General features: G+C 34.3%; 4 protein-coding genes across 7 annotated transcripts in view; 3 read left to right on the top strand and 1 right to left on the bottom strand.

Moving 5' to 3' along the window:
* The window catches only part of LOC145305464 (uncharacterized), a 22,415-nt gene extending 4,587 nt beyond the window's left edge, over positions 1-17,828 (bottom strand). Inside the window, exons 1-18 of the mRNA XM_080147082.1 lie at positions 17,606-17,828; positions 17,174-17,327; positions 16,844-17,014; positions 12,088-12,258; positions 11,379-11,453; positions 10,342-10,474; positions 9,950-10,024; positions 9,405-9,603; positions 9,006-9,180; positions 8,369-8,605; positions 7,345-7,506; positions 7,028-7,083; positions 6,670-6,772; positions 6,277-6,395; positions 5,725-5,835; positions 5,228-5,309; positions 1,113-1,213; positions 755-854 (exon numbers count right to left, since the gene is read on the bottom strand). Coding sequence (XP_080003208.1) covers positions 755-854; positions 1,113-1,213; positions 5,228-5,309; positions 5,725-5,835; positions 6,277-6,395; positions 6,670-6,772; positions 7,028-7,083; positions 7,345-7,506; positions 8,369-8,605; positions 9,006-9,180; positions 9,405-9,603; positions 9,950-10,024; positions 10,342-10,474; positions 11,379-11,453; positions 12,088-12,258; positions 16,844-17,014; positions 17,174-17,296 — 2,193 coding nt within the window. The 5' untranslated portion in view covers positions 17,297-17,327; positions 17,606-17,828. The remainder of the gene's footprint in view (positions 1-754; positions 855-1,112; positions 1,214-5,227; positions 5,310-5,724; positions 5,836-6,276; positions 6,396-6,669; positions 6,773-7,027; positions 7,084-7,344; positions 7,507-8,368; positions 8,606-9,005; positions 9,181-9,404; positions 9,604-9,949; positions 10,025-10,341; positions 10,475-11,378; positions 11,454-12,087; positions 12,259-16,843; positions 17,015-17,173; positions 17,328-17,605) is intronic.
* Positions 17,829-21,638: 3,810 nt separating this feature from the next.
* LOC145306049 (uncharacterized) lies at positions 21,639-24,389 on the top strand. Its single transcript, XM_080147979.1, has 3 exons — positions 21,639-23,415; positions 23,678-23,994; positions 24,251-24,389. The coding sequence occupies exons 1-3, from the start codon at positions 22,498-22,500 to the stop codon at positions 24,303-24,305; spliced, it is 1,290 nt and encodes a 429-aa protein (XP_080004105.1). The 5' UTR covers positions 21,639-22,497; the 3' UTR covers positions 24,306-24,389.
* An 8,204-nt stretch (positions 24,390-32,593) lies between these two features.
* LOC145306112 (eukaryotic translation initiation factor 3 subunit G-like) lies at positions 32,594-36,862 on the top strand. Its single transcript, XM_080148063.1, has 8 exons — positions 32,594-32,725; positions 33,262-33,370; positions 33,603-33,740; positions 34,117-34,235; positions 34,645-34,730; positions 35,041-35,143; positions 36,216-36,333; positions 36,706-36,862. Exons 1-8 carry the CDS (start codon positions 32,658-32,660, stop codon positions 36,829-36,831), a joined length of 867 nt encoding a protein of 288 aa, XP_080004189.1. The 5' UTR covers positions 32,594-32,657; the 3' UTR covers positions 36,832-36,862.
* An 809-nt stretch (positions 36,863-37,671) lies between these two features.
* On the top strand, positions 37,672-57,148 carry LOC145306110 (uncharacterized). 4 transcript variants are annotated; one of them, XR_013874893.1, is made up of 12 exons: positions 37,672-38,734; positions 39,006-39,101; positions 39,633-39,683; positions 40,808-40,906; positions 41,433-41,511; positions 42,356-42,430; positions 42,878-42,928; positions 43,376-43,460; positions 50,003-50,134; positions 55,693-55,767; positions 56,369-56,566; positions 57,042-57,148. XR_013874893.1 is itself a non-coding variant. In XM_080148062.1 (12 exons), the coding sequence occupies exons 1-11, from the start codon at positions 38,680-38,682 to the stop codon at positions 56,402-56,404; spliced, it is 834 nt and encodes a 277-aa protein (XP_080004188.1). In that variant the 5' UTR covers positions 37,672-38,679; the 3' UTR covers positions 56,405-56,449; positions 56,542-57,148. The 4 variants fall into 4 exon arrangements, 2 of the variants coding, with proteins under 2 accessions (XP_080004188.1, XP_080004187.1); XR_013874892.1 differs by having other exon boundaries at positions 57,025-57,148; XM_080148062.1 differs by having other exon boundaries at positions 56,369-56,449; positions 56,542-57,148.
* The last annotated feature ends 14,941 nt before the right edge of the window (positions 57,149-72,089 follow it).

Below are 72,089 nucleotides of genomic sequence, written 5' to 3'. Positions count from 1 at the left end.
CTATATACTAAAGTAATAAGATGTATGTCTGTTTGTTAATCTAAAATGATCTAATAGGTAACCACTAACCAAAGATAAGATCATACTTGTAGATAGAAAAGTATCTACCTGTAAGATATCAAAGAATATTAATCTTTAAAAAAAACAAACTATTTTTTCCTTAGATAAGGGGAGGGTTTTATGCAACCATCTCGTAATCAAAGTATAAATGGCACTTAAATTCGAATTTCGATCTGAAATTTTGCATGAGTAATCCTTGGTAGGTATATTTTCCCTAAATCGAACAAAAAGTTGAAAAAATAAAATTTTTTTGTGGCTATTTTTAGGGCAAATCTGTCATAAATTACGTGAAATCAACATTTAAAACATATTTTTGCTTTAAATCATCTGAAATGATACAAAAAAAACATTTTTTTTAGATTTCTAGTAACAGCAACTACCGGCTAGAATAGTTTAAAAACGTTTTGGAGCAGCAAAGAGTATTATGTGGAGATAGGTTTCATGATGGATTTGCATAGAAAAAAAAATTGCTAAACAGCTGAGCCGCCAGCCATTTGCCGTTACTTTTCCAACTTTTTGTTCGATTTAGGGAAAATAGACCTACCAAGGAATACTCATGCAAAATTTCAGATCGAAATTCGAATTCTAAGTGCCATTTATACATTGATTACGAGATGGTTGCATTAACCCCCCCCCCCCTTTATTTGAAAATAAAATAGAAAGTCGCCTAGGTACCAAAATAGAAAATACACACCTCTAAGAAATCATAGAGCAGTAGTCTTTGAACAAGACTTAAATTCCCCTCGGCATTCACTCTTCTCTGGGGCTTTCTTGGGGGTCCAACATCAATAATCCTAAATAATCAGGGATTAGGCAATGAACGATAGATTTATTACATAACCAATTGAATTATGAATAAAAATTGACCCTTATATTATTGGTTGGAAAGTATGGACATCAGAATTTTTTTAAAAACCAATCATTTTAATAAAAGATAAAAAGTTTTGAGTCAACTAATAAAACAACGTAATTATAAAACATTGGGAACCAGTGTACTTTACAGTCAAGTGACACCCCCCTCCCCCCCACCTCCTCGAAAATGAACACCTTACCTTCCATCCTTGTCGGCGTGTTGATAAAAACATTTGTTTCCAAATGGACACTCTCCAGAACCCTTGTTGAAATACTTGCACTCTTTCAATCCAAGATTTTTCTAAACAATTCTTTGTTAATTTTTCATGTAGAGGAATGAGATACAACAATTTGCTGGCCGGGCATAGTTTTTCCAGTATGGCTTCGAAACCGATTGATATCCGCTGAATTGGAACCGGTACTAAGTCATACTGAAAAATTATGTATAGCATCTTATAACAGACAATTTTCCACGTATATTATTATAAAAATACTAGCTTTGTTAGCCTAGGCAGGTTTTATCCTTATAATTATTAATTATTTATGCGATAAATAACTATTACCGATTAGTATTATAGACAGTTTTCCGCGGATAGTAAAATGAAGAATCATAGGATTGATTTTTGTTTAACTGGCCCAGTTAGTCCAAGGCCTATGCCAATTAAGTAGGGAATTATTCTATTATTTCAATTTCAGTAGAAGATTTTCTTTAATACAATACCTACAGTACATGATTTTGAGTTTGCTATTTAAGAGAAACAGCTGATTTTTTGGGTGTGAAGATTTTATCTTAAAATCTTTTTATACATATTTCATATGATTTTTCTCTATCTCTGTCTTGAATCTCTAGCTCATTACTTCAAACTAAAATTTATGTATGAGTACAAAAATAATTTGTTGCCAAGGTCTTTTAATAATATGCAGGGCGACCACTCCAAAACCAAATAAATATAGTATTTTTATAGTATATTTTTTTAATCCATATAGTATATATAGTATATTTTTTCTTACTCATATAGTATGATATAGTATCGGACTTTGTTTTATTTAGTAATACATAGTATATAAATCATCAATAATAACTCAAGGCAAAGCTGGTAACAAAGTAATTTCACATAAAAGGGGGGAGGGGGGGGGGGGGAGTTTTGCCACTTTCGCTTACTCTTTGATTATTAGGCTAGGCATTAATGTGAGTCTATAGGTCATTAGGGATAAAAGTTTACTTTTGGGTAGAACTTCACGTATATTTAATCATTTTTTGGATAGGTCTCCAGGTTCAGGTGCTGCAGGCTAGCTGGAAGGTGGTTTCTGGACAAGTAAAAAATTTAAATTTCTGTTTGAAGAGTTAGAGATCAACTTATTAAAAAATATGTATCTTTTCTTTATGTTATTAACATATCTGAAGAAAAAAATTAAAATCAGACTCCAATTTTTGGTCCTGCAGGCCTCCAGGTTCACTCTGGACAGGTGAAAAATTCAAATTTCTTATTAGAATAGTTAGAGGTCAACTTATAAAACAGAAAATGCATCTTTTTGGATGTTATTAACATAACTGAAGAAAAAATTAAATCGACCTCCAAGATCAACTTATTAAAAAAATATGTATCTTTATGTTATTACCTAACATATCTGAAGAAAAAAATTAAAATCAGACTGCAATTTTTGGTCCTGCAGGCCTCCGGGTCCACTCTGGACAGGTAAAATTCAAAGGGGGGAGGCGGATGTGCCACTTTTTGAAACCAGAATTAAAACATGCATGATCTCAGCCCATAACAGAGTTACAGCTCTAAAATTCAGCTCAGCAGTTGCTTTTGTGGAGAACAATATTGAATTGAGAAGAAACGGCGGCGGAACCGCCGCTCCCGCCGATTTTTTTTCATTTTTTCGCCAAATTAGACAGTTCTCAATCATCTGAGATAAACTCTTTTCTCATAAAATGTAAAATCTTATAAGTGTCAAGGCAAAAGAAATTTAGGCGGGAAACAGCGGTTTTCGGAGGGAGCGGCTGTTCCGCCGCCGTTTCTTCACAGTTCCATTTTGTTCTCCACAAAAGCAACTGCTGTGCCGAATTTTAGAGCTGTAAGGGCTGAGATCATGCACGTTTTATTTTTGGTTTCAAAAAGTGTCACATCCTCCTCCCCCCTTTCTTGTTTGAAGAGTTAGAGGTCAACGTATAAAACAAAGAATGCCTCCAGGTTCAGGTGCTGGAGACCCTCAGGTGGACTCTGGGAAGGTAAAAATCAAACTTCTGATTTGAACAGTTAATGGAATATTTGTTAAACAAAATGAGCTTATATTTGGATGTTATTTATATATTTTAAGGAAAAAATAAAATTAGCTTTCAGGTTTAGGTGCTTCAGGCCTCCAGGTGGACTCAGGACAGGTATAACATCAAAATTTCAAATTTAAGGAGTTAAAGGTTAGTTTATTAAACAAACATAAGCATCTTTTTAGATACTATTTATGTGTTTTGAAGAAAAAATGACAATCGACCTCCAGGCTAGGTTAAGGTGCTGCAGGCCTTCAGATGGACTCTGGACAGGTAAAATATTATGTTAATATATAATAATATGTTAATATTATCCAGAGTGGACCTGGAGGCCTGCAAGACCTGAACTTGGAGGCCGATTTATATATTTTCTTCAGATATGTTAATAAGATCAAAAAATACATATTCTGTTTTAAAAGTTGACCTCTAACTCTTAAAACAAAAATTTTTATTTTTTACCTATCCAGAGTGAACCTGGAGGCCTGCAGGACTTAACCCTGGAGGCTAATTTTCATTTTTTCATCAGATGTTAATAACATCCTAAAAGATGCATATTTTGTTTAATATAAGTTGATCTCTAAATCTTCAAACTAAATTTTTAATTTTTTTACCTGTCCAGAAACCACCTTCCAGCCTGCAGCACCTGAACCTGGAAACCTATCCAAAAAATGAATAAATAAAAGTGAACTAATACCCAAAAGTAAACTTTTATCCCAACTTACCTATAGTCTCACATTAATACCTAGCTTAATAATCATTCTATGAAAAATAACTGATATTTAAAACATCATCGCAAACAATAATATATTTTCAGGATTTTTTCAATTACTGTAGAGCTTTATGCATTTTTGTCATATCACAGTATCTTTTGATAGGTTATTTTAGGTTAGGTTAGGTAAGTCAAAGGTTAATGATTGCCCCTCAGAGATAAAGCCCCCCGCAGGGGCTAGAAATAGGAGAAAACCTACTGTGAAAATAAGACAAAACTCTCCTTCAGAGGCGTTGTCTCAAAACTGACAATATTCGTTTTTTGTTATTTAAATTTAATATCATATAGTATATATAGTAAATTTTGGTCAAATAAAGGTAATATTATATAGTATATATAGTAAATTTTTGTCAAATAAAGGTAATATTATATTATATAGTATATATAGTAAATTTTTGTCATATAGTATGATATAGTATCCAAATTCATCCTATATAGTATAAATAGTATATATAGTATGCAGTGGTCGCCCTGAATATGTGGCCTAGACGAGGTGAATTAAATGGTAACTTCGTTTTGAGAAACAATAATAATTTAACTGTCCCCTTTTCTCGAATTAACTTAGTAGAGAGGCTTCCTATTTGTTCATTTCCAAAGATATGGAACAGTTTTGACGACCGTGATAATATAAAAAATGCCTTAAACCTAAATCAATTTAAGAGTAAGCTAAAAAAATGCCTTCTAGCAAAAATAGACATAACATGTTATAGACTTCTTTGCCGTTCTTGCCACCTAAGAATGTAAAACATTTATTCTGTCTGTTCTACAAGTCTTCACTGATTTACCCCTCATATTAATTATAAATGTTTATAGTCAATATTACAAACACACATCATGTTACTTTCCCCTCCAATTCCCTTCCTTACAATTCCACATTATAATCCCCATCATATATAATGCGTAAGTTCTTATTTTAAATAATTAAGCTTCATGTTATCTATTATATTTTTTTATCATTTTTTTCTTATCTGCAAAGGCTACTTAATATTACCTCGAGAGAGATTAATTAGTCCTTTGACACGAATTTTGAATGTGAATACTATTATCTTTATTATTAAACTATAAGTAATCATGATCAATTTTATTGTTTGTTTGTGATTATACCCTGTAATGTATATATATTTTTTTGTATGTGTCATAAAATAAATATTTCATTTCATTTCATTCCATTCATCAATCAAATCTTCTATTGGTCTAATAAAAATATTTGTAGTGTTAATTTTTTTAAAAAGTGGCAACCTAACTTGCAGTAATTATCTATCTATCTATTTATTAACCTTATATTCAGCTAAAAGTTGGTCCTTCTGTTCTGGAGTCTCCACCCAAAATCTGCTCGGGCATATAAAATCTGACGTTTGTCTGAAAAAGATAGTAGAAGTTATTTTTGTTATATAGACAGCTTTCCGTGGATATTAAAATGAAATATTGTAAGATTAAAACCAGTTTTGTTAGCAATGAGAGCCGAAGGCCCAGGCTACCAAAACTAGTATTAATTTTATGATTTTTTTCATCTTAATAGGTATTCGTGGAAAGTTTTCTTGTATTACGGTGCTATACATGATGATTCAATATGGCCGAGAACCGGTTCTTTTACATTGGATAATGATCGAGTTCGTTCGAGTACTGGAAAAAGTTTTTAAACTTTTAACTTTACGGGATATTTGCAAAGTGCCAGTCTCCCTGTCTATAGGGCTAATTTTTCAGACGTCATTTTCAAAGAGGGATGGGAGGAGAGAGGGGTGACAGTATGATGGAAACCGCCCAAATAACCAACCTGCATTCTGGGCAGGCTCTGATGATCTTGTGTTCAAACTGTTTGGCCTGTCTCCATTTTCTTATGCAGGGCAGGCAGAAACAGTGGGTGCACGATGGTAATATTCCAAATCTTAAACAAGTTGTAGTCATTAATCAGGGATCTTAAGGGATAAGACCAAGAACAATAAATTGAAGTACATCACTAATGATAAACAAAAATACCCCTTATGTAGATATAAATTATTGGTTGGAAAGTCTGGATACTGCTAGTTTCGACCAACAAATTAATATTTAATAAAAGTTGCTTTAAATTTCAGCATACAAATAAGAAAGCATGTCTAGAAACTTAACATACCAGACTCAGTAATGTTTACAGCCGAATGTACCCTCCCTTAATGTATTTAATTTACAATGTGATTTTATTTACTTATAATTTCAATTATTTTCTGTTATTATTTTGAGTTATTTGGAATGTAAAAATGCATTTAAGACCTTATGGATGGTGTATCTTGTCCTGTAGATGTTATCCAGGTTAAATATTTCAAGTGGAACAAATAATGAGATAGTTTACCTGGCTTCGCCCTTAGGTTTATCCAGTACAATCTCCATGCAAATTCCGCAGGTTTTCTCCTTGGATCTGGCCACTGCAAAACTCAACTCCATGTCTCGTTCATGCTCTCGTAGACATTCCTGTATAAATATACATTATTTTTTTTATCATGTAATTTAATTATTAGCAGCAAAGCTACAATATAATTCGATGTGAATTTCTCGGCGACTACTTCCGAGAGACTGCTATTTTTTTATTAAAGATACTACCTACTTATTAAAGCTCATCCAATAAACAGCTTAATTGGTCTGTCGGTTATGCTCTTGTCCATCTATGATGTTGTCATCCTTGTCAAAATATACCTAACTTGCTAATAATAATTTTGTAAACTTAAAAGTTAGTATAAAATCTCACCGCTAGATGGGCTTTACGTTGCATATCATGTTGTGGATGAAGAATATTCTGTCCACAGTAATCACAGGGAGCTCCGTGTATATACATACAAATATTTCCATATCTATAAATTAATAACAATTAGAATAACTAACAAGGACGAATAGTTGCAAAGATCAAAGCTGATAAACAAAATTACCCCTAATGTAGATTAATTTTAGTAAAAAAGTTTAGATACTACTAGCTTAAACTAACCAATCAAGATTAAATCAAAGCAATCAAAGTGTTTAAGCCGACGAATAAGAGAACTTTAAAAAAAACTTTGGGAACCAGTACTATTTGCAGTCTAATGTCCCCTCCCTCCCTGATTATTACTTACCTACACTCTCCAACTCTGTAGAAGGGACACAGCTGGGATTCAGCATCACTCACACTCTGAAAACAAGGAAAAAATTAGGGATAAGACAATAAAAGATAAATTGATATGGATTAAAATTATTGGTTGAAAATTTTTGATGACTAATAGTTTGAAACTAACCATTAAAAATTATTTTAAAAAGTACTTAAGTTTTTTGAGACAACATATAAGCTAACGTTGTTATAAGACTTTGGGTACCAGTGTAATTTACAGTCCCAATGTCTCAAGGTGCATTTTAAGGAGACGGACATCCTAACATAAGAATTTGGACACATTACCTGCTGCTTAACAATGTTGCCATTAACAACTTGGGCCCAGCTGCGCTGTTTTGGCTGAGACGGCTGTTCGTCCTTGTTCTTGTTCTGACCATCAGCAGCTGTTGAGCCGCTACTATTGCTAGTTCCTGACTGTTTGCTGCTGCCTCCGATACTGCAAGACTTCTAAAACGAATGATAATTACAAAAAGTAAATGATATTTTTCATAAATCAATATAAAAGGAAATGTTTTTAGAAAAAAGATTAATTTATAAATTTTAGAAGATAATGAACTAAAGGAGGCTATGCACGAACGAAAGCAAGTAACGTTAAGCACCTTCCAGTAGTGATGTTAAGCACTTTTTCTGTGAATATACTAGTGTTTACCCAGTATAGTTAAATAAATGAAAAAATATGTCCTCAGGGGCCTCAAAAGAAAAAACTTTGAAATGTGATTCGCTTTTTGACGAAATGTCGTAATAGTTATTTCTCGTATCGTATTATAATCGGCTTTCCGCGGATATAGAGTGTACAATTATAAGATTAAAACTAGTTTTTTTAGGCCCGAGGTGCCGATAGGCACCGGCTAAAAAAACTGGTTTTAATCTTATGATTGTACATTTCTATATTCGTAGAAAACTGGATATAATACGATGCTAGACATAGTTTTTTCGTATGGATGAGAACCGGTTCCTATCCACCGGATTCAAATGAATACGAGAAAATATTTTATTGATTTCAATGTGAAAAACCAAAAAACACACGATAAAATATCATATAAGCTGTAAAAATCAAAAGTACATCAATTATGCTGTTTAAGTTATTCTATTGTCAACATATTTGCTAAATTTTTAAACCAAAGACCATAATATGCCTAACAAAGGTTCTTTACATCACTTGCTATCGTTCGTACATAGTCCCCTTATATGTATATGATTTCTAAATACTTTCAAAAAATCAATTAACCTCTAAGGAAGGTCAAGTTATAAGTCACTTAAATTTTTTAAAAAGAACTAGGTACCTATTAAGTCTTTTTTTTCAGCTTACCGGTTTTAAGAATGTTGTTGGAGGAACAAATTCCGGCGCCTCCGCCCAATTTGTCGGAACCTTCCAGCTCAGCTCTGCAGAGGATGTGCTGGTGTCTGCTGCGAGGCTGGAGCTTGCGGCCGCAGGACTTGGCGGCTGTATGCTCGAGCTCGCGGCCGCAGGACTTGGCGGCTGGATCTTACCAGGAGAGAACTCGGCTGTGCACGGGTTTAGCGTTGACTTTAGCACAGGGGAGCCCTAGATAAATGGCTATATCATTACACTTGGATCTACTTACACCAGATTTTCATGACTAAAGTGAAACTTGCAGCAGGCTAAAATAACAATATCATCTCCTCCAACCCCCTTTACCCCCATTCCCACCCCCATTCTTCCCTCCCCTCCTACTGGTGACAATTTTTCCCCAATCATAATATTCACGAATATTCTTCTTAATTAGATATCTTTTTTCCCATATTTAGGAAAACCCAGTATCAAATCTCAACAATCTCGATGATTTCTAATACTGCTTGGTAAGGAGTGCTAATACATATTTTTTTTTAAATCGTTAATACAAGAAATTACAAGTAAGATATATTAAAACTTCCGACAAAGGTTATGTAATATAAGAGTTGTTTGTCCAAAGGACATTAGGTACCTTATTTATCACAGAAGGTTGGTGGTGACTAGCAGTTCCAGTCTCTGGGGTCTGTTCGGGGATGGGAGAACTTTTGGCGGGGGTTGAAAGGCAATTGTTTTCCTGGGGGGTGCTTGTTGTGGCGTCTTGGGGGGCGTCACTCTCCAGGTGACTTTCAGTCTCTGATGTAGATACTATTTAAGATGTTATTGTTTTTATTAACTTTAAACATTATTTTTAGTTGTTTATTTAAAGTGCATTAATGAAAGGTTCCATATATAAGATGTCAGGCTATGATAGATAACCAAAGCTTACTCTAGTCTAGTGATGTGCAAGATCTTATATGACAGACACACAGTTATCCAAACCTTTTTTATGTGAAAAATATAAATATGAAGAAAACAATAAGCATTCATTCCTGTGTTTTGTTTTGAATTAGACTCCTCTATTGCCGTGGTTTGTTTTGTTTCTTCTTTATCATTATCTTGTTCTTGTTGTTGAATATTAGTTGGTTCAATATTAGGTTGTTGAAGTGGTTGTTGATGGTTGCTGTGTATGTGTAGTGGGTGGTGGGGAGACAGGGCGGGGTGGTGCACTTGCATCAGAGCAGGGCCTAGACCTGAACTCAACATTCAATTAAAGTGCTTAAAATGTAAATGATTAATACCTATTAAACCTATTGTCTTTTTTCTATCTAAATTCATTGCATACCTATTCATTTAACTGTATAGTTCACAAAAAGAAATCGTGCAGAAGGAGCGGTGCATCCACCCGCCTGGCAAAATTAAGGAGGATAATTTCACCCTCCTAGGGTTCCACCTCACATTGACAGGGGTTAAAAAATTTATATGTACCTAGCTTTTTTCTTTTTAAATTGGTATTCCAACGTTTTTGGTTTTTTTTGAAGGTTCCGAAGAATAAAATTCTCCTCTCTTTTGACTATTACTGCTGTTCCATGTCTTTACCTGTAGGGGATAGAATAGCTGTTTTCATAATACCTCCACTAGGTGACAGTACAGCACTTGTAGGTGTTGTCGTCACTACAATAAAAATAAACATGAATAGGTAGATGGGTAGATTTCATAATAACAAAGTCAGACTGACAAAGATTTATAAGATTGACATAACATATTATAGAACTTAATACTTAAAGATAAAAATAGGAAACTATAACTTTGAAAAACTCGGTAAGAGAAAAATGAAGTAAAAAAAGACATACACTTCATATACCTATACATCTCTAATCAAAATAAATAAAATTACCCTTATGTTTGCCATCAATTTCGAATATGAAGACATAATTTAGTGTAATATACATTCAGTTGTCCCTAATAACGACAAAACATAAGGTACTTACCAATTGAAATTGGCGCTGGCGGGGACAGGAGTGGCGGAATATTTGCCGGCGATAAGGCGGGAGATTGGTACATAGGCGTGTAGACTATGTATGTCGGGGAGGTAGGGTACACAGTAGACACAGGACAGTATTCCTAAATAAGTATGATTGGTACATAGGCGTGTAGACTATGTATGTCGGGGAGGTAGGGTACACAGTAGACACAGGACAGTATTCCTAAATAAATATGATTGGTACATAGGCGTGTAGACTATGTATGTCGGGGAGGTAGGGTACACAGTAGACACAGGACAGTATTCCTAAATAAGTATGATTGGTACATAGGCGTGTAGACTATGTATGTCGGGGAGGTAGGGTACACAGTAGACACAGGACAGTAGTCCTAAATAAATATGATTGGAACATAGGCGTGTATATACTATGTATGTCGGGGAGGTAGGGTACACAGTAGTCCTAAATAAATATGATTGGAACATAGGCGTGTATACTATGTATGTCGGGGAGGTAGGGTACACAGTAGACACAGGACAGTATTCCTAAATAAATATGATTGGAACATAGGCGTGTATACTATGTATGTCGGGGAGGTAGGGTACACAGTAGACACAGGACAGTAGTCCTAAATAAATATGATTGGTACATAGGTGTATATACTATGTATGTCGGAGAGGTAGGGTACACAGTAGACACAGGACAGTAGTCCTAAATAAATAATTTGTTTGAGTAGTGCAATTCAAGGCTATCTTTTAAAATTGGATTCTGATAAGCTTTCAATTTCAATATGTATCAAAAATACAATTTTGATTTCAGAGACTGATTTTATAATAAAAAACTGGAAGGTAGTGGTTCCCCTTTTATCTATCTATATTATATATCAACCTGTGGAATGTGGATTGTCTTTTAAACAGTTTGATTCAATCTATCTATCTATATTCTATATATATTCATCTACCTGTGGATTATCTTGTAAACAGTTTGATTTTATCTATCTACCTGTGAATTGTCTTGAAACAGTTTTGATCTATCTATCTATCTACCTGTGGATTGTCTTGTAAACAGTTTGGATCGCTGCAAGGATCTAAGCTCAAAGAATTCACGCCAACAGACAATCCCTAAAATACATTTTATCTCAATATTATAATGATAACTTTCGGCTAAAATATTGGAGTTATGTGAAGGAAACGAAGTTGCGGGTTTTGTCATATTATCTCGGTAGCTTTTCTCCTACTTCAAGCCCCTGCGGGAAGCTCTAACCTTGCGGGGCCAATTGCCAAACCCTGCGGGGAAATCACCTAACCTAAACTTTCAAAAGCTACAGTGAAAATACGACGAAACCCGCAACTTCGTTTCCTTCACATGACCCAAATATTGTTATTAAAATGTTACATTATTTAAAATAACCCCAGTATCTGTTTTATTTTTATACCAAAATCAATTTTGTTTTTCCTAAACCACGCCTGTAGCAAATACCTGTTTATTTCTACAAATATTTTTCAAAAGCATATTATATTAGTGAAAGTTACAAAAACTATTAAGATAAAAGTGCTTTCCTTTCTATGGCCCCAACCACTCTTGTAAAAAAATAATTCAAGGGGTGGGGGGTATTTTTGCCCATCTCTAGCGGGGAACCTAATACTACGACCTAAGCTTGCGGTTCCCAAACTTTTTACCTAATATAACTTAACTGGTCCTTTGTATAACATACAGGCATAGGCTATTTATATAGTAGCTGCGCTTTACAATTACCTGAATGTGGCATGGTGTGTTGTCATAACAGGAATTAGCTGAGTGTTCATCATTGACCCCGCCCCCCGGGTCCTCGGGGTTAATGGAGGGCTCCTCATCCCCTCCTTCACCACTCTCGCCCCCCTCCACACCAACATATTCCACGGGGTAAATCTCACTGCACAGAACAAGTGTTTTTCAACTTTTAATTGTTTTAATTAACAGAACAGGGATAAATGTTTAGGTATTGAAGATGATTACGTAAATTTAATGATACTTTGTTCCTTACGGCAAATAGAAGACTTTTGTTATATAGGAGGGCTAACTGTATGGAAGCTTTGCTAGTATAATAAAATAAAAAATCACAAGGAATAAATTAACAAATAGGTAGGTAGAAATATTAAATAATTTCAAAATTAAAATACTTAACCTTCACCCTGATAAAATCTTTTAATTTCAATGATTTTAAGAAATAATGGACTTCTATAGGTAAAAATGTTAACACTTACTAGCATCGAATATTATTTGTTACATCGCGTGAGAGCGAGGTTCGAAAAGCATTGTTTATTTGAACTAAGCGTGTCTCACATTCACTCAAAGATATTTGGTAGAATAATATCTAACAGAATACCAATCCATAGACTGCAACCTCAACAGTCCTTAGAATTAGATGTTTAAATATTGATCCTTAAAACGTTGAGACATAATGATAAAATCATACTTCTCTTTAAAAGGTCTTAAAATGTAAGTACACATTAAGCATCCTTTATTTAAGAACTTTTGGAAAGAAATAAACATATTTTTTTCAATAAGCATTCTCAATTATAATGAAATTACTCTTTATTTGCTTCGCTTTTTATGGATGTTGTCATCTTTGTTTGAATTTCGCTATGAATATTAATTCCTTACTTTGTACTTTTCTCAAAATTAACAAAGTATTCATTCTACACCTTTCTACAAAATTAAAATGAAATTCACTGCTTATAATTAAATCTTAACAGAGACAATTTAATACTCCTGTAGCGAAGCAATAATATCTAAACCAGTTGTATTCAGTTTTTCTACAAATAAGGGCAATACTTAAAAATTGGACCTTCGATGGAAAAGAAACCTAACTTTTGGCAGCTATTGTCAATAAATCACTGAATATGAATATACATTGCAGTGGGATATGCATTCTGTTTTAAGGGGGGGGGGGGGAAGTTTGGACACATTTGCGTAAACCTGGCACCCTGGCTTTATCTTTGGACTGAGAGGGTAGGTTATTAGGGATAAAATCATTCTTATATGATGAATTTCACGAAGTTTTAAGATTTTTTGGATAGGCCTCCAGGTTCCGGAGCTCCAGGCCTCCAGGTGGTCTCTGGACAGGTAAAAAAATAAAAAATTTCTTATTTGGACAGTTAGAGGTAAGTTTATAAAACAACATAACCTTCTTTTAATATATTATTTACATATTTGAAGAAAAAATTACAATCGGCCTCCAGGTTCAGGTGCTGGAGGCCTCCAGGTGGCCTCTGGACAGGTAAAAAATTAAAATTTCTTATTTGAACAGTTAGAGGTCAACTTATAAAACAACATAACCTTCTTTTAATATATTATTTAAATATTGGAAGAAAAAATTACAATTGGCCTCCAGGTTCAGGTGCTGCAGGCCTCCAGATGGCCTCTGGACAGGTAAAAAATCTAAATTTCTTATTTGAACAGTTAGAGGTAAGTTTATAAACCAACATAACCTTCTTTTAATATATTATTTACATATTTGAAGAAAAAATTACAATCGGCCTCCAGGTTCAGGTGCTGGAGGCCTCCAGGAGGCCTCTGGACAGGTAAAAAATCAAAATTTCTTATTTGAACAGTTAGAGGTAAGTTTACAAAACAACATAACCTTCTTTTAATATATTATTTAAATATTTCAAGAAAAAATTACAATTAGCCTCCAGGTTCAGGTTCTGGAGGCCTCCAGGTGGCCTCTGGACAGGTAAAAAATCAAAATTTCTTATTTGAACAGTTAGAGGTAAGTTTATAAAACAACATAACCTTCTTTTAATATATTATTTACATATTTCAAGAATAAATTACAATTGGCCTCCAGGTTCAGGTGCTGGAGGCCTCCAGGAGGCCTCTGGACAGGTAAAAAATCAAAATTTCTAATTTGAACAGTTAGAGGTAAGTTTATAAAACAACATTAACTTCTTTTAATATATTATTTAAATATTTGAAGAAAAAATTACAATTGGCCTCCAGGTTCAGGTGCTGCAGGCCTCCAGATGGCCTCTGGACAGGTAAAAAATCTAAATTTCTTATTTGAACAGTTAGAGGTAAGTTTATAAAACAACATAACCTTCTTTTAATATATTATTTACATATTTGAAGAAAAAATTAGGATCAGCCTCCAGGTTCAGGTGCTGCAGGCCTCCAGGTGGCCTCTGGACAGGTAAAAAATCAAAATTTCTAATTTGAACAGTTAGAGGTAAGTTTATTAAACAACATAAGCTTCTTTTAATATATTATTTAAATATTTGAAGAAAAAATTACAATTGGCCTCCAGGTTCAGGTGCTGGAGGCCTCCAGGTGGCCTCTGGACAGGTAAAAAATCAAAATGAGATTATTTTTAGATCTTTTAAAGATATTTGAAGAATAAATTACAATCAGCCTTCAGGTTCAGGTGCTGCAGGCTTCCAGGTGGTCTCTGGACAGGTAAAAATCAAGCTTTCTTCTAAACAGATGGTGGTGAACGTATGAGGCCACCTGGAGGCCTGCACCACCTGAACCTGGAGGCCAATAGTAATTTTGTCTCCAAATATGTAAGTAATATATTAAAAAAAGGTTATGTTGTTTTATAAACTTACCTCTAACTGTTCAAATAAGAAATTTTGATTTTTTACCTGTCCAGAGGCCACCTGGAGGCCTCCAGCACCTGAACTTAGAGGCCAATTGTAATTTATTCTTCAAATGTGTAAGTAATATATTAAAAAAAGGTTATGTTGTTTTATAAACTTACCTCTAACTGTTATATTAAAAGAAGCTTATGTTGTTCAGAGGCCACCTGGAGGCCTCCAGCACCTGAACCTGGAGGCCAATTGTAATTTTTTCTCCAAATATGTAAGTAATATATTAAAAAAAGGTTATGTTGTTTTATAAACTTACCTCTAACTGCTATATTAAAAGAAGCTTATGTTGTTCAGAGGCCACCTGGAGGCCTCCAGCACCTGAACCTGGAGGCCAATTGTAATTTTTTCTCCAAATATGTAAGTAATATATTAAAAAAAGGTTATGTTGTTTTATAAACTTACCTCTAACTGTTCAAATAAGAAATTTTGATTTTTTACCTGTCCAGAGGCCACCTGGAGGCCTCAAGCACCTGAACTTAGAGGCCAATTGTAATTTTTTCTTCAAATGTTTAAATAATATATTAAAAGAAGGTTATGTTGTTTTATAAACTTACCTCTAACTGTTCAAATAAGAAATTTTGATTTTTTATCTGTCCAGAGGCCACCTGGAGGCCTCCAGCACCTGAACCTGGAGGCCGATTGTAATTTTTTCTTCAAATATTTCAATAATATATTAAAAGAAGGTTATGTTGTTTTATAAACTTACCTCTAACTGTTCAAATAAGAAATTTTGATTTTTTACCTGTCCAGAGGCCATCTGGAGGCCTGCAGCACCTGAACCTGGAGGCCAATTGTAATTTTTTCGTCAAATATTTAAATAATATATTAAAAGAAGCTTATGTTGTTTAATAAACTTACCTCTAACTGTTCAAATTAGAAATTTTGATTTTTTACCTGTCCAGAGGCCACCTGGAGGCCTGCAGCACCTGAACCTGAAAGCTGATCCTAATTTTTTCTTCAAATATGTAAATAATATATTAAAAGAAGGTTATGTTGTTTTATAAACTTACCTCTAACTGTTCAAATAAGAAATTTAGATTTTTTACCTGTCCAGAGGCCATCTGGAGGCCTGCAGCACCTGAACCTGGAGGCCAATTGTAATTTTTTCTTCAAATATTTAAATAATATATTAAAAGAAGTTAATGTTGTTTTATAAACTTACCTCTAACTGTTCAAATTAGAAATTTTGATTTTTTACCTGTCCAGAGGCCACCTGGAGGCCTGCAGCACCTGAACCTGGAGGCCAATCCTAATTTTTTCTTCAAATATGTAAATAATATAGTAAAAGAAGCTTATGTTGTTTTATAAACTTACCTCTAACTGTATAAATAAGAAATTTTGATTTTATACCTGTCCAGAGGCCACCTGGAGGCCTCCAGCACCTGAACCTGGAGGCCAATTGTAATTTTTTCTTCAAATATGTAAATAATATATTAAAAGAAGGTTATGTTGTTTTATAAACTTACCTCTAACTGTCCAAATAAGAATTTTTTTATTTTTTACCTGTCCAGAGACACCTGGAGGCCTGGAGCTCCGGAACCTGGAGGCCTATCCAAAAAATCTTAAAACTTCGTGAAATTCATCATATAAGAATGATTTTATCCCTAATAACCTACCCTCTCAGTCCAAAGTTAAAGCCAGGGTGCCAGGTTTACGCAAATGTGTCAAAACTTCCCCCCCCTTTATTATTTCTCTGTTAAATTACTTAATAGGTATATAGAAAACCGTTTTTTGAAGAGAAGACTAACCTAGAGTAACTGCGCTACTAATCTGAATAAAACGTACATAAGTTGTAATAACAAGGGACTAAAATTACTTTGACAAAAAAAAATAGTACGTAAGCATTTAACAAAACAAACCTTGTACTAGTTCTATAAACAAACTTTTTTCTTCAAAATTGAAAAAAAAAACACTTTCCTAACGAAGCCCTCAGCCGAATCTAGGGTCGAATCTGGGCCACCATAGTCTGAAGCTGTTTGAGAGAATCCATCTCCAAAATGGACAGTATCATCGCCAACATAATCCTGGTAATAGGCGTCCACAAATCCAGGAACCTGAGAGAGAAAAAGTTGTAATCGATAAATTACAAACAAATCAACACTTATTCAATTCAAAATTATTGAAAAAAAGATCAACTTATATTTTATATTTAGATAAAATTATATTTTTCAAAAGGCAGGTTGTGAAAAAACATAGGTATGATTTTTAAATACCTGTGCAAACCCAGTCGACTGTGGGATAAGGTCTGGATCGTGCGAATACGCACAACCCTCCCCTTTTTTGCAGGACCCAAGCACAAAGTATCTGCACACCACTTGTTTCTGCCAGTCAGACATCCTGGTATTGGTGGGTGCGATGATTTTCTGTCTGTATACACAAGATTTATTATTCACCTTGTCTTTAATTTCCCGGATTTTCATAAAGTATTGTTCCAAGATTTTTTTTATACCTATGTTTTGATGTTTGATACCTATTTATTGGATTAGGTAGGTATGTAGTTAAAGAAAGGTAAAGACCAGTTTTGCAGATTTCATTTATCGCACATGAGTGTAAAAATCCCTACCGGGGAGAAAAACTAGTTTTTATTTCAAATTTGTAAATAGTGTGAGGGGGCCGAGGGGGTAAATTTGTTGGTAAATAATAACCTTAAGAAATACAGGTAATCTCTTTCTTACAATGAATATCTGATTTTACAGAATTCAGCAGAAATTATTTGTTTTCCATTCGCGTCTTCACTCTCCACGCTCCTTCTCTCCCCCCAATATAATGTGATTTTGTGGTTATTTGTGGCCACACAATCACACACAACGCTCAAGGGGGAGGTTGAGCTTAACCCCTTCTGAAAAAGAACAATTAATTAACTATATATAAAAGCTTTATATATATATATGTTTAAGAGGATTTTCTCCAGGGATCTAGAGGAATAAGGAAATGGCCGATAAATTAATATATATCCCCAATGATAGTACAAAAAAACCTTTTGTAGATTAAAATAAGAGATAGAAACGATTGAATAATAATTTTAATGAATATCTAATCAATATTTACTGAAGTCCCCAAAGTTGTTAAGCAGACGAATAGAGAATTTGTTTTATATTAGAAAACTTTTGGATGGGGGACTAGTGTCATAAACAACCCATCGTCCCCTCTCTCCCTTATTTTTTTTCTCACTTATTTTTTTCTCCATCATAAGGAAAAAGGATATTTTTTTCTCTATGTTTTCCATAATAAAAAGGAATTTTAGTGAGTAAAACAATTAAATAAATCATTGTGTTAAAAAATAATAATATATTAAAAGCACACAATTAATTTATCTTTCTACACGTATTTTTTTGGATGAAAAACGTATTACTTTAGTTTTCCCAGATAAGTTGAAACAATCTGTTTCTATACTTAATAGAAATAACATAGGGAAATGATGATAGAAAAATATAAAATTAATTATTTTTAATATTTTTTCGTACAATGATGCAATAAATGATACATAGAAAAACATATAAAATGATATTTTTTCTTAATTAACTTTGCAATGATCTTAATTTCATAAAAATATGAAGAAATAATAGTTAATAACAAAAGTTTAACTTTAAAAACCGTAATTAAAACGAATGACAATTAAAAGGTCATTAAACTCAAATTTTAAACTTTATCTCTTAGACATTCCCGGGATAGTAAGGTACATGTTCTTTCTAAACCATTCACTTAGTGACTACAATACATTATCGGGGTTAAAATGTATTGTTTCTAATGATTATTCGTACTTATCGTACAAAAAACACGAAAGTATTTTTGTGGCCAAAAAAGTTAACAGTACAACAATTCTTTCCCAGAGAACGGGCAAAATATACAACACAATTTCCCCCCACAAATATTTTTTTTGTTTCATTTTTTGATTTCAGTTATATAAAATAACAGATATGAAAGTCATTTAGAATTGAACAAGACATTTCTTAGTTGCTTCACCCCTAAGTCTCCAGGCACTCTAATTGATAAGTAATTTTAAATACTAACGGGGATTGTTTTTTTCCCCGCGCTCCTCTCAAAAAGAACCGGCAAATCTCATCTTAAAATGTGTTCCTTTAAAAATGTTTCAGAGATCATACTGGACACACAGACACGCCTCAAGCTACTTCAGTTGAAGAGAATTCTAAAAGGGAAAATATATGACAAGAAAAATAGTCTATTATGGAGATTGTGTAATCAATTGGTGCGCGTGGCACAGTGAGAATGCCGCTGATTACAATTAGGACGAAAATTATGTTTATAATATTTTCCCCATTGAAAGGGATAATTTTGTTTTAAAATTTAGATTTAGAATAACAATAAGACATTTTGTAAACAAAAAATAATGTTTTAAGTCTATATTGTTGATTGAAAGAAGATAATATACTTTAAAAACACATATAAATCACATTCAAAACTAAGGAAAATATGTACGAGAAAATTGTCTTTACTTTACCCTCCCCATTTTCTTTGCTATCTCCCTCTATTTATTTGATAGTGTGGCAATGTTATTATTTGGTATTTGTTGTGCAATATGGTGGAATTTCAAAAAATACATTAAACGTGTCTCTAGGAGCATTTTGGCAAGCGGCCCAGGTCGTTCGGAATAAAACGTGGAAAGACAAGGATAAAAAGTTAATATGAGAAGTCTAAAGTAACACAGTTTGAGAGATCTTAAGCGAATTATGTGAGAAAATTCGCTCGTAGTATTGAATAAAAAGTAGAAGGGCTGATATAGAAAGCCTGGAGAGCTAGCAGACAGAAAAAATTAAATTAACCTTAGTTGTCAGCTACGGCCGTTAGATGGCGGTAGAGAGACGTAGTATAGAGGGAGTACCTCTTGCGGCAGATTCGTGCATTATAAATGATATATAGGCTATATGAAGCGGCAGGGGCCGACAATGATGTACAGGCACGTTTATATACTCTTAACTGAGTGGTAGTAGAGGAGGACTCTACGTAAGGCGGTACAGGCCAGATAAGTTTCTCAATTGCGGTAGGCAGATTGTGAGACGGAACGGTACAAGTTTAGATTAAACCACGAGGGGTGGTTGTTGTCAAGCTGAGCGCGAAAGCAAGTAGTCATACACACACACACGCACACACACACTTACACTCGGACTACAGGGGCCGAGAGAAAGCTCGCTGTTTTACTTCATTCTTTATCTGACCATTGAACGAACAACATCTAAATACAAAAGTGAAAGAATAAAGAATAAAGGATAGTGAAACATAGGTTTATGCTACAAAGTCGCTTGTGATATTAATCATTTAAGTTTTTTCTAAAAATTTATTTTTTATAGCATTAGTTTCGCAATCCTTTATGAAACGATAATATTAAGTATATATGTAGAAGTGAATTAATCTTTTTAAATGAGAAAGTAAATTTAAGTTTCGAGAATGGTTTTTTATAAGGATAAAATATTTCAGTTTAGATAGTGGTATGTAAATCAGAATTACCTAAGATTCAAAATTAAGCACGTTTTCGTAAAAAATCGACAAACGAACGTTTTAATTGTACGAATAAGCGTTCAACTGTGAATTTTTATCGAAAATGTGCTTATTTAAGATTGACGAGCGAAAATTTGTTAAACGATTCGAATGAAAGCACGTAAGACAAAGAACTTATTCTGTTCCTATAAATTCTTTAAATTTACCATTCTCGAAACTTCTGGGTTACTTTAGATGGAACAGATTTACTCGTTCCGAGTCTTTCCGCGTTTTATTTCGATCGAGCTTTGGACAATATGACAAAATTGAGTAGGTACACGTTCCAAACGGATTTTTCTGGAATTCAAGCTATGAAATAATAATGTGAGGTTTTCATTGAAGTATCTAAACGAAAAAGAAAATTGGTATTTGTTGTGCAATATGGTGGAATTTCAAAAAATACATTAAACGTGTCTCTAGGAGCATTTTGGCAAGCGGCCCAGGTCGTTCGGAATAAAACGTGGAAAGACAAGGATAAAAAGTTAATATGAGAAGTCTAAAGTAACACAGTTTGAGAGATCTTAAGCGAATTATGTGAGAAAATTCGCTCGTAGTATTGAATAAAAAGTAGAAGGGCTGATATAGAAAGCCTGGAGAGCTAGCAGACAGAAAAAATTAAATTAACCTTAGTTGTCAGCTACGGCCGTTAGATGGCGGTAGAGAGACGTAGTATAGAGGAAGTACCTCTTGCGGCAGATTCGTGCATTATAAATGATATATAGGCTATATGAAGCGGCAGGGGCCGACAATGATGTACAGGCACGTTTATATACTCTTAACTGAGTGGTAGTAGAGGAGGACTCTACGTAAGGCGGTACAGGCCAGATAAGTTTCTCAATTGCGGTAGGCAGATTGTGAGACGGAACGGTACAAGTTTAGATTAAACCACGAGGGGTGGTTGTTGTCAAGCTGAGCGCGAAAGCAAGTAGTCATACACACACACACGCACACACACACTTACACTCGGACTACAGGGGCCGAGAGAAAGCTCGCTGTTTTACTTCATTCTTTATCTGACCATTGAACGAACAACATCTAAATACAAAAGTGAAAGAATAAAGAATAAAGGATAGTGAAACATAGGTTTATGCTACAAAGTCGCTTGTGATATTAATCATTTAAGTTTTTTCTAAAAATTTATTTTTCCCTCCCTCCCACTCCCTTAAATTTTTCATCAATATCTTTTAATTTTATAGCATTTTTTCTTTATATTTTTCTCTTTTCATAATTCACCGATTTTCTTATGCACGTGGTTTTTGATAGGGCAATAATAAATAGTTTTATGATTTAAATTTCGAATTGAATGCTATAAGACTTAACCTATAAAATTTTTATAAGGGTCATTTTTAATGTCGATTCGATTTATTTCTTTTAAATATTAATTTCCTACTCATAAGGCTTCGTTTATTTTATATTCGTTCATTCTAGATTTTTCGATTTATATTTTATATAAATTTTTCAGATTTTTTATCATAAGCCTTTTTGTTTCTATCTCATACGGCGCATATTTGCACATAAAATGGCCGACGGTGAGGATGAGATGCAGTTGCCACATTTGGGCGATATAGCCCAGGAATTGCCGGCGTTTGAGGAAGAAAACGGTTTCGAGCCTGTATCTCCAGGTATTATTTTAATTGACAGACCATTGGCTGTTAAGTTCAGAGTTTTTTATTTTAGTCACGTATCATGATATAGGCCTATGGTTATATACGTTACATCAATTTTATGCTTTTTTAAATTTTTCGACTCGTGCATACACTTGTTTAAGGCACAATAATATAGAAAGTAAAATATACTTTAGCAAAGTTGCAAATCTATCGACTAAATTCATGGATTTTCATGTTGGACATGTTTTGTTCAGCTTTAACCATTCAAAATAGCAGTTGCAATGTATAAATGAAAATCGATAATTGAAATAGTTTTTTATTTTTTAGCAGCGGACGTGGACGATGATCCCGCCGTTGATAGTGACGAAAGTGTCCATGATCAAGAGGATCAGATCGACGCCGCTCATGCGCAGTTCCATGAATCTCAACCAGCTCCTATGATGGATGAGATTGCAGAGGCGGATCGAATGAACGATGGAAACGGAAGAGATCCAGCGGATTTATTGGCCATGCTGGCTGATGATGCACCAATGGGAGCCAGACCGTTTCGGGCTTCCACACCTCTCATTCCAGCGGCTCAATCTTACATTCAACAAGAAAGGGCCAGATATGGTCAGCATGATCATATCAATAGAGTAGCACAGCAACACCCTCAGCATCTTCCACAATGCCGGCCTGGTCCAGTTCATTATCCATCTCAGAATCAGGCAATGAATTTTAGTAATGTAAATATAAATGCGGCACCATATATGGCAGGAGGCGCGGCAGCTAGGCCCCAACCGCAGCAAAACGGCGAACGCATACGCCATAGGTCGGAGGAACTACCCAGAGTGCCGACAAAATCAGCTCAACCTGTCATGCCTCCACGTGGTACGTGTCATGACCGAGGATCAACGGCTGACAGGCCTTTATCTGTCGATAATTCGGGTCAGGTACCAAACAGCGCTCTTATCGACGTAATTCGCATGCTAGTCAGCGATAGAAATCAGAAAAACCAGCAGAGCGCCAGTGCTTCTCAGCCATCGACCAGCAATGGTGTTGGCAGCGTCCAGCAACAACAAGTTCAGCAGCAGCAGAGGGCTGGCTTACAAGCAACTCAAGCGGCCAATTTTCAACAGGCTACGCCGTTTCCCCAGGGGTGGCAGATGGTCGCGTTGCCGAGCAGAAGACTCGTCGCAGGCGTGCCTACAAAAACAAAGCCGCCCAGTTTCTGCCTAGTACATTATGCCGTTACGCAACAAACCAGATTGGGAAAAATAACTGAGGTCAACGCGCAGAATTGCCGTGACTCCAGTTATTTGAGGTTGATGCAGAAGACTGGTCTCGATTTATTATCTGTCCAGAACAATATCGAGGTAACATTATTACAATTATACGATAAAAGAGTCTCGTTCGCATTTCTAGTCCTTACTCTCTTTTGCGGTTTCAATTTTTTAATTTCACAAATATTGTGGCAGTGAGACGTGTTTTTTATCTGTAATGCTGTAGATCTTAATAGGCACTAGAGCGGTTTACCTGAACAATGTAATATTTGAGGTCATTGTTGTATATCACCATATTTGATTTAAGTAACATTTAAGTGTTATAAAATTTGTTACGCTTTAAACTATATTTTAGGACGCAGTTCGCGAGCTTTACAACATGTATTTGCCCCCTGAGGCCCACGCCGCCGTGCATCGCAGCATGGAGTTCTCGCTTATGGCAATCGAGCTGCTCAAGTTCATGAGTCTCTACACGAGTTTGGCGTTTACAAACAGCCCCTCTGTGGTTGTCAAGTTTGCCTGCAACGACAACCGTGAAGTTCTGCAGGGTGAGAGGCTAACCAGATTAAATACCTTGCGCAAGGAGCACGAAGAAAGTGAGAAGCGCAGACGGGACAGAGAGCGGGAGGCTAGACCATCTGCGAAACGCTTCACTGGCACGTGCCACAATTGGTAAGCGACAAAAATTTTTAATATTTCTTATTTGCGGCCGTTTTGAGTTTGTTGTAATAATAGTTGGATCTCGATTTTGCGTGGGCAATCAATGGATATGCCAAATAAATAATCAAGGATGTTTTCTTTTCGAAAAATACATAGTTTAGTTTTTAAAAAAAAAAAAAAAAAATATATTCGCAATTTAGCTTACCATTTAGCAGAGAGTTTCTTAGTTGTTAAATTCAGCCAGTCTAATGTTTTATTATATTTTCAGCCAGAAACAAGGCCATAGAGCCTCTCAGTGCACAGCTCCTAAGAAAAAGGACTGAAGCGAGGCTTCGGGTTCCCCGGCCATAGCGGCATATCCATCCACCAAAGCCGAGGAGCTCCTTATTGACGATGTTATCGCCCCACTCGATAACGACAATTTAACTGACACAAATTCTATTGACTTTAACTCCAATGGTAATATTGAAAATGACGACAATACTTCTGTAAAAATTGTTACCAGTGACTTAGTCGTAAATTCTTTAAGTGACATTTCTGACCAAGATTTTGCGGCTTTTATTGACAAGGAAATTGACCGGTTGCAAGGACTTGGTTTTGGTCCAGTTGCAGGAGGGATCCATGATCCAAAGGCTCAATTATTTTATAAACAAATCTTAAACGCCAGTGATTCAGTTTTAGAACTATTAAGAGACGGTTATAAGCCGGACATAGTTACTCCTCTTCCTGAGGCGACAGATATCAGGAATAATATGAGCGCTTTACAAAACATTCAATTTGTTCAGGCAAAAACAGACAAATGGGTTAAGGAAAACATTGTTAGAAAAGTTGATTATAAACCTTATTTTGTCAACCCTTTGACGGTGGCGTCAAAATTGGATAGTGAGGGTAACGTGAAATTGCGACAGTGTCTAGATCTGTCGCGTACACTGAACGATTGTTTAAGAAAAGTCTCTATGAAAATGGAGGATATCTCCATGGTCCTTCCCAGAGTTACACCCGGCTGCTGGATGTCCGTGTTGGATATCTCAGCGATGTATTGCCATTTGGCATTACATCCAGAGTTCCGTGGTTTATTTGGTTTTGCGGTTGTCAACGCCTCCGGCACGCGGGAGTTCTATGAGTTTTTAACGCTGCCATTTGGCACAGGTTAGTTATTTTTATCATTTTCTAATTCTATCAATGGCATAAATTTTCGATACGCAAGTGCTAAAACGCATAAGGATAGCGATGTCTATTGTTTAATGAATGCAATATGAAATGTATTTGACAGCCTCATGCATGCTGAAAACCAAAAAACGAATGTATATTTTTTGTTTTTACATTTTGGTAGCGTTTTTCTTAAGAAACGATCGGGCGTCAAATTGAACTATACGTATTTATTCAAATTGATCCATAAGAATGCAATATTTTTTGTCAGGTCCAGCCACATACATAATGAATTCTCTGATAGTCCCCATACGAAGATTCTGCCACGCTCGAGGCATCGATTTATCGACATTTGTCGATGACTCGTTCAATTCAGCCTTGTCTAAGATTAAAGGATTGGCTAGCCTTAAGTTCATAAAATTTGTGTTCGAAAGCACAGGCTGGACGTTAAATTTATCGAAATGTGTCGGGCCTGCCACTTCTTTGTGTTACCTGGGTTTCAATTTAGACTCGATTTCCATGAGAATCAGTGCCCCTCTAATGAAGATAATAATTCTTACAAATGATATTAACGCTGCAATTTCAAAAGCTGATAAGGTTGGCGTAATACAGGCCAAAGAATTAGCACATATCCTTGGTGTATGTTGTCACCTTCTCCATTCTCATGGAAATATAATGAGAGTGGTGACTAGAGCATGTCAGCAGACACTCGGATTGACTGTTCAGGAGAAAGGATGGTCCGGGTCGTTAGTTATAAACGATAGAATGTTACAAGAATTTGAAATGTTGAAAGTTTATTTAATAAGGTGTGTACATTCGAGTTTTTTAGTTTTTGAAATATTTTCAAAATATAAAAAGAAAATTTTTTGCAAGTCCGACACAGTTGTGCATATATTTTTTCCCCGGCATCTTACGAATGTATTGTTTAGGCCTCGGTTAAGTTTTGACGTTCATTTAAATATGAGTTATACATTTGCAATATTCTTTGTTTTTATTTTAGTTTCAACGGACAACCTGTCAACAAGTGCAATGCTGTCATCAACATTATCCAACCTGCGAAGCAGGCAGTCTTGCTGGAAGCTGTAGATCCTCTAGACATCACGCAGATAGAGTCCATCATGGTCTCTGATTCGAGTGAATCTAGGGCTTATGTATTTGAAGCAGAACAACTTCGTTTTATAAAGGAGTTTCCCTTCGAATACGATGAAATGCAGCAGTCCAGTACACTGCGAGAGTTGTTGGCAGTTGTTAAAATGTTTGAACAGGAGTCCTTTCTCCAGCAAAATAAACACAAAACAGTGGTTTGGTGCACGGACAATCGCGGCTTAGTCAGCATTTTGAACCGCGGCTCTAGAGTAGAAATTCTACAGCGCCATGTGATAAATATCAAGCTAGTCCAGCTACAGTTTGACATTATTCTCTTGCCAGTATGGCAAAGGAGGAGCACGTTGTTGCTCAAAATTGCCGACGAGGGATCTAAAGTAAGTAACACCGACGAGTGGTCGGTAGCTCTCGAGGACTATAATTTAATATGTGAGAAATTTATGGTTATGCCGGATATCGATCTTATGGCCAGCGCGGCAAATAAAAAATGTTCGGCGTTTTATTCAAAGTTGCCGGATAAAACGGCATTAGGCACCGACTTTTTTATACAAGAATTAGATAATAAGCGCGTCATGTACATATGCCCTCCGGTCAAAGTTATAGTTCCAGCATTACATAAAATTTTAAGTATACCATCCGCCACTACCGTTTTTGTTATTCCCTTATGGCAGTCTGCTTGTTTTTGGTCGCAGTTTATTGAAGCCGGAAGGTTTAAGTCTTTCATAAAAAGAATTTTTGTGTTTAAGACCATTTTCACATCAGAAGCAGCAGATTGCATGTTTAAAGGAATATGTAATTTTTCTATGATCGCCTTTTTGATTAAAACCTGAGTTGTGCAATTATTAGTTAATAGAAATGTTCTATTTATTGGGCTACGATATTTCTTTGGCAAGATTTAGTAAATATACAGATAAGACTTTATTAGATCATATGGGGAGGTTATAATTCTATTTTCGTCATAACGAAAACATGTAATAAGATTTGAAGATAGTTCATTCGTCCCCAATAAAATGATATCATTTTCTATGCAGATATAATTATTTTAATTCATGTATACATCTGATTTGTAATCTAAAGTATTCAATAACCATTCAAGTCCAGAAATCACAGGATCGTGAGAAGCATTTTTATTTTCAAAATATTTACATACAATTTAGGCACATTATTCTAAATTCAGTTAGGTTGTTTGGACGAAATTAGATTATGTATGCTTATAAGAGAAACCCTGCTGGTTTCGGACTTTTTGGTTTTCACAAGTACTTGTATTATCCATTTATGTCCTTTTATGTATTTGTCAAACATTCGGTCTTTCCATGAAAGTGCAATTTGAAAATTATTCTAGTCTGTGATACGCTCTGAAAATTTAATATATATTTGTTGGCTGTTCAAGAAATGGGTTTTTACAATCTTAATATTTGGTCTTTTTTAGTTGATTCCGAATGGATTTCATATATGTGAACACTGATTTTTTACAAGTTAAACGAGTTTTTTTTTTCGGAAATTTGTTATTTGGATTCTCAATTTGTATACCCATTTCAGATTTTATATTAGAGGAATCCGCGGAAATCAGTATAAAATGGGTCGCGCCGGATTTGATCCAGCTTACCGAGTCAGAGGACAACAAAGACCTATGAGAGGCAAGTATAGTTGTCCAAATGATATAAAATCGGGTAGTAAAGGCAGAAATCGAATATTTTTTCGGCGTCAGGATTGGTAGTCTTTTAGTCTCAGATTTATGTTACAATAAACAAAGAAATTTGTTAATGTACAATGGGCGGTTTCGACACATATTTTTTCTTTTCATGGCTGCATGACTGTCTCTATAAGAGGTTTTTAATGCGTACGAAGTTTTGTTTTATTCAAACCTATGGTTAATTTAATCTATATTTTTAGTTGGAGAGGGTATTCCTGCTCGAATTTCACAGAGGCCAGCTCTGAGAATCATGAAAGCAGCGCGAGGTCTGAATTTGTCGCCAACAAAGAGTCGAGATGCCAAATTATACACGTCGTCCCGCGCCCAGTCTACCACGAGCGTGCATTCCCAAGTAGTGGAGGTATTTCTTGCCTACTTGCGCAAGAGGAATCTGCCTGCAACCACGTTCCAGGAGAGGGTGTTGCAGGACTTCATCCATTATCTGGAGGATATAAGGAAGCCTTACTCCTTCCTCAAACAGGTTTGTGGAAGTTTGAAGGCATGGTCATACATAATAGATCAGCCTGTTTCGGAATTTTCACAACGTGTGTCGCGGCTGTTGGAAGGAGCGGTGAGAAGGGCAGCAATGGAACGCGCCCCCGTCAGAAAAGCCACGCCCATTCCTAAGGGCGTTCTCACGGCAATCATGCGCAAGATAGTCTACGACTATGACTCCATCTGGGACATTCCGCTGCCATTTTTCCGAGCGACGGTGGCAATAATTTTGCAGTTCCACACATTCACTCGTCTCGCCGATCTTGACCAAGTGAGGGCTTGCCATATAAGCCAAGATCAAATCGACGGGGTGGAAGTTCTGCGAGTGATCTACCCCAAGAGGAAGAATGACCAAGAACATGAAGGTTGTACAAACCTGTTGGCATCAGAAGGCGGAGATATGTGCCCGGTGGCGCTGATTAAGAAGTACTATCGCAGATGTGGATTTCAGTTCATGGGGGAAGGGATACTGGATGAAAATTTCTTGTTCTGCAGATCTTCAACCATGTGGCTGCCAGGAGGTAGACAAATTGTAGCTGACGGCAGGTATCAACTCTCGCCACAGACTCTATTGAATGATATCACGCAGTTATGCCGTCAAGTAGGATATTTCGGCCCAGTGGGCAGAAAGTCCTGTAAAATGTCCGGGGTTTCCGCAGCGTGCGAAGCCGGCTTGTCGGACGAGGCGTTGAGGGATAAGGGGAAGTGGCGGTCGATTGAGATGTCCCGTATGTACCGACAGATGACGGAGCCATATCAAATGGCTTTGTCACGGTGCATTACAATGCAGGACGATCCACAAATAACGGATTTTGCGCGGAACTCCGGTCAACCAATTTATCGCGGGGCGCAAAATCCTAGGTCGACCTCCCATCCCCAAGTCTCGCGGCGTCCGTCCCCAAGCAGACATGAGGACATTATAACACAGCGGCCACAGGACAGGCCTTTGTCGGCAGCCCAAAGATTATTCCCATGCCAGCCGGTGATAAACGGCCACACAAATAGAGCTGGGCTTTTTCACAATATTGTGATAAATTCTCCGTTTACAGGAGGACAGCGAACGGCGAGATTCGTCGACGACGGCAGCGTCGACACACGTTTCACAAGAAACACTGACGCTTTTCGTTCTTGGTTTTAGCCAAACAAATAAGTTTTCCGTTAAGTATTAATTATTATTTTATGTAATATTCGACCTTATAGGTTATGTCCTTTGTGTTTTATCATGGTATTTCAAGGTTAGTCAAGATATTAAGGTTGTCATAAGATTTGGCGGCGGTTAACGATATAATTCTGTTTCGAATGACATAATTCGACCACATTCGAAGCGCGACATGCGTTGTCGGATATTTCATCGATAAGTTATCGGTTTTTTCAGTCTCAATTAACAATATTACCATGAAAGATACAAAGGGTTATATCCATTGAAAATTCATACTGTATTAAATCTAGTACCTGTTGTATTAGTCATGTCAGAAATCTGAAACTTATTCTATCCAAATCATGCTACAATTTATTTCTGATTTTTGGAAGTAATCCATATCTTAATGATAATAGGAATTTTACGAAAATTTTTTATGATATAACGTAAAACCAGTATTTAATCTATGAGCATTATTTTCAATCAGTAAGCGTTTCAAACAAGTTTTTTATACCAGTGCAAAACAATACAGTCATCACAGCCTCTTTATATATATCACAGTCATCCCAATACTTGTAATAATTTATTTATGTTTTTCATGTTCAAGAAAATTAATATAAGTGAAACAATAATAATGAGTTAGTCATTTATTTTATGAATTTTTTCATTAGTAAAATTTATAGATTTTTCTCGGGAAATAATTCAGCGTTTACACGACCAGCAGTTTGCGGGTCTCGGTTTCAATTTCAGCCATATTTGGAAAATATCTTAGACTAGGCTTATTCAGCAGCAACCTTGACCGTTTCTCGCTTGTAATCGACTGTGGGGAAAGCCGTTCACGCGCCCAATGACATATCATAAATATTCATGTTATAACGGCAGTTTTTTAAATCATTGCATTTATATTTTATTAGATTATTAAGATATTATTTCATCTCCGGCCGTTTATAGTTTCTGCTCAGATGAATTTACTTATTCTTTTCTCCCTGTAACTGAAAGTGGTTTTTTAGAAGATAATTATATGGTTGGTTGGTTAGGCCACGTGTGCCCGTGGTGGTTGACTGTTTGTTCGCCACAACTAGTTGTAGGGAACTAGTTTCATTTACTAAGTAGAGAGTTAGACATATACTGTTCACTAGTATAGAGTTAAAATGTCATTCGCCGCCAACGAGGAGTTATACAATGCTTTGCAAAGTCGTATGGATATAATAAAGGAGGAAATGCTTAGTAGAGCTACAAATACTGATGATATCGAGTTAAAAAGGGCACTGACCAGGTGCTTATACCACCATGGTTGGGTGGAGGCTAACCTGCGTCATTGTCGCCCCGTTGCTGAGAGGTCAGCTGCCGCGCAGGCTGCCGAGCTGTCTACTATGCTTCAAGATATCAATCGACACGAGGAGGAATATCGTGCCATCTAGATGTGTCACCACATGAGTTATTAACTAGTATCAAAAACATTTGATTATATTTCTAGTTTAATAAAGTTGTGAACCAGCCTTCCTAAAATAAATTGTTTATTTTTGTATCCAGAGTAGTCGAATGTGTGTCTGTAGATCTTAAAATGTTTTAACCGTGTGCGATTTTTTAGATAAATACTTTTTCATTTCGATCAGGAAAGTTTTTTTTTTTTTTTTTTTTTTTTTTTTTTTTTTTTTTTTTTTTTTTTTTTACCTAGGTAAATAAAATATATTAGTTTTGTCAATTTCAGCCATGTAATCGACTAAAACCTTCAAGGTTATTGCAATCGGACTCGTGATCTTTATGATTACAAGGTTCCACGGAATTTCAATTGGTTTTACACCAAGCAAGGTGCTGATGTTGTTTATCTAAGATCGTAATAATTCGACGTCCGCATATCGATTGATGTTTTTTCGTGTAATTATAAAAACCCATGAAAAACAAGATTCTTGAAGATTGGTAGTTTCATTTGAACACTCTGTTAAGAAGGTTGCGATACGATTCAGCCTATTTCCGAAGTTTAAATTTAGCAAATTTTGCGAATTTCTAGAATCAGAATGGAAAAGAAATCATAGAACATACGAATTCGTGCGGTATGTAAATCAGAATTATCTAAGATTCAAAATTAAGCACGTTTTCGTAAAAAATCGACAAACGAACGTTTTAATTGTACGAATAAGCGTTCAACTGTGAATTTTTATCGAAAATTTTCTATCGAAAATGTGCTTATTTAAGATTGACGAGCGAAAATTTGTTAAACGATTCGAATGAAAGCACGTAAGACAAAGAACTTATTCTGTTCCTATAAATTCTTTAAAGGGAGGGGGCGAAAGTGACACTTTTTGAAACCAAAACTAAAAGTCAAAGGAACTCAACTAAAAAAAGAGTTACAAGTCTGACATTTTGCATGGCAGTTGCTTTTTAGGGGTACAATATGGAACTGTGAAGAAACGGCGTCGCAACCGCCGAAAACCGCCGAGAAAAGGCAAAAAAAAATTTCGGCGGGAAACGGCGATTTTTGGCGGTTGCGCCGCCGTTTCTTTACAGTTCCATATTTTACCCCTATAAAGCAATTGCCATGCAAAATTTCAGACCTGTAACTCTTTTTTTTAGTTGAGTTCCTTTGTTTACTTTTAGTTTTGGTTTCAAAAAGTGTCACTTTCGCCTCCCCCCTTTACCATTCTCGAAACTTCTGGGTTACTTTAGATGGAACAGATTTACTCGTTCCGAGTCTTCGCGTTTTATTTCGATCGAGCTTCGGACAATATGACAAAATTGAGTAGGTACACGTTCCAAACGGATTTTTCTGGAATTCAAGCTATGAAATAATAATGTGAGGTTTTCATTGAAGTATCTAAACGAAAAAGAAAATTGAATATTATTGTTCGGTTTTGTAAAATGGTGAAATAATTTGTAATTTGGCACAAATATGGCATGTTTTGGAAAAAATTGTCATTATTAATTTATTTGTAAGATATGAACTCATTTGGTGTCTTAGATTTTATGCTAAAATGATTATTTTTGTTTATAACAAAAAGTTTTGATTATTGACCTTTTAAGATCGAGTAAGAAACAGGTTAAATTAGAATAAAAATTATAATTATTGTTTCAGAGTAGATAAGAAAGTACCCAAGAATGGCGGACGGTGGGTCTAGCTGGGCTGACGAGATTGAGAATGAGTCCAACAATCTTCCCCCGCCAAGGTATTAGCCCTGTCCCCAGCTCCCCCGATTCACATTTATACAAGAATGTCAAGAACTCGATCGTGTGTTCATTGGTAGCGTAGGACACAGTAGTTTTCAAGCTTCTATACGCATGTAAAAGGACGAAAGTATTCTCAATAAATCATAAAATTTGGTAGGTACTTAATATAAGGAAGAAGTGGCTTTAAATTATTAAGTTAGCTTTGATAGAAACTAAATATTTCGACTGTGGACCTGGTCATACCTTATTTACAGACTAGTTGCGCTTCCAATGAATACTAAGGCTTATTACAGGGCCATGAAACTCAACCATTTTGACATAGGTATCAAGCTTGATACCTATGTCAAAATGGTTGAGTTTCATGGCCCTGTAATAAGCCTTAGTATTCATTGGAAGCGCAACTAGTCTGTAAATAAGGTATGACCAGGTCCACAGTCGAAATATTTAGTTTCTATCAAAGCTAACTTAATAATTTAAAGCCACTTCTTCCTTAAAGTTCGATGCCTGTTGTGTAAAGCCAGTCTTCATTTTTCAGGGAAGAGTTGAAGGGCAATACAAAGATAGTTACTGAGTACTCCATGAAGGGAGACAAGAAAGTTAAAACTGTTAGAACTTATAAGATTGAAAAGAAAATGGTCCCTAAGGTAAACAAAATTATTTGCTTTTTCATAATAGTGTGATGAAAAAGGGCATATTAATAAAATGTTGGTTTAAAACAAATGCTGTAAAGCTTTTGATAATTGTAAGTATTTCATATTCAAGATACTCTCATTTATAACGTTCAATTTTGTATGAAATATAGTTATTTACAGTATTCTAATTTAGAACATGTCCTAATATAAGGAATTTAATTGGTTATTGTTAATTTATTTAAAGGCCATTGCTCGCCGCAAGGTGTGGCCCAAGTTTGGATTATCTGTCCACGACAAGCCGGGACCCAATCCTTCAACCACTGTTGTCTCTGAAGAAATTATGATGCAGTTTGTCACTGGCAAGGAAGAGCAAAAGGAAGAGGTCAGTTTTTTTGGTTTACAATTGTTCATGAGATTTAACAGAAAAAGGTATTCTACAATGACATGATAAGTATTTACTATTTATGTCAGTCAAAAAGGGAAAACTAATGAACGCTAAAAACTTTCTTTTAACAAAAATTTACCCGTGCACAACAATTTTTTCAAGACATTTATCTGTTAATAGTAATTGCTTTGAACGTTCTTACAGCAAAGCTAAACATCCATACCTCTCTATTCTTACTTTATTTATTTAATACTGTCATTAATACAAAGTAATAGTGGATATCAAATTAATAATCTCAAGTGTTAGTCGTGGCAGGGTATTTACGTAACCAAATCAACCCAGAAATCAAGCGAACGAGATATCATTTATTTAGGAACAATCTGAGCAAGACAAGTTGAAGGCAAGCCTGAAGGGCAACGTCAAGTGTAGGATCTGTAAGATGGACCATTGGACCAAAGAGTGCCCTTACAAGGATGATTTGGGTGCAATTAGGTAAAACAGGATCCTTAATTTTAAAATAGACCTCAAACAACCCCAAAGAAAATCTATCCTTGATGCTTCTTTATGTTTGGTTAAATTAGGTTTGAGAATGTCTCAAACAAAAGTGCAGCGTATGCCCCCAAAGTACTTTGTCCTCTATTGGTGCAGATATTTTTAAAATCCTAAAATGATGGGTGGGTGTATAGGGGTCCAATGGCGATTAATACGGCTATTGTGAAAACTTAACCATTAGAATAAAATCATAACGGAGAATATTTTTTTTAATATGTTCTTTCAGCTGAAGAAAACATTCAAAATCACCTTATCCCATGGAAACCGACGAAAATACTTAAAATTTTTGAGAAAAAAATAATATTATAGTTTAAAAGCCATGGGGTGCAAGATTAGTTTCTTGTTGCAGGGAAAGTCTGGCGGCCCTGGAGAAAGAATCTGGAATGCCTGGAGATGAACAGGAGCCCTCCCTGGATATGGGACAATCCTCTTCAGGTAAACTACTAGTATACTAGCTGCAGAATCCGAGTCTTGGCTTAATGAGTTTACTGCTTTAGTTAATCCAAGTTTTTAGGGAATAACAATAACAAGTGAATTTTGAGATAATCATGATATGCCATGTGTCTAATTTGATGAAGACAGGGGTGTATATTTTTTCTATTATTTGATACCTTTTTTTTCCATATTAATGAGGATAGAAAAGAATTAGATAAGGAAGGGTTAAAAAAATTTCTTGTTGAAAAATATATACCACTGATATTTGCTATTGTTTTTTATATTACAAATTTTTTTTTTTATTGTTTAGGCAAATATGTTCCTCCCTCCAGAAGAGGTATGGACGGAGCCGCCAGACCTGGCATGGGTGACAGAATGCAAGATAGGCGCAGGGATGATACGGCTGCCGTCAGGTAAATTAGGTTTGGTGTCACTTTAATCTATAGGGAGATTTACATCCCCAATGATAATACAACACAAATTTTTTCTTTGGAATACAATTAGTGGTTTAAACGTTTGGACAAATGAACCTACGAATCAAAATTTAAAAGAGTTAAGAAAAATAAATATGAAACTTTTGGGACTAGTGTAATAAACAGCATATTGTCCACTACCTCTCTCTGACAAATTCATTCTAATGGCGTTTTACGTTAGGTATAAACTTTGAAACGTAAAAAAATTAACAATGAAAGGTACTAATAATAAAGGAACTATATTCTATCAAAGGGGGGGTTTTTTAATGCAACCATCTCGTAATCAGTGAGCAAATGACACTTTTCCGATCTGAACTTTTGCATGAGTAATCCTTGGTAGGTCTATTTTCCCTAAATCGAACAAAAAGTTGGAAAAGTAACGGCTAGCGGCTCAGCCGTTCAGCCGTTTTTTGCCTATTTTCAGGGTAAATCCATCATCAATTACGTAGGAATCGACTTTTTAAAACATATTTTTGGTTTAATTCATGTTAAATGATAGCAATAACCAATTTTAAAACTTCTAGTTTTAACAGCTACCGTCTAGAACCGTTTGATAGCGTTTTGGAGTAGAAAAGAGTATTATTTTGAGAGAGGTTTCGTGACTAATTTGCAGTATAAATATCAAAAGAATGGCAAAATAGCTGAGCCGCCAGCCGTTAGCCGTTACTTTTCCAACTTTTTGTTCGATTTAGGGAAAATAGACCTACCAAGGATTACTCATGCAAAATTATAGATGGAAATTCGAATTCTAAGTGCCATTTGCTCACTGATTACGAGATGGTTGCATTAAAAAACCCCCCCTTATAATTACATTTAACTTCACTATTAAAAAAAATGCCTTTAATTGTTTTTTTATATTGTTCAAATGTTTTATTACGCTATAACTTTTGGATTTAGGACACCACTAGTTTTTACAACAAAATCAAGATTTAATAAAAGTCCCCAAAGTTGTTATTTTTAGATCGGAGATCATTATATGTTATAGTACTTCTTATTCCTTGTTTTATTGTAGGGTGAGCAATTTGCCCGAGGTGACCACCGACCAGGACATTAAGGCCCTGTTCTCTGCCATTGGACCTATTGCCAGGATTTTCTTAGCCAAGGATAAGGCTGAACCAACCAAGTGCAAGGTGAGATTTTTCCGCGTAATTTTTTTATTGGCAAATAAACTGTTCGTTCCCTGCTATACTGCAAATCAAACAGCTAATTTTTTTAATGATTTGTATCAGTTGTTATACTAAATGATTTTTGGATTATGGAAAGAACACGAAGTTGTGGGTTTCGTCGTATTTTCACTGCAGCTTTTGATGGGTCATTTTAGGTTATGTTAGGTAAATGTTAATGACTGCCTCGCAGAGTTAGAAAATTAACCCCTCAGGGTTAGAGCCCCCCGCAGGTTCTGAAAATAGGAGAAAAGCTACAGTAAAGATATGACGAAACCCGTTACTTCTCTTTCTTTCCATGATATCAATCTTCTCTCGGTAATAATAGAGAATTTTTAGGGCTTTGCTTTTGTGAACTATATCAACACCTACGACGCGGAACAGGCCATCAAGAAGTTGAACGGATTCAGATATGATCATCTTATTCTTAATGTCGAGTGGGCCAAGCCATCTAGCGATCGTTAAGGGATAGTTCCATGAAGAATTTAGTCTTTGAATTTAAATTCAGGGATATTAAGAACTACATCACTCTTGTATGTCTATTTTAACTGTGACATAAGGGGACTGTGAGTGTGCAGGAAAAATGGATACAGTCCCTTTCGTGACAACGACTCTTAAGGGGCGTTTCGTGGTATTTTCTAGGCTCTAACACTGCGGGGCCATCACCTAATCTAACCTAAATTAACTTATCAAAAGCTACTGTGAAAATACGACGAAACGAGCCTTAAGAGGCGTTGTCACGGAAGGGACTCAATCGAAAAAGAGCAAGTGATCTAAGTACCTTTCAGTAAATATATAAAGCTATTTTGTTATATATACTAGTCTACTATCAAAATGATTAAATAAACATAAAAATCAATCTACCTTAGATTCATGAAAAGGAAAAAAAGTTTGATTTTGTGTTTTTTTTAAAATTATTAAATATGTAGACTTCAACATGTCATACACAATATCAGTAGGTATAAAATATAACTTTATATGCTATGACAGCCAAAAGTACATAATTGAAAGTAATTTTTAAAAGCGAAGCTTTTCTATAATAAGGGTCGGTCCGTCCGTCACAAACGGATAGCTTTTTTAGTTAATTTAGGCTTGTTAGAATTTTCCTATCGATTTCAAACTTTGCATGGTGATTCCTTTAGTAGTTAGGTACGATTTAGAAAGCGTAGCAACTCTATAATCATTACAAGAATGTCCGTACGTCCATTTTAAGCATGTTGATTTTTTTTACTTTTTTAACAACAATTTTTTTTGTGATCTAATCATCCGATTGATCTGATTTTTGGTATGTTTATTCCTGGGACAACAAAGTATAATGTTTCAAGCGAAGCAGCTCTATAATCAAGTCTTAAAAATGTAAGTATGTCCATAATCATTATCCTGTATCAAGCAGTTTTTCAACAAATTTACACTTACAATTTTGCTTCAACTCTTATACATTTATATTATGATTATTCAGTTCTGACACTATATAAGTGTTAATGCCCGTTTGTCCTGCAGTTTCAGTGCTTCGCTTTTATGGATGTTGTCATCCTTGTTATTTATAAAAATCCATACCTAATAAGTTTATAGATATAAATTATATCATGCAAGAGTATTTTCTTTTAGTGACGCAACTCGTTTAACCTTTTTATAAATTTTCATAAAAAATGAGGAAGAACTCGTGTGGCATTAATCATTTAACTATATTTATCACAAACATAGTGTTTATTTAAAAATATACTTGAGTTGTATGAGTATGCTGTAGGGCTAAAAGCAGTGCTTTCGTTCGTTCATAGTCATCTAAAGTGCAAAAAAGTACTCTAGGCTAAAGGATTATTTTTCTCAAGGTTATATTCTACAGTAAAAAACAAGGTTTAATTCTAAATATCTTAACTCTCTAAATCCCTCTCATGGCACTATCGCTTTAGTTGTTCCAATGGGTTACTGAAGAAAAAAAAACAGCTGATTCCAAAAACGCGCCAACCAACCTTAACAGCTGATCTTTCAAGAACGTTCCCGCGTTTTTATGTGATCTTTTTATCAGCTGCTACGCTACACTTTACGTGGATACCTAAAATTACATATTGACTTATTCTTTTAAATATATATATTAAATAATCCCTTTTTATCACCTCTCATTTGTTTCCTTAGAAGTTTGAAAGCAAGATTCGTGTGTCGTTTATACTGAATTTTGTAAATAAATTGTCAATGTTCAAATTAAAACTTTTTTTTACAACTGTCAGTTTATAGTTATTTTTCAAGATCCAACTAGGATACAAATTGACATTTCATATGTTGACAATTTAAATTTTTCAGAACAGTTTTTTTAGAATGTCTTTAGCCGGAATATTGAAAGAAAGATCAGACAATGAAAAGAAAACAAAGGAAAATTGTTGGTTTCATTAAAAACTTATAATATTATTAACCTATATATAAATCTTCTAAATTTTTAAAGGTATAAGTTAAAGCCTACCTGAAAAGCAAATCCAATCTGACCAGCCTTCAGTTGTTTAAGAACAGTTTGACTTAATAAGCGCATTTAACTAAACGCTAACAAATAATATGCAAAAAAAATGACCCTCTTTCTTCAAAAAGGACTTTACTTTCATTGACATTGTCATACTTGTCAGATAAATGAAACCAAAAATTTGAAAAGGTTATAACCGATGCGTCACAGGCAATAAGAAACCTGAAACGCCAGAACAAAACAATAGAAGAGAGGACAAAGTTTCTGAGGAAACAAATATGCGAAGGTAAGAAAGAACACTATTCATGTAAAAAAACGTACCCAAAAATTTATTAATAAATGCAACAAAATTCTTATTGGTAAAGGCCTTTACATTGCTTTTATTCTTGCATATCTTGTATATCTAAACATTGAATTTAGAAAGAATATGTAAAGGCGTAGTTGCTCGAAATGCATTTAAATACCTATGAATTTAGTAAACTGCATATTTTTTAAACATTAACTACATCTATAAGCCGGGCATATATTTTATCTACAGAATTTTAATATTTTAACTCTACCTATTAGTTAAAAATATCAAGAATTATATAAAAATCATATTTTTGGACGTTAAACAAAAACAATACATGGTATCTTCATTGCTAATCTCTATTAATCATATTCTATAAAAATTACATTTAAAGGTTCACTACTTCAAGTACCCAAACTTGTTAAATGCACTTCATTCAACTATTCCTTTTGCCTGGTGGAAAATAGTTTTTTTTATTCTGGTGCATTATCTCTTAATATATGTTGTTAAATATTTTTCTTCCTATAGGAAACCTAGAAGTTGGAAATACAGAAAACAATGATAATGATAAAAATACAGGTACTGAACTAAAATAATGGTTTGGTTTGGATTTCCCTATTTTTTTTTTTCACCTTCAAGTCGTGCATTTTTATTATTAAATTCGGAATCAAAAAGTGTTATTTTTGGCGTTTATTGAGATAAAAGGGGACTATGCACAAACGAGAGCATGTGATTTTAAGCACCTTCCAGCAGTGAACGGTGAACCCAAGTAATTTTTTAGTGGATATAGGTATTATGTTTAAGTTTAATATTATATACCTATCAACTAAAGTTTCAACATTTTTTTGGCACAATGTCATCAAATGTTTTTTTGAGTTCTAAAAACAAAATAAAATAATACGGCAAAAAATCCTCAAATGCTGTATATTGTAAAAGTACCTACATTAGTTTTAGCTGTTTACATTATTACAAGTTACTACCTACCTCTTTTTCGTAACATACACTTTTCGTCGAAATAATGCCTACCTACCTATACTTTTGAACTCAACAAAATATTTGATGAAATTTCATAAAAGAAATGTTTAGGTATCTTTAAAAAGTTATTTTTATATAAAACCATGGTGAAACATAATTTATTTAGCCGATATAACAATATTAAGCATGATCTAATATATTCACTAAAAGATACTCAGTTTTAATGCTGGAAGGTGCTTAAAATCACTTGTAAAAACATAGACTGAAAACCAGTTATTTATGGGGTGTTAAACCAAACCAACCCAAGAAAATTAATAGGTTTTCGAAGATTTCTTGGTGAGAATTTTATTTGTGTTCTGAGCATAAAATGAATAATTTTAAGTTTATTCCCATATGTTACACTAGCGGCTACGCCCCTAGAGGCCTCTAGGGGTACGTTAAATATTTTCTTTTCAATATATGTTAAGATCAGCTGTTTTCCATAAAATATCCGCTAGGCGGCGCTTTATGTATTATTTTGAATTTTGGGATTTCTCTTGGGAGTTTAGTGGTATCCTCCCCCCAAATAGCTCTTAACCTTCGCAGGATCTATAAGAAGATACAATGTAATGGAGAGGAGAACCATATCGGTTCAGCGGTTATCGAGATCCTTCGGTACAGACAGACAAGATCCTTTTACTTCATTATAAGGGTATCTTCTTAACATTAAAACTATTGTTTTATTTTAGTTTCTTCAGAATCAGCCGAGCTGTTATATAGAATAAGCAAGTCCAACCAGAAACTTGAAGGTCTAGCCTGTTTGACCGGAATCACAGCCACAAAACAGGAATATTATTATTATTATACCTAATCAGAAGAAAACTAGCTACATTTTCTGTTTTTCAGAGAATTTTCTTATGATGCTTTTGATTTTTAACTTTCTTGAAAAAATCTAGTGTTTGTTTGTTATTGTAAAAATACCCTAGAAAATAGTTTAAAACCATCACCTAACTATTATATTATTTTCCTGAAAAGAATACCTAACCTCTAGATCATATCAAACAAATATTATTTGTATCATTAAAAGAAGTATTATTCAAATTTTCTTTACATCCCTGTTTATATGATAGTATTAGGATATCTGACAATGTGTGTGTTTGTCTATGTGGAATGTGGATGAAAGAAGATTTCTAACCGCTGAACCGATATTACAAAATAGCTTCTCAATTTCATAGGTCCTGGGAAGGTTTATAACTATTTTTGTGGAGGGTACCAGCATCCTCAAAAGAGAAAGCGCTTCTAAAAAAAATTACCTCTAGGGGCATAGCTGCTAGTGTGTTTTTAAAAAGAAGGTATAAAATAAATATGATCAGGGAAACCAGATTGTGTACATGTTTGATCCATTTGTGCAGGGAAAACACAAGGGAACTTATTATATCAGATTCGGACCAAGGAATCATTTCATAGCTTTCATGTATGGGAGGTTGTAGCACTCATACCATCCAAAAATTGCAGGTTTTAACAGACAACCAACTATTTTGGTACTTTGATTGAATTTTGATTGGTTGTTTCTAATTATGAGTCTAAAATTTTCACCAATGATTTAAGTCTAAAGAAGGGTTATTTTGTTAATCATAATTAATAAGGGAGGGGGCGGAAGTGACACTTTTTGAAACCAAAACTAAAAGTCAAAGGAAGTTAAGAAACTCAACTAAATAAAGAGTTACAGCTCTGAAATTTTGGCATGGCAGTTGCTTTAATGAGATACAATATGGAATAGTGAAGAAACGGCCGAAAACCACCGTTTACCGCCAATTTTTTTGTCTTTTCTCGCCATATCAGACAATTTTCAATCATCTGAGATGTACCTACTTTTTTTTCATAAAAATTTCTCTTATATGTTCACTTGAAAGTTTTCAGTTTTATTTTTTTAATATTGACATGTTTTAAAGTGTCACTTGAAAATATAAGGGAAATTTTTATGGAAAATTTTTTTTATCTCAGATGATTGAGAACTGTTTGATTTGGCGAAAAAATGCAAAAAAAAATTCGGCTGGAAACGGCAATTTTTATCACAGTTCCATACATATTGTACCTCTTTTAAGCAACTGCCATGTCAAATCTCAGAGCTTTAACTCTTTATTTAGTTGAGCCGGAGCTGGAGACGGAGCCGTATTTCAAAATACGGCTCCGCGGAGCCGGAGCCGCATCAAAATTATACGGCTCCGACACCCTGCCTTTAGATCTCTGTTTTACAAACACAAGAAATATGTTAATGAAATGATTTTGTTTGATAGTTATACATTACTTGAACATAACCTACCCGCTGGGATTAATGTCAGAAAACTGTATAAAGAAACATTTGATGCTAGGTGTGTATTTGTTTTTTTGTTAAGTTGTTGGATGGGCGACTTTGGGATTTCTCTCAAAATGCTTGTCCGAGCACAGATCCCGTCCCCCTTCCCCCCTTAATACAAGGCAGCATCTCGACCATGCCCCTCCCCCCCCCCCCCATCCTCATTTTAATAATAAAGGGGGGATTTTCTGTGCTCTAAAAGAACTTATGGTGATAGCACCGTATTTTTAGGAAAATGTCTAAGTAGGTGATAAGTGTTTTTTCTCAAGGAATAAGTAAAAGTATATCCGCAGTAAAAAAATTTGAAATTTGACTTTTATTACCTAGGTAGTCGTTTTTCATCCGATAAATGATTTATAGGGCTAAGTTTGGTAATTTTTATTTCTTTTTTTTGTAAAAAAAAGAACAGTTATTATATTTCGTTGCAAATATCAAATGCTATATTTGTTTGTTTTTATTTTAGAAAGCAGAATTCTAGTGAAAACCTGAAGGATTTTTTGAAGATAGTTTTCAGGTTTTATTTTTTTTTATATTTTTCTTGAAGCCACCTAATTTATTTTTATTATATTATACCTATAAAGTAGTAAGATTTTTTTTCTGTAGCTTTAAATTGCTTCTGAACCAGAAGATTTCTCCATTTTAGGGAAGCTTCACATACGTCCGTTTTTTTTTCCTATTTTATTTTTAAGTTTTCCGATTTCAGATGGTTTTAGGCTATTTTTCTGTTCTTCCTTACCCTTTAAATACGGAGCACGTAGATGCTAGGAGCGCAGCTGCTTGTCTGCTTTAAACTTTGAATTAATTATCCTTTGTGTTAGTAGGGCAGATAACTTATAATCAAAGTTTGTCCGTTTGACTCTTCAGTCTGATGTTTACTTTCATAATTTAAGCTCAAAACCTAACATATTAATATATTAAGTAATGCTGCGCGATGTTAGATAAAATTGACTTTGCTTTTTAGATATTTACGTAGCTTCCTTTCTCGGGAACAGCAAGTGGAAGATGTCAAAGACGGAGATCTGGCGCTTCACCTTAAACACATTGAGGAAAAATATATTCATGTTAATCACTAACTTAAGTTTGAGGGGATGGGGTGAAGTACAACCACCCTCCCATGAGAAATAATCCAAAGAAAAAAAAAATTAACCGCTTTTCAAAATTAAATTTCCTTTCAAAAATGAAGGGGTAATTGCACAAAGTGAATTTAGTGAACTGCATATTTTTTTCTGTTCTATAGTTTAAACTTATACATCTATAGGACATATATTGAAAGAATTTAAATTTTTTAACACGTAGTTTTAAAAATATTAAGAATTAGAAATCATATTTTTTGGATGTATGCAATTGAACTTATATTGCTGTCCTGTTTTCACATAAACAGGATAAAGACTATTTTGGTGGTGCCTAATTGATTGCTATTTATTTTAATACAAAATCATATTTGTTAGATGGTATTCTTGTAACTTATGCTTGCAATCAAACATGTAAAATGCATTTCATGCAACTATTCCTTTTAAAGTAGAGGGTTGACCCACTACGCATCCTCAAAATGCCCTAAGAAGTGTAGCCGTTTTTTTTATATAGAGACAAAAATGTACAGATTGCTATCCTTGGATTCATCATCATCATTGCCTTTTAGTTCTCGGCAGAACGTAGGCCATGCACAATGGTTCTCCAATCTTCCTTTTTCTGGGCACGTTTTGAGGCATTGCTGAAAGATGGAATTTTCTTTTCTTTCAGTTCACTTAAGAGTTCCCTCCTCCAGGTTGTTTTTGGTCTACCTGGTTTCCTCTTTCCTACGTGGGGGTTCCAAGTCAAGGCTTGATTGGTTATATCATCATGCCCTTTCCTTAGAGTGTGCCCCAGCCATCTCCATTTTCTCTGTTTTATTGTCAGTTTAATGTCTGACATATCACTGCGCTCTAGAAGCTCAGCATTTGTGATCTTATTTGGCCAAAAGATCTTGTGGATTCTCCTTAGACATTTATTGACATATGTCTGTAGCTTGGAGACCACTGCTGTGTTTAGGAACCAAGTTTCAGCCCCATACAGCAAAACAGAGAGAACATTTGACTTGAGAACAGTCTTAACTTGGTCTTTATGGAGATGTTGTTGGAATTCCAAATTTTGTTCAGGCTGGCAAAGGCTGTCCTAGATTTGTTAATTCTAGCTTTAACATCTGTTAAAGTGCCTCCAGCTTCATCAATTTTACTTCCAAGATACTCAAAACAATCTACATCCTCAAGAATTTGGTCTCCAATAGTAATTGGTTGTTGGGAATTTGCATTTAATCAGAGTATTTTGGTTTTAGGAACATTTATTTCTAGTCCAATTTTCTTGGAGGTTTCAGCTATCCTGTTAGTCCTTCTTTGCATTTGACTTCTATTGCTTGTTAACAAAACAATATCATCAGCAAAGTCCAGATCTCCTAAATATTTGGGATTGCCAAATAGCTCCCAGCGAATGCCATCATTACTTTCACAATTCTTCATGATCCAGTCAATGGCAAGGAGGAAAAGGAAGGGAGAAAGAAGGCATCCTTGTCTGACGCCTGTTACAATCTCAAAAAAGGTTGATAGTTTACCTTTATACATTACGTTTCCACCTCCTTTATGATAGACTAGCGGCTTCGCCCCTAGCCTCTAGGGGCTTTGCCCCAAGAGGTTTGATCAAACCAATTTTTCGTATTTTAGATTTAAAATAAAAATAAAATTTTTTTTTTTTTTTTTTTTGGGGGGGGGGTATTTTTCATTTTTGGGGGGGTTAGGGGTGTCCCACCCCCCAAGAAAATAGTTATAAACCTTCCCGGGAACTATGAGAAGCTACCCTGTAAAGGAGAACCCGATCGGTTCAGCGGTTAGCGAGATCCTTCGCTACAAACAGACAAACACACAAACACACAAACACACAAACACACAAACAAACAGACAGACATCGTTCTACTTTGTATTATAGATAGCTTTAATGATATTGATTATCTTTTCTGGAATGCCATAGTGTCGGCAGATTTTCCAGAGAGATCTTCTGTCTAAAGAATCAAATGCTTTTTTGTAGTCAATGAAGTTTACAAAAAGCTCAGAGTTCCATTCCTTGGATTGCTCTATGATGATTCTTAGAGAGGTTATCTGATCAATAGTGCAGGCTGGCCACAAACATACTATTTCCACTATTTCCACTATTTTTGCATACTATGCAAACTATTCCAAAAAAATATGCTATTTTCACTATTGTCCAAAATTGCATACTATTTCCACTATTTCTTTGGATTTCAGATAAATCTTCAATTTTTAGGTAACTAAAACAAACTGATTTTTTTGATCATGAAAAGAAAGCCAAGTAGCAGGTTTCATCGCATTTTCACAGTATCTTTTCTCCTATTTCTAGTCCCTGCGGGGGGCTCTAACCCTGCGGGGCAATCATTAACACTTACCTAACCTAAAATAACCTATCAAATGCTTCTGTGAAAATACGGCAAAATCGCTACTTTGTTTCCAATTTTTTTTTAGAAATGTTTCCAGAAGAAAGTAGTCTTTCAGTTCAGATTGTTGTACCCTTATTGAAAGTTATTGGTATTTCTACATTCAATGTAAAGATTTTTTTTTGAAAGATACCAAAACTTGGGGTAATTAGTGACACAACCAAAAAGATTTCACCCAATTATCTCTAAAACTAAGGGAGTAGCACCCAAAATAAAATTGCTGGTATGTCATGTCACGTGTGACGAGTCACCACATTTCTCCCCGCCCCCCCTTTTGCAATTAGATGATAGGGTTGATTTATCAATTACATAACACTTGTTGCTTCGCCCATCGCCTCAGGAAAATAGCTTAAAACCAACCAAGTTTTTTATGAGCTTAGCTGAAAAGTATAACCGATTAGGACCAACATACTTTTGGCTTTAGAAAAACAAACTTACCTACTACTTATATTATAGGATAAAAATTAAACTGAAAATAATCGTTCATAAAATTGTGGCTAATCTTCCTTTGAATCATAATTAAATCATACTGACGATAATTATAAAGTATCTAACGGTTTCGGACATCATATAATGCAGTTTGAAAACAATAGGACAACTTTAACTTACCTAAATTATCGTCAAGAGCTATCCGTCACGTACGGACGGACATACATGAGAACCTATTTATAGAAAAGCAGCACTTAAAAAAACTCCCATCTGTAGTAAAGGTAAACAATATACTGACACTGAACATAACCTGTCGCGACAATATATTGACGTAAAAAGTATAAATTGAACATACACAACTTGAAATTTATATGAAAAATGTTAAAAATGCTACGTACTTTCTAATCATAGATAGGCTGGTTTTAAGAATTTAGAATCAATTGTATACTATTGGAATGTGTCGATCTACTTGAAATAAATATGCCATATCTATTATATCAGTTTTATTTCAGTATTTAGTGTTATCACTGCGCTACATACTTTTGGACCGGATTGTCCTATATATGAACAACAAGGATGTCAACATCCATAAGTAGCGAAGCACAAACAAATAAATAAGAATTTAGATATTAGTTGTTTAAAGCATGTAAATTAGGAAAAATCACGAAACCTTTTCAACATTTGTTTTTAATTTCTTAATATTTATATTTCAGTACTATGACTAACAGACTGACGGTCAAAGTAAATTACACACTGGATGCTTAAACCATGGGAAATTTAATTTTGATATATTTAACTACAAAAATTTTTAAAAACGGACCATAAACACCAAAGATAGGAGGAAAAATGTGAAAAATATAAAAATAGCCAAAAACCTGCAGGCAGTCTGACCGCTATTGATGTTTTCTTGAAACGACAGGAAATTTAATTTTGATATATATAACTGAAAAACTTCGGAAATCGGGCCATAAACACCAAAGGTATGGAGAAAAATGTGAAAAATACAAAAATAACCTAAAACCTGCTTAAAGGCAGTCTGACCGTCATAGTGGTTTTCTTGAAACGACAGGAAATTTAATTTTGATACTATAACAGAAAAAATTTTTGGAAATCAGACCATAAACACCAAAGATATGGAGAAAAATGTAAAAAATACAAAAATAGCCTAAAACCTGCTAAAAATCGGTCCTACCACCATTGATGTTTTATAGTTAATATAGTTAATTGTGCTCCTTAATAATTGGAATGTTGTCTAAAAATTTCAGCCTTTTATCTTTTATAGGAGCCGAGAATATCACGTTTCCCCCAAACTAAGACATACAGACAGATGGACATTTCAAATTACTGATAGCTAACCAACATTTTAAGGCCCTATAGTGTTTTAAATGCTTGCTATTTTATACTATTTTGTTTAAAATGCATACTATTTCATACTATTTGTTAAAAATTTGCATACTATTTTTAAAAATTTTACATACTATTGCATACTATTTACTTTTTTTTTGCATACTATTTTATACTATTTTGAAAAAAAGTCTGTGGCCACCCTGATAGTGGAACGGTTTGGTCTAAATCCAGCCTGATTAGGTCTTAGCTTTTCATTAACCTTCTTCTTTATTCTATTAAGAAGAATTTTACTAAGGATACGGCCAGGTACTGAAAGGAGCATTATCCCTCTGTAGTTTCCACATTGGGTCAAGTCTCCTTTTTTGGCTAGTATTGAGATATGTCCATTCTTCCAGTCCTCTGGGCATAACTCATCATTCCATATCTTTGTGATCAAAGGTAGGAATGCCTCAGCAGATGTATCTAGGTCTGCTTTTATGACCTCAGCTGGGATGTTATCAGGTCCAGCGGCCTTGTTATTTTTCAAACTTTTAATGGCCTCCTTGATTTCCAATAGATTTGGCGCTCGACAGTCAATGTCAAGTGCATCTGAGGGTGGAATCTCAGTTTTTTCCTCTGGAACTGGAAGATTCAGCAGTTCAGTGAAGTGCTCTGACCATCTATTTAGAATATCTTCATCAGTTTTAAGGAGTGAACCATCCTTGTCCCTGATGTGTGATCCTGATTTGTGTACTTTACCTGCAATGCTCTTAGTAATCTCATAGACATCTTACATTCTATTTTGATTAGCAGCATTTTCTGCTTGCATAGCAAGGTTTTCCAAGTGTTCTTTTTTGTCAATTCTGACACTTCTTTGGATTTCCCTGCTGAGCATCTTATACAGGTCTTTATATTCTGGAGAGTTTTTGGAGAGTGTCTTTTGTCTTACCTCTCTTCTTTGATCCATGAGATCAATGGATCTTTGAGTGATCCACGGCTTTTGGTTAGCCTAATTTTTCTTGGCTAGTATCATTATAAACTTTTTTGATACCTTGCCAAATATCTTCAACTCCATCATCCTCTTGAAGAGTCAACAACTCAAATCTGTTCTTTAGAGTGAGCTTAAACTCTTGTAGCTTTTCAGAGTTTTGAAGGGTTGTTAAATTATACTTTTTCCTGGGGTTAGGCTTTGTGTCCTGCTTTTTAAATCTAAGCCGAACTTTAGAAGATAGAAGATAATGGTCTGAATTAACATCAGGTCCTCTTTCAACCCTGACATCAAGGAGAGAACCTTTAAAACGTCTAGATATACAGATGTGATCTATCTGATTAAAGGTTCTTTGATCTGGTGATCTCCAGGTGGCAGTATGAATCTTCTTGTGTTTAAAGATGGTTCCACCAATGACAAGTTTGTTTTCAGTACAAAAACTTACAAGTCTATCACCATTGTCATTTTCCTTGCCATTACTTAAGCCTAGGCCATATCTGCCCATGACTTCTTCTAAATTCTCATTATTACTCCCCACTTGAGCATTAAAATCTCCTAGGAGCATGGTCAGGTCCTTTTCTTTATGACCATTCTTAAATACAGAGTCAAGCTGGTCATAAAATTCGTTTTTGACCTCTGTATCTGCTTGTTCTGTAGGAGCATATGCTACTATTATTTTCAGATTAATGTTTTTATTTGAGGATTTGAAGTAAGCCTCCATGATTCTTGAACCATGGGGTTGCCAACTGATCATGGCTTGCTCTGCTTGCTTGGACAGCATAAGAGCCACCCCTTGGTTATGTCCTAGATCCTCATTCATATGGCCTGAGTTAAAGTATTTTCAAGCCAAATGATGTTTAAACTCCATTATTTGTCCACCTTGATTCGGTGATAGCCAGGATATCAACCTTGGCTTTAAGCATTTCTCGGCAAATGTTTTCTGTCTGGCCTGACTGAAACATTGTCCGAACATTCCAGGTGCAAATTTTTGCTGGTCTGCGGGAATTCAGAATCATCTGCCTGACTGGTCCTTTAGCGGTTTCCCAGCCAAACATCATATCGTTGTTTCCAACCTCTACTTCGTTCCCGAGCCCAAAGTTAAATTGGTCTTTACTTTGTGCAGATTGAACGTGAGCAGGTTTTTTCTAGGGAAGGATTGTTAGCCCCACCCAAACCCCCTGAACTGGGGGAAGTGACCAGAATTCAGTCTGGCATCTACCCTAGGACCTTTCCAGCACAGTAGGACTCTTCTGGTGTAGCTCCTAGGATCATTGATGCATGGTGCAGGATGGACGGCGTGCACGTAACTGGTCTCCCATCCTTGGATTAGTTTCCAAACAACATGAATATTTAAAACGTATTTGCAGACGCGCCACCAGCACACAGATATAACAGTTACCCTGCAAATCAGGGAGGAAGGGAATGAGGAGGCCAACTTGGTGGAAATTGGTTTGGAGTATGAGATGGATGCAGAAAGACCTATACCTGGAAGCCTAAAGGTAGAAAGCGGGTCATTTTTTGGCGTATTTTATTTTCCGTAAAGTTGTGTGTTAGCGTTTAAGTCAAATGCGCTTATGAAGTCAAACTGTTCTAAATTATGGCCATTTCATATATATACATTTGGTAAAAATTAAGAATAGTTTGACTTAATAAGTTCATTTTTCACAACGGTAACAGAAATTACGTAAAAATGACCCCTTCAGTTTTAACACAAATCAAAGGGGGGGGGCGAAAGTGACACTTTTTTAAACCAAAACTAAGAGTCAACAAAGGAACTGAACTAAAAAAAGGGTTACAGGTCTGAGATTTTGCATGGCAGTTGCTTTATAGGGGTACAATATGGAACTGTGAAGAAACGGCGGCGCAACCGCCGAAAACCGCCGTTTCCCGCCGTAATTTTTGTTGCCTTTTCTCGGCGGTTTTCGGCGGTTGCGCCGCCGTTTTTTCACAGTTCCATATTGTACCCCTATAAAGCAACTGCCATGCAAAATGTCAGACCTGTAACACTTTTTTTAGTTGAGTTCCTTTGACTTTTAGTTTTGGTTTCAAAAAGTGTCACTTTCGCCCCCCCCCCTTTATAAATTTACTGGAGTGAGACAAAAAGCCTTTTCTTAATAATTTGTTTACAAATGTATTTTGTTGAACATGAAAACCCTAAATAAAATCATATTTTCTTAACTTACATAGGTATTTAAGAAATGATTAAATAAGAAAATACATCCATCTGTCTGTTTGTCTATAAAGTATACAGGGGTGTATATTCTGCACATAAGGAAAAAGGATAAGAGGATGAATACTCACCCCTTTTTCATGGTAAAATACTACTTCCCCATCCCTAAATTTAGAAGCAGACGAAAATCAAAAACCGCCCAGGGCTTTTTGTAAGTTAATCATAAATAATAATGTGAATAAAAAGAAAAGCGATATTTAGCAAACAGCCGTGGGCGGTCAGAATCAGCTGAATGTTCATTATGAAAAAAATTTCCCCCCTTTTAGAAATAGAAGGATTCATCTTTCATGAACAAATTTTTTTAAAAATAAAAATAAAATTCTATGTAATTTTTAATTAAAACATTAAAACGAAAATATCTAATCTAATATTCTTGCCCTAAATATGGAAATAGTAAAAAGTAAAAAAATATTTTTAAAAATAATTTTGAATCCTCCCATTTGAAAAGTAGTGGAATAGCAATAAATTTTAGTGCGGCAACAGCGCTGAGTAGGCCTCTAGGCCCACTGCCTATTTTCGTCTTCTAGTTGCTTCGATTCCTCTCTTTTATTTTTTTCTCTATGATTCTGCTCAAGATTTATTTTTTTTCCCCGGCTACAAATTTCTTTATTTCCCCCCCCCCCCTAGTTTTTTCTCACCTAGTAGGGGGGTAAATGGAAAAATATTTAAAGAACTCTATATTTTATTTATTTTAACCCTCCTACCACACATTCTTTGATTTTTTTTACCAAGGAGGGGGGGGGGGGAGAAATGGAAAAAATGTTTTCAGTTTTCTTAATTTTTACATTTTTGTCCCCTCCAACCACTAATTTTTTATTCCCCCCCCCCCCCCCCTGAGTCGGGGATCCCATGTAGAATATACACCCCTGAAAGTATACCCAGTACCTACATTATATAATAACATTTTCTAAATAGATTTATGATTTTGTTCCTATGAGTTTTGATAAATGTTTCCAGTATGGCTTCGAAACAGATTAATATCCCTGTATTAAAACCGTATTATATCCAGCTTTCTACAAATATAAAAATGTTCAATAATAGTATTAAAACCAGTTTGTTAGCTTGTGCCTTCGGTATCTCTGGGCTAACAAAACTGGGTTTAATCTAATAATTGTACATTTTTATATCTGCGGAAAGCTGTTCATAATACGATGCGATAAATAACTATTACAGTGTGTTTTTTTATGAGAACTTTTTTGAAAGCAATTTTATCCCACTTATAGTTATCATAATTTAATGATTAACGGCTTATTTTCTTCGTTTTTTATAACCATTTATAGAACATCAAAAAAATATTTCAGTTTTTATTTAAAAAGTACAGTAAAATCAAAAATTCAAAACTTGGGTGTCACATCTAAAAATGGTTTTAGCGCATTTTTCTCAAGCTCAAATCTTTTACCCTTTGCAAGAAAAAAATTGGATTTTCAGTACGACTTTGGGGGGCCAGTACACCCTCCTTGGTTGAGATATGGCCTTCAAACTTTGATATGTTCTAGTACATGTCCCAAAAAGTACACTATGGTCTATTTAAGGGGTTTAGTGGAAATTTGGTATAGCTTTAATCAAATTTAAATATTTACACTTCTACCAGTCCGAATTCATTAAAATAAAAAGTTATGAGTAATATATTACATTAGGCAACTTTTTAAAGTTAGTCATGTATAGGTGCGTGCACAGGAATGTGATTGGGGGGTAACCAAAAAGGGGTGATTTTTAAAATATACTTTTTGTTACAACTCTGTTATTTTTAAAGATAATTGAACCAAGTTTCTTCCCTGATTCAATTACTACCCTAGGTAAACGATTATTAATAAATAATAGGGATTTTCCGCCGAAACCGCCGCCTACCGCCGAATTCCGCCGTGTTATTTGCTACCTTATTTGGCTGTTTGGAGTCAATAGAAAAGTGTGATCTATTTGAATAAAAGTATTATAATACACCTTTTTCTATCCACGTACAACTGCTTTTTAATATTTATAATTTATTTAAGAGAGGTTAGGTCTTTTTAAACTTAATGAAAATGAATATTGAGACTGGATAATCGAGCTTCCTATTAAAGATATTGATAATTTTTTTTGTAAAGTATCTTATGTGTATTTTTCTACCTGTATAGTCTACCATTATAAGTACCTATTTAAATTTAGTACTGTCCTTCAATGGCCTACAGGGGCCAAAACCGCCAACCCCCCCCCCCCTCTTTCTACTATCAAACCATTTTTGTAAAGTATCTTATGTGTATTTTTCTACCTGTATATTCTACCATTATAAGTACCTATTTAAATTTAGTACTGTCCTTCAATGGCCTACAGGGGCCAAAACCGCCAACCCCCCCCCCCCCTCTTTCTACTATCAAACCAGAAGTTAAAATTTTAATTTTGTTTTTAAAAGTATCAGACTGAGTTTTAAAGGAAAAAATAATTCTCATAACTAAACTAAATATTTTTTTGTATCTATGCCCCCTCCCCCCCTATCTAACCAAAAATAAAACCATCATAAAATTGATATCAAACAAACTTTAATTCATTTTAGAACAGTAAAGAAAAACCGGTAGACCAAGTAATAGACTAAAACAGTATTTGCCAGCTAAATCATAACATAAAAATGCATTATATCTTTCAAAAAAAGACAGAAGAAACGAACACATTTACTCTTTGAAATCTTAATGTTCTTAGAGTTTTACAGACAGAGTGAGGGGACCAAGTGAACTAAAGAGTAGATGCTTGTTGGTGAGTTAATCATCACAAAAAAATCAGCTTTCTTACAAAATAAAACTGCGTAGTAGATCAAATTTTCCCTATAGATATCTAATGTCTGTAAGAGAATTAACAGAATGTGTTATGATTTGTAATCTCCCCCCCCCCCCCTTCAAATTTAGGTTTTACAGGCAATTTTCAGATTAAAAATTTTTAAAGTTGCGCTACCGACCCCACTCTGGAAACTTGACTAACAGTTGTATTATATTCTCAAAATTTAGAATCATATATGGTTTGGTATGGGGTCGGTAGCGCAACTAGGAGTAAAATGACGAAAACTAATTTTTTTTGCTAAATTTTTCAGTAAAAAATTGACGAAAATTATTTCATAAATTTACTTTCAAAGCATAAAATTAACACTTATAAGGTAAAATATATTATAAAAATGTTTTTATTTATTGATTTGGTGTATATATTTGTAAAGAATATGAACGAAATTAGTTTTTAATAGATATTTATGCAAAAAAAAATTATTTTTCATATCTAGGTAGAAAATAAAAAGTAGATTTTTGACCTTCAAAAAATATTGATTTGACCCAACTTTGAAGTAAAAATAAACTTAGTTCCAAACGTTATTTTTTCTTTTCCTTGTCCATTATGCATGCGCTGGGGTATGTAAATCAATAATATCAAGTTAAAATAAGAAAATTTGATCATGACTTTTTTGCCAAATTTCCACCCTTAGACCGTTGTGAAGTATCTGTATCAATTTTTAACTCTGTACATCAACTTTGAAGCGTTTTGCACCCATTCTTGCAAAGGGTAGAAGATACGAGCATGAGAAAAATGCGCTAAAACCATTTTTAGATGTTGATACCTAAGTTTTGAATTTTTGATTTTTCTGCTCTTTTTTAATAAAAACTGAAATATTTTTTTGATGTTCAATAAATGGTTATAAAAAACGAAGAAAATAAGCCATTAATCATTAAATTCTGATAACTATAAGTGGGGTAAAATTGCTTTAAAAAAAAGTTCTCATAAAAAAATACGCTGTAAAATCATGGAATTAATGCAACCATCTCGTGTAATCAATGTATAAATGGCACTTAGAATTCGAATTTTGATCTGAAATTTTGCATGAATTCGAATTTTGATCTGAAATTTTGCATGAGTAATCATTGGTAGGTCTATTTTCCCTAAATCGAACAAAAAGTTCAGCCGTTAAGCCATTTTTTGGCAATTTTCAATGGAAATCTATCACGAAATCTATCTTTACATAATACTTTTTTCCGCTCCAAAACGTTTTCAAACGGTTCTAGCCAGTAGTTGCTGGTACTAGAAATCTAAAAAATGTTTTTTGTATCATTTCAAATGATTTAAAGCAAAAATATGTTTCAAAAAGTTGATTCCTACGTAATTTATGACAGATTTGCTCTAAAAATAGCCAAAAAACGGCTAAACGGCTTAGCTGTTAGCCGTTACTTTTTCAACTTTTTGTTCGATTTAGGGATAATAGACCTACCAAGGATTACTCATGCAAAATTTCAGATCAAAATCAAAATTCTAAGTGCAATTTATACATTGATTACGAGATGGTTGCATTAACCCCCCCCCCCCTTTTATTTTATTACCATAGCTGGATCTTTAAATCGTTTAGTGGTGCGCTGAATCGGGGCGATCCAGTTCACCCCGGTTTGGCGCGGCAATGTCACTCTTTGAGTGCCATTGCCGCGCCAGTACCGCGCCACTGGGCGCGCTGATTCGCCCATTCCATTTTGATTTAAAGATTGAAATCTAATAATATCTAGGTGCGCCAAACTGGATCGCCCTGATTCAGCGAACCACTAAACGATTTAAAGATCCAGCTCAGATGTTTTCCAGCACTTTTGTTCTGCTAGGGAAATTGGGGCAACCATCCAAAGTTTTACTTTAATACCCTGACAAAATGTTTCTTTCAACTGGCTAAAATAAAGATGACACCCATCCTCCCTATTCTTCTCCTCCCTTCATCTGGAGGAACGCACTAACCAATGAATGAGGACCATGGTAGCAACCTAAATTGACGGTAAATTTCCCCTGTCATAATATCCACATATTCTATATCCATTCCTGTAATCCATTATTTTTGTTTAGGTCAAAGTTCCGGAAAGTTGGGAGGAAGCGTTGGACAGTATGATAGAACAATGTCAAGTCTTGTACACATTAAGGAATAAACATGTTTTATGCTTCCCTGGAAAGTCACTACAAAATTAACCCCCATGCATTTTATTAAGAAGACATCTTTTGAATGGGAAGAAGGTTGGATTGGATACTACTCTATAATTCGAAATGTCCGTCTATTCTGCAACGTTAAGTGGGAAACGTGATTTTTGTGGCCCCCATTCAAGATATACGGCTGAAATTTCATGTCCGGAGTCCCATCATCGTGTGTTTTTTTATGAACTTGACAAACATTGCAGTCGGACTGCTTTAAAGCAGCTTTTTAGCCGCTTTTGTCTTTACAACTGATTTCCTTTTATCTTTGGTGTTTGTGGTCCGATTTTAAAAGTTGTTGGTGTAAAAGTTTTTTGTTTGAAAATAATCTTTCATTATGGCTTCGAAACTGGTCCTTAGCCATAATAAAAAATCATGTATCGTTTTGTATTATATCAAATTTTCTCCCGTGCCTTCGGCAACTCGGGGCTAACAAAACTTGTTTTAATCTTATAATTGTAGGTACATTTTTATATCTGTGGAAAGCTGATAATATGATGCGATAAATAACTATTATCAATCTCATACATATTATAACACATGTTTATGAAATAGGTTAAAAGAAGGCATTCTCTCAGCTTTTAAAGAATAAGAAAATCCCACAAAAGAAAAGAAAAAAATATATCCATTTAGAGCACAAAAATGTTGTTTATTTAAGATTCAAACAATTTCAATTATATATAGATAGTTTTTATTTAATATGTTAAACCTAATTATGAAATTGTAGTATTAAAGTGTACTTGACAATGTACCTGTCAGAATCTAATACGCTTATCATATCTTATCATATCCTTATAATAAAGAAACAGAATGTCTGTCTGTCTTTGTCTGTACCGAAGGATCTTACTAACTGCTGAACCGATCGAGTTCTCCTTTACATTGGAGCTTCTCACAGGTCCTGGGAAGGTTTATAACTAATATGAGGGAGGGTACCACCACCCTCCCTAGATAAATCATCCATAGAAAATAATGATCTACCCCCCCAAAAAAAATTTTTTACTGTTATGTTTTAAAACTAAGTAGATACAATTGGAAGTGGTGGGGGTTCGACTAAACCCCCCCGCCCTCCGATCCAGGTGCGTAACCGCAAATCCTTTGCAAGTTAGTATTTTTTTTCTATTCATTTAAATCTTGCTTATGGCTGAAAGTCTGGAGTACTCCATTTCAGGTGATTTTTATTCAGGCCATTTGTAGTCTCTTAGCTGTCTTTAGATGTCCCTTGAGGCTAGGTGCTCAGTCGCTAGTATATGATATTTATAAGAAAGAACTTAGTACCTGTAATTTAAAATTATTTGTATGTATTGCTAAATGTTAAAATAATATATGAAAAAACGTATTTTAATAATTTTTCTTTTAGCAGCACAGCTACTATATAACTATGATGAGCTAGTTCGTTTTACTTTTCACTGTAAGTTAGTTAAATTAATATGATTCATGTCATTTAGACTGAAGAGGGTGCCATGTTCACCGAAATATATTTTATATAAATAATTATTAAGAAACAGAAATTCACTGCATTGAATTTATCATTGAATACAGGTATTGTCTGTCTGTCTGTCCGTCTGTATTCATGTCTGTCACTATGTTTGTCAGTCTGTCTGTCTGTCTGTCCATCTTTTTAAATACTTTAAAAGATTATTAATTTTTTTTTGCATATTCTTATTTTTTAGAATCAACTGAACATCTTCCATATAACTCGCTTTGTCTGTATGTCATTGTCCATCAATTCTTTGCTAATTATGGGTATTGTTATCATTCCTGTGTTAGGAGGCTACAAAGGTTTCAATCTTGTAAGATGTATTAAAAAAACAAGGATGACAACATGAATATTAGTAGCGTAGCAAAATCATTGAAAGGACAAAGTAAGTTATAAAATGGATGTTTGGATCTTCTGCCCCTGAAGGATAACAAAACGGATTAATTCTTACAAATTACTGTTTTACTATCTGCAGAAAGCTGTCTGTAAAATGAAGTGATAAATAACTATTAACATTTTTGTCAGTTATTAAAGTTTCTTCATCAAACTATTATTTTATTTAATGTTGAGAAGCTACACTTTAATTTGATATGTCTGTTTATCAAACCCAATACCCCAAACTTGAAGCCTTCAGCTTCAATAACAAAAAAAGGTTGCCAGTAACTAAATATATTTATACAATAAAAACATATTCATTTTTTCATATACCTAGAATGTAATTTGAAACCCCTATAACTTTTTTGTTATCAACGCAGAAGGCTTAAAATTTGTGGTATTTGACAGATTTTCAGCATACTTTGTAGATTGGTGTATTTCTTTCAGTTTTCTTCTTTCATCAATTAAATATTTTTTATTTCTGCGCTCATTTTTATTTTGAATTCCCAACACAAGTGATATAAACAGAGGTCGGCAGAAATAGACATTATCAGTCGCACAGCTTTTTTAACCACCAAATGTCACATCAGCCGTCATAAGCCTTACTATTCTCAGCCATCCTAGGCCTCACCATGCCGCAACAGCTTTTTAACCAATATATTACTCATTCAAAAAGTACTTTAAACAAAACTAAAGTAGCAGCTGCAACAAACCGAAACGGATTTGAACAAGGATGACACAATCCATAAGTTGTTAAGCTAAAAAATTATGGATGGACATCTGGAAAAAATAAACAATAGAGCACTGAAATAAAAAATAAGAAATAAAATAAAATAATTCACGAAACCTTTTAATATCTATAATGTGCAAATCTAGGAATCGATCTAGCACCACAATCAATAATCAAATCTCGATGAAACCTTATAGAATTTTGCAGAATTTTAACTTATTCAATTCCTGAAAATTTTAGCCTTTTATCTAAAATAGGAGTCGAGAAAATCATGAAAACTTAAAAATCTTGGAATCGATCTAGCACCTCAATTAATTGACATATCTTAAGGAAATTTGATGAAAATAGGAAAAATGTTTAATCTCTGAAAATTTCAGCCGCTAATCTGAAAAGCTGAGAAAATCCTGTTTCCCCTAAAACGTTTCTGACGGACGGACATTTCAAATTATATAGTAGCTTCACTACTAAACAGCTGGAAGGGAAAATCAGCCACAGCTGCAGCCTCAGTACCATAAGCCACTTAAAAGTTACAATATTCTATTCAGCAGGATCGATGCAATTCAAACCAGCTTATACCAAGAACAAAATTAATTCACAAAACCTATACGGGTTTTCATCTGTAGAATTGACGACCTCTCATTCTGCCTCCCAAAAATTATTTTAGATTTATTTCGCTTGTTGGTTAATCCTTATAACTGAGTTCAAACCCCTTATATAAACCTGAAGTATTTTTGTGTTGAAGATATTAGTAAATTGATTAATGTATGTTTCTTACTTTAAAAATTACAGTCATTTAAAGTTTTTAGTAAAAAACCTAAAACCTAAAAGAATGTTGCAATGAAATCGGAGGAAAACAGTAAAAGTGTCTGACTATGACGTCAGAAAAAAATAACAACTAACCAATGAGAGGCCGCTATATATTTTACCATTGTGAATACTGGCTTCTCATTGGTTAATTGTTAATTTTTTCTGACGTCATAGTCAGACACTTTTACTGTGGCCAATGGGAGAATAAAGCAAAATATTTAACTGTGTTATGTTTGGAATTTCTTCTGTAAACAAGGAAGTTACGCACAAATTCTAGCGCTCTATTTCTACTAGAACTTGAGATTTTAGAGGTCCAGGATAGATTAAAGGTTAAAAAGTCTTAATTTTTTTTCTCATATTCATTCTAAACCAGTGGGTTCGAACCGGTTCTCATCAATACGAAAAAATTATGTCTAGCGTCGTATTATATCCAGTTTTCTACGAATATAAAAATGTATAATTTTAAATCCAGTTTTGTCCGTGCCTGGCATCTTGGGTCTAACAAAACTGGTTTGAATCTTATAATTTTTCATTTTTATAACCGCAGAAAGCTGTATATAATATAATTCGATAAATAACTATTAAGGTTATCATTTTAATACTTTCACACAAATATCCAGTTGAATACAGATAACAACCCACCATTTTTAAATAAGGGGGATAAAGTTTTACCTTTCTACTTAACCCTACAGGGTACTGAGAAATCACTAACATTATTCTTCAAAAATGAAAATGGACATATGGACTTTGTATTAATAATTGTAAAGTTTACCTAAGTGTTATAGGAATCATCATGCTAAGTTTAAACTCGATAGGGCAAATCTAACATAAATAAGTTACAATGGACGTACCAACGATAATTGTAGGAAAGCTTCGTTTTTAACACTTAAAAAACAATAACACTATATATTTATAATGTTTGTTTATTTACAGTTAAAAATCATAATTATTTACATTTTATTATTTACTGTAACAGGTTCCTATTGAGCCAAATGTGTGTCCTCTATCAAATCAAAAAACGGCTGAAATTCATCAATGCCTCCATCATGTATCACCAAGGCAACCTTTGGCTTTGCCCTGAGAAGCATATTTCTACAACTTGCCCTAACAGCAGAATCATGTTCCTTGTCAATGTAGACCACAATATTTTTAGCATGTGGCAGGAAAGTTAGATATTTATCTGTAAAATTATGGTCAACTTTAGCAACCAAAATAGTCCCAGGATTTTGCAAAAGCTTTAAACCTTCTTTATTAATAGTCCCAGGATTTTGCAAAAGCTTTGAACCTTCTTTATTAATAGTCCCAGGATTTTGCAAAAGCTTTAAACCTTCTTTATTAATGTCTTTGACTATAAAATCTAGTTTCATATTATCTCTTATTATTTCATTGGTTTCTTTGGCTATTTCTTCCAATTCTCTTTCCCTTTCTTCTAAATCAGTGTCTTGATCAGCTTCTAATTCCTCTTCAGGACAGTTATTCTTTGTATTGTCTATTATTGCATCTAGGGCCATCATATTTTTCTGTAAATTGGTCTCATCATATTCTCTGTATTCAATTTTTTTATGTTTATTACTGGAAGCTTGAAGGCCCTTAACAATTTGTTTTATTTTTCTCTCATCAAACTTGATAAAGATTATAGTTTCATTGGATTGCAAAAAATATTTTTGAACAATGCTGTTAGCTATTTCGCCTTGTGATAATCTTGAAGAATCTTTGTAATGAAAACAAATTGGTATCTGCACTCCAACATCAAATTCATGAAGAAATAAATCTTCATATAGTCCTGGGACTTTTTGGACCTCTGCCCTTACTTTTGTAATTAAAACAGTTTTAGACATTGTTCTTAAGGTAATGTTTCGTAATCTTAAAAAGTCATCAATTGAAGAATGGATTATGATTGTATTTCTAGCCTGTGCACCATTAAAAGTATCTGGATGAGTGATTAGAATTCCTTCTGGTTTTAATAGAAATTGTTGTATAGTTCCTTTATGGTCTTGGTCTTCATTGTCAAATAATGGCAAAAGCAGAATCTGCCTTGTTTCTGAATAATGTTTTTGTAGGTATGCATATAGATTTTGTAGTTTTTCCTTATCTGAGTAATCCACTAAAATTACAACTGGTTCTCCTGGGTGTTTATAAAACTTGTCTATAGCTGCTTGTGCTAATACAGTTGAATCCACAACCTGGTGATGATAGAAGTTGAAAGGACCTATTACATTCTTTTTGGGATTCATGAAGTTATTTGATGCCTTTTCAAGTACAGATCCAATTGCTGTTGATGCATTCACAATGTTTTGAGCATTCCTAATAATATCAAGCAGTGAAATTTATATTCTGAATTGCTCGTCATTTGTAATGGTAGATTTTAAATTGGGTTAAAATTAAATAAATGACATTTTACATAAAACTGTATTATATGCATCCATTTTAAAATAATAGGCTAATTTTCCTGATATGGAGATTCTGATTTTATTTCCCTCAATTTTCCACCATATAATAATCAAAGTTTGGTTCTTAGGTTCAGTTGCATCTCATAAATAAATGAAATCTATTACTGCTGATTGGGAGACCAGGTACGTGCATGCCGTCCATCCTGCACCGTGCACCAATGACCCTGGCAGCTACACCAGAAGAGTCCTACTGTGCTGGAAAGGTCCCAGGGTAGATGCCAGACTGAATTCTGGTCACTTCCCCCCAGTCCAGGGGGTTTGGGTGGGGCTAACAATCCCTCCCTAGAAAAAACCTGCTTATGTTCAACCCGCACAAAGTAATGACCAATTTAACTTTGGGCTCGGGAACGAAGTAGAGGTTGGAAACAACAATATGATGTTTGGCTGGGAAACCGCTAACGGACCAGTCAGGCGGATGATTCTGAATTCCCGCAGACCAGCAAAAATTTGCACCTGGAATGTTCGGACATTTGCCGAGAAATGCTAAATGCCAAGGTTGACATCCTGGCTATCACCGAATTAAGGTGGACAAACAATGGAGAGTTTAAACATCATTCTGGCTTGAAAATACTATACTCAGGTCATATGAATGAGGATCTAGGCCATAATCAAGGGGTGGCTCTTATGCTGACCAAGCAAGCAGAGCAGGCCATGATCAGTTGGCAACCCCATGGTCCTAGAATTATGGAGGCTTATTTCAAATCCTCAGTTAAAAACATCAAACTGATAATTATAGTAGCATATGCTCCTACAGAACAAGCAAATACAGAGGTCAAAAACGAATTTTATGACCAGCTTGACTCTGTATTTAAAAATGGTCATAAAGAAAAGGATCTGACCATGCTCCTAGGAGATTTCAATGCTCAAGTGGGGAGTAATAATGATAATTTAGAAGAAGTTATGGGCAGATATGGCCTAGGCTTAAGTAATGGCAAGGAAAATGACAATGGTGATAGACTTGTAAGTTTTTGTACTGAAAACAAACTTGTCATTGGTGGAACCATCTTTAAACACAAAAAGATTCATACTGCCACCTGGAGATCACCAGATCAAAGAACCTTTAACCAGATAGACCACATATGTATATCTAGACGCTTTAAAGGTTCTCTCCTTGATGTCAGGGTTGAAAGAGGACCTGATGTTAATTCAGACCATTATCTTCTATCTTCTAAAGTTCGGCTTAGATTTAAAAAGCAGGACACAAAGCCTAACCCCAGGAAGAAATATAGTTTAACAACCCTCCAAAACTTTGAAAAGTTGCAAGAGTTTAAGCTCACTCTAAAGAATAGATTTGAGTTGCTGACTCTTCAAGAGGAAGATGGAGTGGAAGATATTTGGCAAGGTATCAAAAAAGTTTATAATGATACCAGCCAAGAAAAATTAGGTTTCAAAAAGGCTTACCAAAAGCCGTGGATCACTCAAAGATCCATTGATCTCATGGATCAAAGAAGAGAGGTAAGACAAAAGACACTCTCTAGAAACTCTCCAGAAGATAAAGACCTGTATAAGAGGCTCAGCAGGGAAATCCAAAAAAGTGTCAGAATTGACAAAAAAGAACACTTGGAAAACCTTGCCTTGCAAGCAGAAAATGCTGCTAATCAAAATAGAATGAAAGATGTCTATGAGATTACTAAGAGCATTGCAGGCAAAGTACACAAATCAGGATCACACATCAGGGACAAGGATGGTTCACTCCTTAAAACTGATGAGGATATTCTAAATAGATGGGCAGAACATTTCACTGAACTGCTGAATCTTCCAGTTCCAGAGGAAGAAACTGAGATTCCACCCTCAGATGCACTTGACATTGACTGTCGAGCGCCAAATCTATTGGAAATCAAAGAGGCCATTAAAAGTTTGAAAAATAACAAGGCCGCAGGACCTGATAACATCCCTGCTGAGGTCATGAAAGCAGACCTAGACACATCTGCTGAGGCATTCCTACCTTTGATCACTAAGATATGGAATGATGAGTTATGCCCAGAGGACTGGAAAAATGAACATATCTCAATACTGGCCAAAAAAGGAGACTTGACCCAATGTGGAAACTACAGAGGGATAATGCTTCTTTCAGTACCTGGCCGTATCCTTAGTAAGATTCTTCTTAATAGAATAAAGAAGAAGGTTAATGAAAAGCTAAGACCTAATCAGGCTGGATTTAGACCAAACCGTTCCACTATTGATCAGATAACCTCTCTAAGAATCATCATAGAGCAATCCAAGGAATGGAACTCTGAGCTTTTTGTAAACTTTATTGACTACAAAAAAGCATTTGATTCTTTAGACAGGAAATCACTCTGGAAAATCTGCCGACACTATGGCATTCCAGAAAAGATAATCAATATCATTAAAGCTATCTATCATAAAGGAGGTGGAAATGTTATGTATAAAGGTAAACTATCAACCTTTTTTGAGATTGTAACAGGTGTCAGACAAGGATGCCTTCTCTCTCCCTTCCTTTTCCTCCTTGCCATTGACTGGATCATGAAGAACTGTGAAAGCAATGATGGCATTCGCTGGCAGTTATTTGGCAATCCCAAATATTTGGGAGATCTGGACTTTGTTGATGATATTGCTTTGTTAACAAGCAATAGAAGTCAAATGCAAAGAAGGACTAACATGATAGCTGAAACTTCCAAGAAAGTTGGACTTGAAATAAATGTTCCAAAAACTCCCAAGAACCAATAACTATTGGAAACCAAATTCTTGAGGATGTTAACTGCTTTGAGTATCTTGGAAGTAAAATTGATGAAGCTGGAGGCACTTTGACAGATGTTAAAGCTAGAATTAACAAATCTAGAACAGCCTTTGCCAGCTTGAACAAAATTTGGAATTCCAACAACATCTCCATAAAGAGCAAGTTAAGACTTTTCAAGTCAAATGTTCTGTCTGTTTTGCTGTATGGGGCCGAAACTTGGTTCCTAAACACAGCAGTGGTCTCCAAGCTTCAGACATATGTCAACAAATGTCTTAGAAGAATCCACAAGATCTTTTGGCCAAACAAGATCACAAATACTGAGCTTTTAGAGCGCAGTGATATGTCAGACATCAAACTGACAATAAAACAGAGAAAATGGAGATGGTTGGGGCACACTCTAAGGAAAGGGCATGATGATTTAACCTATCAAGCCTTGACTTGGGACCCCTTCACAGGAAAAAGGAAACCAGGTAGACCAAAAACAACCTGGAGGAGGGAATTCCTTGAAGAACTGAGTAAAATGAATTTTTCATCTTTCAGTGAAGCCTCTACTGAGGCGCAATTCAAAGATAAATGGAGAACCATTGTGCGTGGCCTATGCTCTGGAAAGAAGAGATAAATGGCAATGATGATGATAACTGCCTAATTATTTAGAGTTAAATGTAGACTTAAATAATAATTTTTTTCAAAATATAAATTTACTATAGATGACATTAGATTAGAAAAATAGAATAATAGAATTGATAATAGATACATGAATTTTAGCTTTAGAGAGACTGACAGACATACCAAACTTTATTGTTAGAATTACTTAAACTAAATTTCACTTTTCCTCATATTGGCTGTCAAAAAGAACTGAATAGCATTATGGTTGCATTTCATTTGATTAGTCCACATTTCATAACAGCCCTGCTTATTCTCATATACTCTTAATGCCACACAAACTGTTTCTACTGAATCAGGAATCAGGAACTGATTTAAAACCAACATTTCGTCAATTATTGCTCCAGAAATTACTAATTGCATGATAGAAATCATTTCTAGTTACTTCATTTTCATGATTTGGTTCAGGAAACAAATCTTTTGCAGTTATTACTCTAATATTAGGATAATTATTAAATTCTACAAGGGCAACAATACCCATTATAGAAAATTCAGATATGAAAATCTTTTCACCCTTAATGCTAAATGCAGTTAGATCAATATACATTATCAAACTTTTGGGGTTATCCATAGCACATTTCTTGGTTCTCTCTTTAAGAACATATGTTTTACCAGTTCCGTAGTCACCATCTATGATAATGAATTTAGCTACTGAGTTTACTGCTTGCAGTTGTTCATTGGTAAGCATATATACAGGAACATCGCTTTCTCCTGATACTCCATCAGTTTTTCCTGTTAAGGCTTTTTCAGCTTCCTTACTGATTGTCAAAGGATCTGATATTAATTGATTAAATCTACTTGATTCTTTAATAGAAATGTGATATAACAGCTCAGCAACAAGATTTTCATATTCTGTCTGATCATAGTTATCAAATGTAACAAGCTTGTTTTTAGATATCTGTTCCAACCAAAGTGTTACATCATCAACATCTTGTAGAATAAATTGTTGACAGTTGAAACAGGGAACTGTGGTTTCTTCATCAATAGTCAAATATGGAACACATGCAGCCCTGACAAACACCCAACGGTTAAAAAGCATACCACCAAATAATTTCTGTATGAAAGAAAAGTGCTGTTTTGTTTCACCTGAAGCATCTTTTAGTAACTTCAGTTTATCTCCCGCTTCTTTGGGTCCTAATTTAACCTCTAAATTTATAATAGCACTGTATTCTGGAATAATGATTAGAGAATCTCATTCTGTTTTTTTTTCTTGAAGGCTAAAATCATAGAACTTATATTTGTAAAAGTTTCTAAGTTTATCATCTGGGATCATATATAGGAATGTATTTTCAATTGATTCATTTTTAAAACGTTTTCTGTCTACCTGACTCTTTAGCACCTTACATAAATAGAACTAATATTTCACACGTTCAAAATGTTTATTTGTTGAAATAATACCAAAAATTATGATTATTGTTAGGGACGTCCAAGGGAAGAAGGGAAAGGGATAATTACCTCCCCCCCCCTCTCAATGAATTTTTAATTTTTACCCCCAAAAAATAAAAAAAAGCTTAGACATCCTTGCCTCTATAATGTAAAAAGTCCCCCCCCCCAAAAAAAAAAAATAATTTAAATTTTTTTATCCCCCCCCCAAACAAAAAAGCTTGGACGCGTTTGATTATTGTTGAATTTAAAGAAACAACAATGGAAAGACAGAAAAGATAAATGTTTCAGCAATTTTGCAGTGAATTAAGTTAAGATATCTCAAATTAAAAATTACATAATTGATCAAACGAAAAAATATTGTTTCTTAAATGATTAAGGTAATCTAAAAGTTATTAGACAAAATATATTATATGAAATATGAACTTTCCTGTTTAAACAACCAGTTATCAGGGCCTTGAAATTGCTTAGGATTTTCCCTCCACCTTAAATGTTCATCAATACAAGACTTCAATTTATCCTCTTCAATTACTTCTATGCCAAGGATCTCCATTACTCTTTTCTCATACTGATTAAATTCTGCATACTTATCCTTTCCTCTGACATCTTTTCCCTTCTTAACTAGCTGTTGGATACAATCAGCTGATTGAAAGCTGTTGATTATAAACGCTTCCATATTTGATTTTCTTGCTGCATTGACAAGTTCATGATGTAAACATTCCTCAAGACATTTTTCCAAAATCTGAGTATCTTGCTTTTCCATGCCCTTATTTCCTAACACAGTTGGTTTCTTGGGTGTTACATAATGATTTGGAATAGCTACAACCTTGCAGTCTGGATCATAATAGTAATCAGCTACTTTTTGTTTAATCTCTTCAATCTTTTCTTTAACTAAAATTCTTTGTTCACTTCCTGCAGGGCTATGAAAGTTTATACTCAGATTTGAAAACTCTTCACTTAGTGTAGATGTTTGTGTTTCTTGTGTTGATAATGAGTAAACTCCAAATTCATGACCACAAGTGCACAAACCTGGTTTTACAATTTCCTTCTCTGAAATAAAACAAGGATGACCAACATCTATAATAGCAAAGCTCTATAATCAAAGGTAAGGACTAATGGATAATTACTCTAGTAGAATGTCAGAACTTAATGATCAGAACAATAATTTGAAAGTCTAAAACAATTGTACATAAAGACAGCTGTAAGTGCAATAATCTTAATTTTTTACTTTTTAATTTTAAATCTAAAGAAGGTGTATCAACTTTTTTTTTTATAGCTAGCCGGTTCTTTTAGTAAGTAGTAGATGTAAAATTTTTCATAGAATTCAGATATGCAATCGGTTTTTTTGTAGACCTCTTATTTTTTAAGTAATTTAAGTTTTTTAAAAAAATAATTAAGTCGGTTTTAAGGTACTAAAACGCAACAAAATAAAAGAAGAAAATGGCCAGTAAGAACAAAAATAGTAAGATCTTTAATTTGACACCTTACTTTTAAAATTCTGTTGAGTAATTATTGAAAAAATCTATTTTTTTAACCTCGGTTTAATAAAAACTTTAGACCTGAATATTTTCTCAAACAGACATAAAAAACATGGGTTCATATATACCTTTAGAATCAGAAAAATATTACGAATCCATTGTAAGCAAAATTGAAAAAAAGGAAAAAAATTAAAAAATTAAAAAATGGCCAATTGTATTTTTTGTTCTGGCAACACTATCGTCTTTTCTTTATTACCCCCTCTTTACCCGCTCTTTACCCCCTTCCCATTTTTACCCCCAAAACAAGGTTTAAGATGGTTGCCTGTATAATATAATATAATAGTTTCATATAATTTCTTTTATATACTATATTGTAAACTTTTTTTTCAATTTTGCTTACAATGGATTCGTAATATTTTTCTGATTCTAAAGGTATATATGAACCCATATTTTTTTACTTGTGAAATGATAAAATTGAGTTCAAAGTTTTTATTCTCGTGGGTTTAAAAAAAATTGCTAAATATAAAAATTTGTTTTTTAAAATGTTTTAGGCATTTTATAGACAAGCATTTTCTGAGATAAGCATTTTTTGAGATAGGCGTTTAATAAATGGCAATTGAATGGTTCCTAAATTATCTTAATTTTATGTATTAATTCAATTAATATTATCTAATCGCCTGTATTTACCTGTTCAGTGCTTTTATTACATTTTATCATATACATACATTGTACAATGAAAATAAATAATTTCAAATGATTTTTAACGTCATAAATTTTTTCTATTCTCGTGGCATTAAACTTAGCTTACTGGTCTCACATTGAAAATGATTGATAATTTTGTAGATGAAAATCTTTTTAAATATTCTTACTTCAGCTTGGAAGAATTTAATGATCTGTATAAGGAAAAGACAAAAATTTGCTCCTTGTTATTATATAATATAAGAAGTCTTAAGAAAAATTGTAAAAGCCTAGAAAGTCTTTTAAAAAATCTAGTAAATGAAAATTTTAATTTCTCTGTTATTTCACTTCAAGAATTATGAGCTATAAATAATAGACAGGATGTTAAAATTCATAATTATCAAACTATAGTATACAAAGGAAGGGAGGGGAAAAAAGGGGGCGGTGTCGGATTCTTAATAAGGGAGGGACTTAATTTTCAGGAGTTAAGGGATTTAAATCTCTTTAAAGAAGGTTTTCTTGAGAGCATGTTTATTAAAGTATTTACACAAAACGGCAGATATAAGGTAATAGGAAACATTTATCGCCCACCAAATAGTAACATTGATATCTTTCTACAAGACCTAAAACTTATTCTCAAAAAGCTTGACTGTAAGGAATTTAAAAATGCAGAGGAAATTTTAATTTCTGAAGATTTCAACATTAATGTTTTATCACATCTAAATCATGCCCCTACAAATAGATTTTTATCATTGATGCTTACCCATTCCTTTATGCCTACTATAACTTTACCATCCAGAATAAGTGAAAACACAGCCACTTGTATTGACAATATATTTTCTAACAAACAAAATTTAAATTTTCAAAGTGGGTTAATACTAGAACATATTACAGACCATTTACCTGTCTTTTTAGCACACACATGTGAGGGGAAGGAAGAAAGGGGTGATATAAGTGAAGATAAAGTCAGAAGTATGTCTAAGAAAAATGGGTTAACATTCAAATGCCCCGCCTCAAATATCCAGTAATAGAATTTAAAGTTAATATTTTGGGATTTCCATCAATTTCAAGGTAAATTATTCACGTTTAAACTTAAACCAGGGGTTTAAATCTGCATGGCTGACCCTGCTAAAGAAGGGGGAAGAATAATTAATATAAGGTTGAGGAAAAAAATATAAAAAAAAAATTAAGAGAACTGAAAACATTTTTTTCCATTTTCCTCCTCCTTAGTGAAAAAACTAAAAGAATATGTGGGATAATATAATAATATGAATAAAATTAAGAATTCTAAAAGTTTCTCCATTTTTTCACCTTTCTTGGTGTAATAAATTAGTAGGGGAAAAAAACATTTTGCAGCAGTGGTAAAAAAATTAATCTTGTGCAGAATATACAACCCTGACTCTCAAAGAATTTAAAGGGGGAGGAGATTTTGTTAAAAGTTAAAGGTGTTAAGTGGAGGAGGTTGAGGAGCTTCTACAGAACAAAACAATGAGTGCAGGGGTTGTTAGTTTTATATATGCCATGAGAAGGGGGGGGGGGGTTAAGGAAAGAGGTAAAAGGCTATATAATGCAGGGAGAGGATGGACATGATCTGTTTATTACACTAGTTAAGTTGAGTGTTCACACATTACAGCCACTAATTGTAATCTACAGAAAGGTAATTTGTAATTCAAAGGAAATTATGGAGTAGCCCAACTCTTTACTTGGAATTGTAAAACTTGAAAAAAATCTTTTTTGATGTTTTATTCTTGCTGAAAAAAGTTTATTTAATTACTTTAAATTAATTTAGTTTCATGATTATTTATAACAATGGTAGATGAATATTTGCTAGCCTATTAATTAGCTGACCTGTACGCAGTCCTAATCATATTACTAATGCTTATTATATTAAAATTAGTGCCAATTCATTACAGCAGAGAAAAAATTAATAGGCATCATAGTTTAGACTTAGAGTTAATTGGTTATGCCCATTTCAATTATATTTTCCACAGAATTTGAATAAGAAATGAAATATTTAAAATAATAACATTACTTCTAGCTTTTAGTATTTAAATTCTATTGGGGACCCTACAATATTGTTAAATCAAATATCAGAAGAATAACAGTATTATATATTTTAAGATATTTTAGACTCGTTTTTCACATGACTCTCTATGATCATTTTCTATTTTTTTAACACCAAGCATGATGTATTTATTGCCATGAAGGGGGGGGGGGGAGAGATGACACATTTGAAAATTTGAGGGTTTCTTTGTGGTGAAAGGTAGCAGGGATATTTTATTATGAGAATAATTATGAGAGACACATTTAATAAGGTGAGGGAGGGAGTCACATAAGACAGCTAAATAACTCCTAAATGATAAAAAAAATCATATTTTAATTTCTTTTTTTAAATTCAACATATTTGAATATTTTAACAATTTTTTATTTTAAATAAATTTCTAGAATTATCAAATGCTATTAAGAAAACTTGGACTCTTGTAAACTCAGTTATAAATGGAAGAAAGCATAAGGAAAGTTTACCTAACATTTTTTATGATGACATAAAATCGTATTCAGGGGCAAAGTCAATAGATGATGGTTTCAACGACATTTTTTCAAGTATTGGGTCTAAAATTGTAGAAAATATACCAAATTCTCAATCTAATTTTCACAGTTTTCTTGGGGAGAAAAATGATACTAATACTGAATACACAATAAACATTTTCCTAAAAGCCTTTGATGTCCTAAATATAAAAATTCTTTTAAACAAACTTGAACACTATGGTTTTAAAAATACCTTGAAATGGTTTGAAAACTAATTAATAGGACGGCAACAGTTTGTTACAATCAATGGTGTAAATTCAGTTTTAAAAAAATCAATTCAAACGGGGGTTCCACAGGGAAGTATTTTAGGCCCCCTCTTATTCATTCTATACATAAATTATTTACCAAATGCAACATCTTTTTTAACAAATTTATTTGCTGATGAGACTACATTTAGCAAATCAAACAACAACTTAAATGATTTAATTGCAGATTCTAATTTAGAACTCGATAAAGCAAAAAATTGGTTTAGAGCAAATAAACTAGCCTTGAATGTATCAAAAACTAAATATATGATCTTTCGCCCACATAAAAAGCTATTTGATCCAGAGTTATGCACATTACAAATAGGAGGGGAAAAAATTGAAAGAATTGGCAGAAATTGTAATACTAAATTTTTCAAGTTTGTTGGTGTTCTAAAGTGAACTTAAGTGGGACAAACATATAAACTATGTAGAAAATAAAATAACAAGCTCAGTCTATGCCCTATCCCAAACAAAAAAGCTCTTTCCAACCACAGCTTTAAAAACAATTTACAACAGCCTTGCTAAGCCCCACATAGAGTATGGCTTAATTGTTTGGGGTGCTGCAAAGGATGAGCATATCACAAAAATTCATAACCTACAGAAGAAAGCTGTAAGGAATGTTTTAAATGCTAAGTACAATGTGCATGCCGAGCCCCTGATGGGAAAACTAGATATTCTTAACATTTTTGACCTAAGGGATGCAAATG

This window comes from Acartia tonsa, chromosome 14 (genome assembly GCF_053477335.1).
Source record: "Acartia tonsa isolate MP-2025a chromosome 14, ASM5347733v1, whole genome shotgun sequence".
Lineage (NCBI taxonomy): Eukaryota > Metazoa > Arthropoda > Copepoda > Calanoida > Acartiidae > Acartia > Acartia tonsa.
Note: the sequence above shows the minus strand (reverse complement) of the source record. Positions and strands in the feature narration are given on the sequence as shown.

What these genes read in the sequence shown, in the direction of transcription:
- LOC145306049 (XM_080147979.1), top strand. Translation starts at nt 22,498, where the DNA reads ATGATGGATGAGATTGCAGAGGCGGATCGAATGAACGATGGAAACGGA. An exon ending in CTGTCCAGAACAATATCGAG is followed by an intron (nt 23,416 to 23,677) that starts GTAACATTATTA and finishes ACTATATTTTAG; the next exon opens with GACGCAGTTCGCGAGCTTTA. An exon ending in ACTGGCACGTGCCACAATTG is followed by an intron (nt 23,995 to 24,250) that starts GTAAGCGACAAA and finishes TTATATTTTCAG; the next exon opens with CCAGAAACAAGGCCATAGAG.
- LOC145306112 (XM_080148063.1), top strand. Translation starts at nt 32,658, where the DNA reads ATGGCGGACGGTGGGTCTAGCTGGGCTGACGAGATTGAGAATGAGTCC. An exon ending in TATGGGACAATCCTCTTCAG is followed by an intron (nt 34,731 to 35,040) that starts GTAAACTACTAG and finishes TTTATTGTTTAG; the next exon opens with GCAAATATGTTCCTCCCTCC. An exon ending in GATGATACGGCTGCCGTCAG is followed by an intron (nt 35,144 to 36,215) that starts GTAAATTAGGTT and finishes GTTTTATTGTAG; the next exon opens with GGTGAGCAATTTGCCCGAGG.
- LOC145306110 (XM_080148062.1), top strand. Translation starts at nt 38,680, where the DNA reads ATGTCTTTAGCCGGAATATTGAAAGAAAGATCAGACAATGAAAAGAAA. An exon ending in TTTTTGAAGATAGTTTTCAG is followed by an intron (nt 42,929 to 43,375) that starts GTTTTATTTTTT and finishes TTTGCTTTTTAG; the next exon opens with ATATTTACGTAGCTTCCTTT. An exon ending in TTCACCTTAAACACATTGAG is followed by an intron (nt 43,461 to 50,002) that starts GAAAAATATATT and finishes ACGTATTTGCAG; the next exon opens with ACGCGCCACCAGCACACAGA.